Source organism: Gallinula chloropus (assembly GCF_964237585.1).
Source record: "Gallinula chloropus genome assembly, chromosome: 30".
NCBI classification, from domain to species: domain Eukaryota; kingdom Metazoa; phylum Chordata; class Aves; order Gruiformes; family Rallidae; genus Gallinula; species Gallinula chloropus.
Window position 1 is genome coordinate 1,872,275 of NC_140115.1, and position 70,676 is coordinate 1,942,950.

Consider the following 70,676-nt stretch of genomic DNA (forward strand, 5'->3'; position numbering starts at 1 on the left):
AGCCCTGGCTGGAGCAGTGGGGCTGGGGGTGTCTCAGGGCACTGCAGGGATGTGCCTGGGCACGGTGCCAGCAGGAAACCACAGGCTGCTGCCCGGGGGGAGCAGGGCGAGCGCTGCGAGGCCACGTGGGCTGTGGTTTGTGCACCTGCAGGCTCCAGCTCCCGCTCTGCCCGGGGGGAATAACGGCCCCTGGGTGACACGCTGACAGCCAGGGACACGGCTGAGCCCCTGGGCTGCGTGTCTGCTGCCAGGGCAGGGACATGGCCCAGCCCGGGCTCCTGCGAGAGACCCACCGTGGGGCTCAGCGGGGAGGAAGGGGCCAGCCAGCACTCCTGGGGTGGAGCTCTGCCCCTGGCCAAGGGCTTTTCCCAGCTGCTGCTCCCAGCACAGCGGGGCTGGAGCAGGAGCAGGGGCTGTTTCCTTTCCAGCCTGACACAGACACAGACCCGGAGCACTCCCAGCTCCGAGGTTCCCATGGCTTAGTGGTGCCTGGACATTCTTAGCCCTGGGTTCTTGGATAAGCCCAGCAGAGGAGATGCTCATTGCTCCCAGTGCCCCAGCAGGGACCAAGGGGGGACAGACCCATTTCTCCTCCCCACCCAGCTTGTCCCATGATGATCCCCTGCCGCAATGACAGTGACATGCGCAGTGGGACCTCTGTGTCCCTCATATATGGTCATGAACGGAGCTGGAGGATTTCATTGGAGGGCTGGGCTGTGTCAGAGGGGAGATAGCTCCAGATAATGTCTAAAAAGGTGCTGCCGCTTTGATTGGCTCCTCATGCAGCTGGGTCTGCATCTACAGAGATATATTACCCTTTCATCACTGTCGTCTCTGTGGGGCCCCAGGAGCTGTGACAGGGAGTGAGGTGCTGCAGGGCTGTTCCAGCAGGACAGGAGGCTGAGGCTGGGGATGGAGGGACTCCTGTCCCCTCAGGTGCTGTGTCTGCTGCTCTGGGTTCATCTGTGCAGAGGTAAGTGCAGGATCCTTGTCCCACAGACAAGGCCAGCAGGCACCACTGGGAACACCAAGATATCCCTGGGAATGGGGTATCTTTGGTGGTGTCACTTGAGCTGAGGGGAAGATGTATCCCAAGTCAACTGAACATGTTCCTTTCCCTGTGATTCTCTGGGTCTAGAGGGAGCTGTGGGCCTGGGGGCACAGGGCCATGCAGAGGGGTCTGGACATGTGGGGAGATGGTGCCCTGTGAAAGCCCCAGAGAGAAAAAGGACCCTCCACATTGCCCTGAAGACAGTGTGGAAGAACCCTGAGGACAGTGTGGAAGGGGAGATGGCTCACACTGGTACCTATGACTTGGCCTGGGCAGGAGGGACCTCCAGACATGTGGTCTAGGGCTCAGTGCTCTCCTGAATGTTCCCGTGTTTGTGTTTCAGGGGCTGCAGAGGTGAGGCTGGAAAATGGTGGTGGACGCTGTGCTGGAAGAGTGGAGGTGAAACAACAGGGACAGTGGGGGACCGTGTGTGATTACTTATGGGACAAGACCGATGCTGCAGTGGTTTGCAAGCAGCTGCGCTGTGGGAATGCTGTTGCAGCTCATTGGCTTGCACACTTTGGGCAAGGATCTGGCCCCGTTTGGACGGCTGGTGTTGAGTGTCGTGGCACCGAGTCTGCCCTGTCTGACTGCACAAAGAGAGGCTCAGGTCAAGGGCGCTGTAGTCACAGATGGGATGCTGGAGTGACATGTTCAGGTAAGGATGCAGCCCATTCCCCACTTTTGCGGCCAGGATGGGGGAAGGGACCTGGCTGTGCCCTCAGGGAAACAAGGGGGTACTGGAGAAGGGCTGGGTGTGGCTGGTCACACTGCCGAGATGGGATTGTCGGCAGTGTGACTGGCCACAGTCCTCATCCCCAGTGTCCTCATCCCCAAGGAAAGCCCAGCAGGAACCTGAAACAGGCTGACCCCTGATGTGGCTCAGCCCACCCTCTGTGGGTGCCTAAAGCAGGGAGATGGGTGCTGTGCACACCTGCGGTACGCTCTTGCCCTGGATGAGGACCCCTCCCTGGGTGGGTGCTGGAGCTGGAGGCTGGTGCAGACAGTTGTTGTGGGTACACCCACACTGCAGAACCCTCTGGGACTGAGGGGGGCATTTCTGGTGGCTCCAAGGGGTTCCTGGGCCTGGCCCTGAGCTTGTAGGTGCAGAGCAGGCTGCCACTGACAACAGCACCTAGGACCATCTCCTTGGGCCCATCCAGGGCCTGGGGCCCGTGCCCAGCAGCCCAGGGTCTCCAGAAGAGCAGCAGTTTATCTGAGCGGTGCCTGTGCCTGTGGCTGTGGGAGAACAGCCAGCCCCCAGTGCTGTGCTGATTTCTGGAGAGCAGGGAGGGACTCTGGTGGGTTTGTGCCATCAGCACCCACTGGGAGCTGCCTGTAGCCACCTGAGAGATGAGGTGAGACATGCTCAGCACATTGCCAGAGGGCTCTGGGAACTCACAGGGGTCTTTGCTTGCTCCAGGGTTTGTGCGGCTGGTTGGAGGGGACAGCCCCTGCTCAGGACGAGTGGAGATCCGTGATGAGAACCAGTGGAAAACTGTCTGTGACTTGGACTTTGGTCCCAAAGCCGCTGATGTGGTCTGTGAAGAGCTGCAGTGTGGGGTAGCCCTGTCCATCCCTGGGGCAGCTCATTTTGGAGAAGGTGTTGGTTCCATCTGGGACAGGGAGCTGCAGTGCTTGGGGAATGAATCCTCTCTCGCCTTCTGCCCCACAGGGTCCCCCAGACATCCACCCTGCACCCACGCCAATGATGCCAGTGTCACATGCACAAGTAAGGGGTCTGGGCACATTGCTGGGTATGAAAGCAGGAGGGACGATGTCTTTTTCTGCAGCCCTAAGAGAATGCAGAAGGAGGAGAAAGGAAGGCTGTCTATCTGGCCAGTCCTCCAACTGCCATAGGTGAAGAGAACCAATGACCTTTTTCTCGTCTTTGTCCCCAGAGTACACAGGGTTCAGGCTGGTGAATGGCAGCACAGCTTGTGATGGGCGGGTGGAGGTCCAGGTGCTGGGGACCTGGGGCACCCTCTGTGACTCCCACTGGGACCTCTTGGACGCCCACGTTCTCTGTTGCCACCTCGGCTGCGGGTTTGCTGAGGCCCTTCCTGGAGGAGGGCGTTTTGGGAGAGGGACCGGCCCCACCTGGAGAGAGTCATTCCACTGTGATGGGACAGAAGCCCAGCTGGGACAGTGCCCAGTGACTGCCCTGGGAGCCTCCCCATGCTCCCACGACAGGGACGCTGCTGTCATTTGCTCAGGTGAGTGCTGGGAAAACAGCGTCTTACCCCCATTTTCCCCTGGGGTGTGACATGGCCACCCAAAGCAAGGGATCCCATGGCAGCCACAGGGTGAACTTCTCCCTGGAGAAAACCTCCCTTCACCTGGAGTGATCTGGAGAGCTTGATCTGCTCCGACTGAACGCTCTGATGTGGGAGAGCTGACACTGAACAGGGTCAGACATCTCTGCCTTCCTGGGACAGGGATCAGGCCCTGGAGCCACCAGAAGTCTTGGAGTCAAACCAGTTCCCAGTCCCTGATCCCCAGAGATGCAGAGATGTGTGGGGTGTCCCATGTATCAGCAGTGCCAGGGCAGAGGATGAGCACGGCTTCTCCTGGTGCTGCCCATCTCCAGGCCATCCAACCATCTGCTACTCCCTCCTGCAGGAGCTGCCCCATCTGCCTCAGCAGGGACATGTTGGGTGTCTGTGCCCCACCAAGAGCAAAGAGAGTGTCTTGCCCAACAGGGCTCAGTCCCTGGGAAACCAACCATGAGAAAAACTGCTCCTGAAGCTCAATGCAGAGTGCTTGGGCAGGCAATGGATCTCAAGGGGGCCATCAGGCTTCCAGAGCCTGGAGAGGCACTGCAGGTCTCTGGGCTCTCTGGTGCTGCTGAGGCTGGGCCATGGCTGCTCTCCCCAGGCTCAGACAGCTCCGGGGCCCTGCGGCTGGTGGGTGGAGGCAGCCGGTGTGACGGGCGAGTGGAGATCTTCCAGCGCGGGACCTGGGGCAGAGTCCTGGATGACCAGTGGGACGTGCAGGAGGCCAGCGTGGTGTGCCGGCAGCTGCGGTGTGGAGAGGCAGAGAGAGCCTACAACCCCCCAAAGCCTGAGAGAGGGACGGGTCCTGTGGGGCTGCGAGGGGTGCGGTGCACAGGACATGAGCCCCACCTGACCCTCTGCAACACCTCCCTGCCCGAGAGCGCGCTGGCAGCTGGGATTGCCGAGGACGTGGGGGTCGTTTGCCAGGGTGAGTGGCACTGCAGGGCCCCCCGGGCTCTGGGCTGGGTGGGCACCATCCCCTGACAGCAGCTGGGCTTCTTCCTGCTGCAGGGAGCCGTCGGGTGCGGCTGGTGAACGGGCCCGGGCGCTGTGCAGGCAGAGTGGAGATCTACTACCGGGGCAGCTGGGGGAGCGTCTGCGATGACGGCTGGGACCTGCCCGACGCCGCCGTCGTCTGCCAGCAGCTGGGCTGCGGAGGGGCGGTGGAGGCCGTTGGCTCTGCTGCCTTCGGGGAAGGCGCCGGGCAGGTCTGGCTGGGCAGCGTGAGCTGCTCGGGGTCCGAAGCTGCTCTCTGGGACTGCCCGGCACGGCCCTGGGGGCAGCCCGACTGCGGGCACAAAGAGGACGCCGGAGTCGTCTGCTCAGGTCTGTGCTGGGAGCTGTGCTGGGAGCCCAGGGACAGGGGAGCTTGGGACAAGGGGAGAGCCGGCAATGGCTGAGGCTGTCCCTGGCTGCTGCTGAGCCCCTGCCCAAGCCCATGCTGGGGACACCCACACACAGGTCCTCTCTGTCCCACATGGCATCTCTGGGGAGACAATGGAAGGAAAGGGTTGTCTGTCTGTCAGGGGCTGCCAGGGGGACTGTCTGGCCATGTCTTTTCATGTTGAGGACCTGAGGACTAGATGGACACCCCTGATCCCACATCCCTGCACCATCCTTTTCCTTTTGGCCTCTCTCCTCACAGAGTTTGTGGCCCTGAGGCTGGAGAACAACGGCAGCTGCTCCGGGCGCCTGCAGGTTTTCTATAACGGGACCTGGGGGAGCATTTGCTCCAACTCAATGACTCCCCAAACGGTGTCTCTGGCGTGCAAGGAGCTGGGCTGCGGGGATGCAGTATCCTTGGATCCATTCCTGACTTATGGAATGATGAGTGGCCCTGCCTGGTTGGATCGTGTGGAGTGTGGGAAGAGTCACAGCTCCTTCTGGCAGTGTCCCTCCACTCCCTGGCACCCACAGTCCTGCACTGACCTGCACGATGAGACCCACATCACCTGCCAGGGTAACTCTGAGCTACCCGGGCACCAGCATCCCCAGCTCCTGCTCCATTCTGGGCACCGTAAGACACAGACAGAGCCCACGGGGGCTTTTCTTTTCCATGCCAGACCCTTCTGCTGCTGGTGGTGGCACAAAGGAGCCTTCAGCTCTCAGACCCCCACATTTAGCAGCAGCGGGCAGCCAGGCTGCCAGCAGTGCCTGGGGGAGGCAGAGGAGTCTGCAGAAGGGGTCTCAGAAGAGACCCATCAGGTCTCTTTCTCCAAAGAGACACTCTCCAAAGAGTGTCCCCTATCCTGCCCTCTGTGAACCAGGCTCCCTTTGGGGCTGGGCAGTCAAGGTCCCCCACATTGTCGGGTGTGTCCCTTGAGTGACTTAGGGATGCACAGGCAGAACTCAGCCCCTCTCTCTGCCACATGACCCCCTTGCTGCAGCCCCTCACCACAACATTTCCTTCTACAGGTAGACAGCCAGGAAAGGCCCCAGCCCTGGAATCCACGTGCCCAAACTCCACGAGCTGCACAGGTAGCTGCTCCTCTGCAGGCCTCTCCCCTGGCAGGGCTCTGCCTGCTGCCCTGGTGCCCTGAGGGGTCTCTGCCTTCTCCAGACAGGGAGAAGATCCGTGTGGTGGGAGGCGAGAGCGGGTGCTCGGGCAGAGTGGAGGTCTGGCACCGCGGCTCCTGGGGGACGGTGTGCGACGACTCCTGGGACATGCTGGACGCGGCAGTGGCGTGCCGGCAGCTGGGCTGTGGCCCCGCAGTGTCTGCCCTGGGCGAGGCGGCGTTTGGGAAGGGGACGGGCCCCATCTGGCTGGAGCAGGTGGAGTGCCGGGGCACAGAGCCGTCTCTGCAGCACTGCTGGGCCCGGCCCGGGGACAGCGGCGCCTGCCGGCATAAGGAGGACGCTGCCGTGAACTGCTCTGGTGAGCATCTCCCGGGGGCTGCACTGTCCTGCCCGTGGCCCCGAGCAGGGCCCTGGGCTCCTGCCTGGCCACCTCTGAAGGAGCAGCCCCACAGGAGGGCCAGTGTGGGTGGGATGTGCCAGGGATGTCTGCACACATGCACACACCCCCGGAGTGTCAGAGAGGAGGCTCCCCAGGACCTGCACACCCAGCCTCTCAGCACAGCTCTCCTTCTTCTCCTCTGCAGCTGTTTTTCAGGGTTCTATACTGGTTTGAGGGGTGCTATACTGGTTTTGGGGTGTTCGTACTGATCTGGGGGGTACATACTGGTTTTCAGGGGGGTCTATACTGGTTTGAGGGGATTCTGTACTGGTTTTATTGGGGGTTCATACAGGTTTGAGGGCGTTGTGTACTGATTTGGTGTTCTATACTGATTTGCGAGATTCTATACTGATTTTGGCAGTCCATACTGGTTTAGGGAATTCATACTGGTTTGTGAGGTTTTATACTACTCTTGGGAGTTCTATACTGGTTTCTGGGGTTTCATACTTGTCTTGGGGGTTTTACTGGTTTTAGGGCGTCTATACTGGGTTTGGGTAGTTCTGTACTGGTTTGGAGGGTTCATACTAGTTTTGGGGTTATATCATGTTTTTTTGGGGGTTCATACTGGTTTGGGGGTGGGTGCATACTGGTTGGGAGAGCCCCATGGCAGTCCCACCAGTATTGCCAGCAACCACCCCACCAGTGTCCCCAGTAACCAGCCCCTCAGTACCAATTACCCAGCGCTGCAGTATCCCAGTTAATCCACAGCTCTCCTTCTCTTCCTCTGCAGCTGCACCCAGGACCACAGCACCAACCCCCCGAGCAGGTAACCTGTCCTGTGTGTCAGCGCTGGCTCTTCCCAGGGCCGGGCTGTGACCCACAGCCAGGGGGAAGGGGCTCCTTGCAGAGGTGGGAAACTCCCAAAAGGTGTCACTGGGTCAGCAGTGGGGGGGGGTGGGGTTAGGGAGGGCTGTCAGTCCCCAGAATGGTGGAACCTTCCCCATCACTCACCTCTGGGGTCCCTTACCCCGGTATCACGGGGTCAGGACTGTGGTGTCACAGCCCCCCACCTCTCCCAGCCCTGGGGCTGATATTTCTGGCTTCCTGCCTGTGCAGATGCCACCCGCGGCCGTGTGACAAGCAGCAGGAGAGAGTCCTTGCTTGTCATCATCTGTATCATCCTGGGAGCCCTTCTCTGCTTGCTCCTGGCCCTCCTGGCTGGGCAAGCGTGGAGCGCCAGGGCTGGGCGCAAAGGTGGGTTTGTTCTCCATGCTCCCAGGTGAAGATGGGTGTTGGCAAGGCCAGGGGTGCTGTGGGGTGTCAGTGAGTGGTACAGGCAGAGCTGGGGGACAGGAGTGTGTGCTGCCCACAGTCCTATGTATCACCCCATTGACTGCCTGACCATGGGCAACCAGCAGTAAGGGGGAGAGAGAGTCCAGACGTGGGGGGAGTCAGGGATGGGGCCAGGAGAGAAATGGCACAGCTGGGCTGGGGAGATGGGATAAAGGAGGATAGATGAGGATGTGCCACGGGTAGTGCTCTGGGTATATGGGGAGGGGGCTCTGGGGGTGCGAGATGCTGGGAGAATCATTGGGCAGCACCTCCCATCCTTTCAGCATCAGGACCCCTGGCTGTTCCTCCACCCAACCCTTACCTCCCCCCAGCAGGGCAGGGGCTGTGTAATGGATGCACTGGGCAGAGAGTGGACAGCTCCAGGGGAGAGGAAAGGCAGGAGCTGCTCCAAGCTCAGCACCAGGAACAGGATCCAGGTTCCAGAGGGGCACAAGGGCTGTCTCTGAGGGATGATGAGGGTGTCACTGCCCATGACCATCTCCATGGGGACATTGCCCTTCCTGAGGAAGTGGCAACAGTGACTGAACAGCACAGTGGGGCTGTGCTGTGGGGACAGCCCTGGGCTGAGCTGGGGGAACAGGGCAGGGGGAGCGGATCAGGATCCATCCCTTCACTGCCCATCCCTGAGCCACATCCCTGAGCCAGACCTGCCTCTTGTCTGCAGCCTCTGAGCGAGCCTGGAAGCCCTTCCCTGAGGCCCTGTATGAAGAGATCGGGTACAGCCCAGCATTGGAGAAGCAGGCAAGGTTCAGCATATCAGGTGGGTGTGGGTCCCTCATGGGGGCCATATCTCTAAGGCTCTTTCCCCTGGCCCCCACCTAAGACTGACCCCCTGCAGCCCCCTGGCCCAAGGTCCCTGCAGCACTGGGGCTGTGGGTTCTGTGGGGAGAGCAGACAGGTTTTGGGGCTGCAGAAAAGCTTCATCCTCACCAGCTCATCCTGTCCCAGCCAGTGGACAGCCCCTCTCTGTGTGTCCCCACATCCCATTGTCAGCTGAGGGGTGAGGGAAGGGGCTGTCCTGGGGCAGCTCTGGGAGCCCCTGTGAGTTGGGGTTTTTCCCAGGAGAGCAAGGAAACTCCTGACCCGCCATCCAATGCAGCCCTGGCTCGGTGGGTCCCCTGTCCCCAGCAGCACTGAGCACAAGCTGGGTCAGCAGAACTCACCCCATAAAACTTCCATCACTTTCCCCAGGCTCCTACTCAGAGGGGTCCCTGAACAAGATGCAGACCCACTATGAGGACATTGAGGAGGAGGATGGTCCAGGATCAGCACCAGGTAATGGGGGGCAGGAAGGGGTGGATCTCTCCTCCCTGCACACTGGTGATGGACACCAGTGTCACCGTGAGCAGCAGGGGAGGAAATGGGCAGGGGAATCCTCTGGTGCTGCCAAATCCAGTCTCTGAGGCCCATGTCCCTGCCCTTCCTCCCTTCCTCTGCTCTGCAGGATGTGTCTTCTCACTGTCAGCATCTCCCTTCTCCTTTCAGACATGCCTGTCCTGCACAGAGATGACCCAGCAGATGGCTTTGACGATGCCAGGGAGGTTTCTGAGCCTGGGGAGGATCCAGTGTCTGGGCAAGGAGACTGGGAAATGCCCAGGGCACCAGAGGATGGAGCTGGTCCCAGGGATGCACCTGGAGGTGAGAGGGACAGGCAGTGCTGTGGGTTCCTGGGGTGCCAGATGAATTGCTGCCATATTGAGAGCCCACAATCTGGCAATAGACCAACCTGCCCTGGGTGTTTTCCTTGGGGGGGGACCCTTGGTGGAAGAGGGAGGTGAATATTTCTGCACTGGTGAGGAGAAGGGAGGAAGGTGATGTACAGGTCAGGATGGGCACCTCGTGGGACAATCACTCAGTGGGCTGTCTTGCTGCTTGCAGGGACACACCTGCACCCCCAGAGACGTGCTGAGGCCCCTGGAGCTGAGGGAGATGCCTGGTCCCCTCCCCAGGACAGCACAGGCTATGACGATGCTGACGAGGTGTCTCTGGCACATCCCCCTGAGGACACCAAGGCTGTGACACCAGAGCTCAGTGCACAGCAGCCCCTGAGCCCTGGGCCAGCACAGCCCATCCCGGCCATGCCGCTGGGTGCAGCCAGGAGGGAGGAGAGGTCTGTGCAGCTGGGAGAGCCCTGAGCACCAGGGACCCGGCTCCCTTCTCCCAGGGGCAGCAGAAACAGCCCGGGGTTTGCTCTCTGTTTATTCTGCTGTGGTCACTCTGTGCCTCCCCACTTGTTCCTATTAAAAGCCTTTGGGGTAGGAAGGGCTATTTTTCTCCTTCTTAACTCTGTGAGAGGGAACTCCTCCTCCCCCTCCTTCCTCACTGACCCTGGTGTGTCTGGGATCTTTCCTCATGTTTTCCCCCTCCTCCCTTACCCCTGTCCCAGTCTGGCATTTGTGCCCCTTCTAAAGCCACCCTCACAGAGCAGCACCCCCTCTGCTGATGTGCTCAGCTGATGGCAGCAGTAGGGCTGCTGCAGGGCTGCCTGGACATGGGGGAACCAGAATGGGGAGCCCAATTTCCCTTCTCACTGGGGCTCCTGCTGCCTCTCTGCTGCCAAAGGCACTGATGTGGAGTCCCACAGAGAGTAACATCTCTGCCACTGTCAAGAAACCCAAATGATCCTCTGGAGGGGGAGGGACACAGAGAATGACCTGACACTGAGGGAGTAAATGGTTGGGGTGACCAGTTGAGGGTTGGGGTGATCGTTGAGGGTTGGGGTGAAAGGGGTTGATGTTGGAGGGAAATGGTCAAAGCCGGAGGCCAATGGCCAAGGGTTGGTCCAACCATCAAAGATCCCAGGGCATAAGGATTCCCTGGGAAGGGGCTGGAGATGGTTGGGACACCCGATACGCATCATCAGTCAACGACGATGACACGGCCACCGACTACTGTGCCAGAGATGGTGGTGGTGCTGCTGATGGTGGTCACCACCCCATCGCCATGTCCCCACCTCCTGGCATCTCCCTGGCACAAAGATCCAGGTCTCTTTCAAGCACAAACTCCAAAACCATTGGAATTTCACCCAAATTCTTCCCGGAATCCCAGCCACGACTCATCCAGCTTCACCCCTTCTCACTCCAGGATGTTCTCCATGCCCAAGGAACCAGGAATTCCCCCAAATCCTCATATCTCCCCCAAAATCCTCTATTTTCCCCAAAAATGCTCTATTTCCCCCCAAATTCCCTAATTCTCACATTTTCCCCAAAATTCCCTCAAGGGAAGAGATTATTACCAGACTATTACCAAGGATGGGTGCCACGACGAGAGGGAAGATGCTGCCAATCAGTGTGATTGATAAAGCAACTTCAACTTCATTGCAAGCACACCCTTCCTTTGATACTGTTCCTACCACGTGTTGTACCTGTCGTATTCTAATTGGCTCTTAGCTAAAGGTTACATTTACATACTCCACTGTGGGGAGCATGGTTCAGTGTTGGCTAACAGAGAAGGGACATGGCAGCCTGGATCCGCTTAGAATGCTGTAAATAGGGTAAGGGTTAGTTCACAGTCGGCCTAACCTTGGAGCCGACTGTGACTGGATCTTGCTGCCTCTGTTATAGCTGCAGGAGAAGATAAGGAGCTGCTCTAACCGCAGGAATGTGTAAACAGAACACAGAAGGGACGGGCTGGCATTTAGCACATTAACCAATGATGAGCTTAGCTATTGCAATATGTATGAGCTAATTATCAAGGTGTATATAAGAAAGCGACACGGCTAATAAAGTGAAGTATACTGAACACTCACATTGAGCGTCTGTGTCTTCCTTCCGTCGGTTCCTCCCGGAGGATTGATCCAACAAATGGCGCCCGAACAGGGACCCTGCCGGACGGGGACTCTGCTTCAGTAATCCGAACTCGGGAACCGGCGGAACATTAGGAACAGCTGGTCCTGCTGCGAGGTCAAGGCGGCGAGACACAAAAGGGGGTCTGCACGCCAGGACCGCAGAGGAGGCGGAGAGGACACAAAAGGGGGTCCATGCCCAGGACGAGAAGGGGTCCTGTCAGAAAGTTCCGCCGCAGGTCTTGCAAAGGTTGCAACGGTACGTGAGTAATAATGGAATGACAAGCGGCTTATGATTTACTTAAGTGCTTTTTAGAAAAGCGTGGGACTCTAGAGATCGATTGTCCCAAGAACTCCCAGGGCTATTAGCTTACGGGGTGGCTAAGGGGTGTTTCGTGAATCCAGACACAGTGTTTGAGCGGGGCGAATGGAAGAAATTCGGGGATAAGTTGTTTGAGGAAGTGATAAATGATGATGGAAAGTGATTATGTACTTACTGCCCCAACTGGACTATCGGTAACAGCTGAAACCTTTAAAACATCAGGGGCTTGTGAGACAATTCCTCCACAATCTGCTGTCTAAGAGAGTGATTAAGAATTATGAAGTCTTTGAAACCCCTCCTTTTTGTGGAGCAAAGAAAGAAAACTGATAACAAGCCTTGACAGCACATTTGATTTACATACTTGGGAAGCTATTGGAGCTCAAATCCTTGACGAACCCTCAGTTCGGGCGAAAGAAACTAAATCCTTAATAACTCTCTGGAAATCAAGTAAAACGACTTTAACCAAAATAGAGGCAAAACACGTAGCTGCTACTTCAGCCTTTGCAGCTTTAGCACCAGTTCTGGATTCTACAGAACCAATTTAAAAAGGGGAAAATCTACTATGAAGAATGTGTTTTTGTTTCTGGGTGCTCTTTCACCTACCCCAGTTACTATGCTAAGTAATAATGCCGTGTTATCAGAGCAAAGTGATAAATCTGTCAGAACTGACCGGGAAGGGGAGCGAGTAGTGCGCGTAAATCTGCCACCACGGCCTGCGCCCCCCCCACTACTATACCTTTGGAAGGAAAAATGTGGAAACAAACGTACAACTGACTGCCTTTAATATCTGTTTAACTTTTACTGAGCCTAAAACACTCTATGACACAGTCAAAAATGTTAACTGGCATCGACAACTTCAGCCTGTCCTTGAAAAGCAGGAAAAAAGCGGAGAGGGCAATGGCATGCCCCGCTGGGAAAGGGTTTGCAGAACTGCCCACCTGAAACCTACTGAGAGAGAAACTACCTATATGAAGAATCATCACCTAAGGCACAGAGCAGTGTTTCCCCATGGACAAGGAACCTAAGCACAGGGACAAGAATCCTACGGAGATGGACACATCACCCACACCTCATGAATCCCCAGCGAACTCACCAATCCATCACTGTCTCCTGACGCCCGAGACACTCTGCAGAGACTGCTCATCACAGCCTGGACACGTAAGATGGTGTCAGAATGGGATAAAGGGTTACATCAGGATATTTGGATTCCTACTCAGTTGCAGAACTTACTGGGGAAAAGTTTACGTGGGACTGAGCGGGTGGTGGAGAGAGTGAATAGTGGGCCGGTGGGAGGTGGACGGAAAAGGGAGACCGGTGGCAGGTCCTGGTGTTCCGCCAGGTCCTAGTGCTCACCCAGGGCTCAGCCCCGGTGACTGTTGGGGTCGTGCTGTGGTTCACAGCACGGAGAGTAGAAGGGCACTGCGGGCAGCAGCCGACACCACTGACACCAGGCTGCGCAGCCAAGTGCTTTGGCAGAATTGCCATAGAAGTGGGAGAACTGCCCCACCCATACGGACTGGATGTGACAATTCGCGTCTTGCAATGTTGTTTGTTTGATGACTTGCTTTGCAGTGTTTGTTTGTATGTGCTATGGGTTCAGAGATGCATTTATCCACTGAGAGCAAGGCTGCCTACTTAGCAAAGGGATTTTTGATAGCAATCATTGAAACTGGGCAGCTTACTTTAGAATTTCAACTTGAAAAACAGAAAATCCCCATTTGGGCTGATTACTAGCTACTTACTTGGACAAAAATATTGCCCATTTGCAATCTTTAATACAGGAGTAACTGACTACGGAGCGTATAAAGCCTTCCACAAGTTTGTGGGCCATGTAAAAATTTTAAGAAATTGGGTTTGGTTTTTTTTCAAAAGGTATTATTGTGTCTTGCTTCCACAAGGCATAAAAATTCACTGACTATATGCCAGACTTATGTATCCTGGACACTTGCCCCAGTATGAAAACTGCATCCTGATCTAATCTTTTATCATTACATGGATGAGAATTTGACTACAGAAAAAACTTGGACTTTGAAAGTTTGATTCATGAGTTACCAGCGGAAAGAATTAGAGATTACTGTGTTTTCTGGCAGTGTGAGCTACTGCACAAATGGGAGCATCCAGTCAGTGTGCTCTGCTATAGCAGCACTTGACTACCCCGTGAAATCAAACTGGACAACAGCTCAGAATATACGGCACGAACATTGCCTGTGTTACAGGGACACCACATTTGCCTACAGGCAAAGCCATGGTAGAATGTATGAATCAAACTCTCACAAAGCTCTTTATGTTTTGAACTAGTTCTGTCTGTCACAGAACAGTTTGGTACCTCCAATAGTGAACCATGCAAAAAAAAAAAAAAAGGGGGGTGGGAAAAGGGAGCAAAAAGTCAATGTCAAGTGTTATTAAGAATGAAGTTCCAGGTACTAACTTGGGAAGGAGATCTGCCTGTGTCATTACAGATACAGGAGCCAAGCAGATAAAGCCGTGGATCCAGAAGAACTCGAGCTTGCATGAACCAGAATGAGATCCTGATCCCAGTAACTGAAGTCAAGTGTTCCAACTGCAGCCACAGTGGACTATGAACTTTGCTGTGGGATATTTTGAATGATCTGACAGTCATTGAAAAATGCATGTGTTTGTGTTAAATGAAAATTAGGGCAATAGTGATTTCTGCACAGCCTAAGGTCACAGACTGCAATCGGTGCCTGCAGGGAAACGTGGGGCTGATGTTATCTGCACTCCTGACACTCCTGATTGGCAAAGCAAACAAATGCAACAGCAAAGGTATCGAGACACTTACAATTGGTTTCATGACTGGGGAATTTCAGGATGGATATTGTCAATGGTCAAATTTGGATTATTTGATTTTATAATTATGGTATTTGTCTTACATTTACTGTCGTGTTCATTGAGCTTTCTGCAAAGGGCCCTTGCAGAGACCTCAAAAAGCAGTTTTTGTAACACAGATACTAAAAGGGAAAAAATTGGCAAGGAGGACAGTGGGCCTGCCGGCGGCCTGGCTCTCCTCACAGAAGACAATATCCTTGAATTCCCATGAGACAGGAAAATTACTCATGCTGAGAGGTATTTGGTAATTACATTCTCAAACATAGTGATCTTGAAGACAGAGGTACACACTGCCTCAACCCAAGAAGGAGTTGTAGGAAAATATTTGAGAGTAAGTGAACATGTGGTTAACGAGCCATAATAAGATGGACAAAACACAGCAGGTGTGCAAATAACTTTTAGACATCAAAGATAAGCTAACGATTAGCTATAAGATACGCTTCTCAAAACTCGTTATAAGTACTAATTAATCACTTTGGTAAATTTGTTTGCACCTTATACAAATACCTCTAACATCTCACTAGGACAGCGGTGGAGAAGCACCGCTGAGGGCATAGTGGAAGTTTTAGCTCGCCTGAATCATATGTTGCCTTGGGACCCCCAAGAATTAGATCTATTGGGCTCTGTGGCAGTGGGAAATAGTAGCCAAAACTGGACCAAAACATGCTTTATACTCAATGATGGAGTGCAGATGTATTTTAAAAGTATACAGTGGACCAATATCACTTCTAGAACGCCCGGTTTTGACCAACACGGGCCTCATTGTGGCTACAATGATACCCGCAGTGATGCTGCATTCACAGCATTTAATACGAGTTCTGTTAACCTTACTGGAGCCATGGCCTTACCCCCAGGAATGTTTTTGATTTGTGGGGACCGAGCATGGCAAGGGATACCTGCCAATCTGTTAGGAGGACCCTGCTACATAGGGAGATTAACGCTCTTTGCCCCTAATCTTCATGATCAGCAATGGTTAAACCTGACCCTTGCAATGAGGGAAGACAAAAGCAGTGGACGCAGGCTGCTGGAGTTAAAAACATTAGGGTCGGATTGTAAGGATGACGTGGAGTTGTGGGGTCCTGCAGAAAGATTCTTTGCCGCAGCATTAGCGCCAAGTGTAGCAGTTGCATATTCTATGACCAACCTTAATAAGCTTGCGTGCTGGGCTGTTAAACAATCAAACGTCACCACGCAAATTCTTTCCGAGATGTCACAAGATACGGATAGCCTGAGGCATGCGGTATTGCAGAATAGAGCTGCTGTAGATTTTTTGCTATTGGCACAGGGACATGGGTATGAGGATTTTGAAGGGATGTGCTGCTTTAATCTCTCCGACCACGGCCAATCGATCCATGAGCAGTTGAAGTGGTTGAAGGACCATACCCAGAAGATTACCATGGAAAACAACTGGTTTGATGACCTGTTTAGGAAAATGTTTGGCAATGTAGGTGGATGGATTTTGGGATAAATTAAGGAAGGGCTACGCATATTGCTTGTTATTATATTAATTTTAATTGCAGCAAGGGTGATTTTTGGCTGCCTTACGCAAAAGCTTGAGCAACTAACCGAGGAAGTTTTTTGTTATTTTTTATATTTTTATAAAAACGGGGGAAATGTGGGGAGCATGGTTCAGTGTTGGCTAACAGAGAAGGGACACGGCAGCCTGGATCCGCTTAGAATGCTGTAAATAGGGTAAGGGTTAGTTCACAGTCGGCCTAACCTTGGAGCCGACTGTGACTGGATCTTGCTGCCTCTGTTATAGCTGCAGGAGAAGATAAGGAGCTGCTCTAACCGCAGGAATGTGTAAACAGAACAATAAAGGGACGAGCTGGCATTTAGCACATTAACCAATGATGAGCTTAGCTATTGCAATATGTATGAGCTAATTATCAAGGTGTATATAAGAAAGAGACACGGCTAATAAAGTGAAGTATACTGAACACTCACATTGAGCGTCTGTGTCTTCCTTTCGTCGGTTCCTCCCGGAGGATTGATTCCAACACTTGTAGAGAGTGATAAGGTCTCCCTCAGCATCCTGAACAATAAAATGCCCCAGTTCCCTCAATTGATCCTCACAGGTCTTGTGCTGCAAACCTTTCACTGTCTACTCTGCCATTCTCTGGACACAATCCAGCATCTCAATGTCACCACATGTGATGTTCTGCCAGCTGGATTTACCTCCATTCACCACAGCTGTTTGGGCCCAGCCTTCAGCCAGTTTCTGACCCAGCAAAGAGTATACCCATCTAATCCATGCTTCAGCAGGATGCCCTGGGGGAAACTGATGAAGGCTTCACTGAAGTCCAGGTAGATCACATCCACAGCCTTCCCCTCATCCACTAAGCAGGTCACCTTGTCATAGAAGGAGATCAGCAGCTTGAAGCACAATCTGCCTTTCCTAAACCCATGCTGACTGGGCCTGATGGCCTGAGTGTCCTGCATGTGCTGCATGATGGTATGCAATATGATTTGTTCCATCAGCTTCCCCAGCACCAAGGTCAGGCTGTCAGGCCTGTAATTCCCCAGGACCTCCCTCTGTCCCTTCCTGTAGATCAGTGTGACATGTGCCAGCTTCCAGTCAGGTGGAACCACCCTGGTCAGCCAAGACTACTGGTAACTAAGGGAAAGTGGCTTGGGGAGGAAATCTACCAGCTCCCTCAGTACCTTGGGGTGGTTCCCATCCAGACCCATCAACTCGCATGGATCTAAGTGGCTGAGCAGGTCAGTAACCAGTTCCCCATGGATGATGGGGACTTCAGTCCATTTCCCATCCCCATCTTTCCACTCAGGGTCTGGGTATCAGGAGACCAATGGTGTTACTACTAAGGACTTAGGCAAAGTACATCAGCCTTTTCTTCATCCTCCATCACAGTGGTTCCCTCCCAATCCAGTGAAGGTGGGAGATTCTCCCTGGTAATCCTTTTGGTATTAATTCTATAAATTCATTAATAACAAAAGGATTACCAGGGAGAATCTCCCACCGGTATTGTAGGTCGCAAACAAAAGTTGCAAGGGCTGAAAAAATTTCCTTTCTAGAAACCTCCCCAGGTAGCCCACTTGTAGCCCCAGTATCTTTGGGGGTCAGGGCTTTCCTAGCCAGGGGAACAGTCCTACGATTGCCCCACACAATTTTTGTGGCTCTACTAGGTTCTGCCTTTGAAAATTCTAAACATCAATAGCTCCCAAATACATCTGTGAAGGCTGAAAGATGTTCCTGGGCTGAAACCCTACCAGATAGCCAACAAGCAGCTCTTGTAAACTTTGGGCAAAGGGCATTCCTGGCTATGGGAATTGTCCTATAACACCAGACATCACTTTCCAGCTCTACCAGCGTCCACATTCAAAGATGCTAAATGCCCAGCAATAGTTCCACAACAAAAGGTTTGAGGGCTGAAATATCTTGGGAGTCTGAAAACTCCCCAGCATGCCCAAAGGCAGCCCCAGTAACCTTGAGGCTCAGAGCTTTTGTAGCTGAGGGAACGATCTTAATAGTGCCTGATGTCATTTTCAGTCTCTACCAGCAACCAACTTCAAATGAGCTAAATGTCCACCAATAGCACCAAAACAAAAGGAGCGAGTGATTAAAGTTGTTCCTGGCTTGAAACCTACTCAGATATCCCATTAGCAGCACCAGTAATCCTGGAGCTCAGGACTGTCCTTCTCAAAGGGCACAGTCCTTACAAGTGCCTGACAAAATCTTCCGGCTCCAGCAGCCTCAAGTTTCAAAAATGCAAAATGTCCAGCAAGAGCACCTAAACCTCCCCAGGTTGTGCACTGGGAGCACCGGTAAAGCTGACCCCCTTCACACGCTGCTTGGCCGTAGCAGGCAGCTGAGGAGAGAGATTTCATGGGTATTAAACTGGATCTTGTGTAAATGCTGTTTGTTGTCAGAGAAATCTGTCTGTGCCTGTGAGCACAGATGATGCTAGAAAAAGGGTTGGGAGTCCCAGGAGGCCAGTGAGGGAACTGCTGGGCTTGGGGAAGGTCAAGGTTCTGCATGCAGGGTTGGGTCTAAGGAGACTGCTTTTTCTGCCGGTCCAGATCTCTTTAGGTGACCTCTGGACCAGCCCCCATTGCAGCATGCTGCTGAACTTTCTTCCATGATCTGAGATATGACAGAAACATTTTTTTCCTACGGAAAAATCCTGCATTGTGAAACTCCTTTGAAGTTTTCATCACTCAAATAAAACCTCTCCAATTAGTTGTACAAGGCTAATTTTTTATTAAAGAAAATGACTTGAAGAGCCATGGTTGTAAGGGCTTTCTGGATGTTAATGAGCCCCATGGTGTGTTTTATTCTGAGTCAACAGACCTCAAGGTAGCAAGAGAAGAATGATGAAACCTCTCCAGATGTTTAGACAGGAATAATGCCCAAAGTACCTTGAAGCATTTACAGGCCCCACCGACAGTCACTACAGACAAAGACTCCCCAGGGGCTCATTAGAGCAGACAACTGGAGGCCATGAGGACAAACCCAGGCAAAGCACAGGCAGCTCTGATGCTGAGGACACCCTGGCTGGGTCTGATGAATCAGAAATGCCAAGTGCTGACCCCCAGCCCCTGGGCAGGGAGATCCTGACCCTCACCTGTGTCTCAGGGCTCTTCCTTGGGATGTGGGGAGTGTGACACCAAGGGAAGGACAGGGATGTGACACATGGAGGCCTACCCTGGGGTGGGTGCAAGGGGAAAACAATGCTCTGTGGCCATGAGGACAATGTGTCTCCTCTGAAGCCTCTGTGGCAGGGACATCAGCCACAGCTAAGGGGGCAAAGACCTCGTTACTATCAGGCCCTTTCATCCTGGCTGGCACACTTGGCCATCTGCAGCACAGCCCATCCCACACTGCCCCACACCTGTGCCTGTTTCCCTGGAGGCTGCAAGCACCCAGCACCCTTCCCAACCTTGATCTCACCCCATGATGTCCCTGCCTGTTCTGATGTCTCTCCATCCTCACCAGCTGCTCCCACAAGCACAAACCCACCAGCTCACCCACACTTCCTCTGAGTGACTTTTCGCATCACACCACTGCCCTCACAGTGACATTTCTTTATCCTCATGTCCACTCTGACCTTCAAAGCTGCAGTTTCAGTGGATTTGATACCCTATGTGCTTTCCACATACCACAGACAGGGCTTCCCTTAGCCTCTCCTTCCCTGCCCTAAAAAAGCAATGGTCACTCAACCTCTCCACACAAGACCCCTCATTGTAACTTGGCATACTTTTACTGCCCACACGAGTGTTCCTCCCCATTTCTCCAAACTGGGGAGTCCCACACTGGGACTGACTGCTACAGAAGTGACCTCACCAGTGCTGCATCCAGATGGACAAGAAGGGCCCTTGTCTGTGTGGCCACGCTCCTCCCAGTGCAGCCCAATGTGCTCATGGCCAGATCCCTGTTCAGCACCTCTGACTGCTATGGCAGCCCCTGGAATGACCAAATTCTTCTTGTGCCCGGTTCTCCACCCATCATGTCTGAGCTGCCTTGATGTGCGGGTGTTGTGCTGGAACCTTTGGTCATGGTTTCATCCCAGCTGAGGGCCGGGTACCACACAGCTACTCTCTCTCTTTAACAGGGTGTGGGGGTGGATTATGGCTGGGATGAAGGGAGAAAAAAGGAAACCAAAACACGCAAAACATTGTGGGTTGGGATGAGAACAGTCTACTGGGCCAGCAGAGAGAGACTGACAACAACAACAGGACTTTGTAGCACAATATACAAACTGGGGCTGCACAATGCAGTTCCTCACTGAACCTCACAGCTCAGGGGGAACAGCTCAGAGCTGTCCTGAACCTGGACAGTCCCCAAAACTCCATATCCTGGATCTGCACGATCCTCTCCCCTCCAGCCATCATCTGAGCATGACACAATTGAATGGAATACGCTCTTTGGCCAGTTTGGGTCACCTGGCTGTGTCCTGGCTGTGTCCCTGCCCAGCTCCCTGGGTGCAACTCGTGTTCTCGGAAACAGGGCAGCATAAAAACCTGACAAGTCCCTGACTGCTTGGACACAACTCGACCATCCCTGTGTTATCAGCACTGCTCTCATCTGAACTCCCAAACACGGCATTACACCCATTGCCAGAAAGAAAATCAACTCTATCCTGGCTGAAACCAGCCCACCTTTGCAGACAACAAGTGCAACACAACAGTGGGCTCACTCTTGTAGTCATACAGTATGGATAATCCCTTGTGTCAGTTACGGTCAGCTGGGCCTGTTCTGTCCCCTTCCCAGCACTTGGGCACTCCCAGTTGACTCATTTCTGGAGCAAAATTAGTCCAAAGCCCTTGATGCTGTGCAAGCCCTGCTCAGCAAGGAACAAACACTTTTAGTTAGACTTTTTTGCTTACAAATCCACCCCACAGAACTTTGGGGTCTGCAAACATGAGAATTAATTCCAGCCCAGACAAAATATGGTCAGGAGGAGAAGATCTCTTCTGGTTGGAAACATTCTTGATCTTTCTGGTCTGGAAATCCTGGAGTTTGTCAAGGTCAGTTTGAAGTGCAGCTCCATTTTGTTAACAGTGCACATGTGTGCATGCAGGTATCTCTCCAAATTGTGTTCCCTCTAACAAAATGACAGCAATTGGTGTTAAAGAACCTGGGACTCTATGGCTGGACATTCAGCATGTTTGAAGGTCGATGAAGGTAGATGACGAAAATGAAATCAGGCCTTTTTAGGACCATTCTCGTGGCTAGGAATGCCCTGAGCTCCAGGCTTACCAGTGCTCCTAGTGCAGTGCCTGGGGAGGATTCAGTCCCCACACCTTTTGCTTTGGTGCTATTGTGTTACATGAAGAAGTTTTGAATGTGGATGCAGGTATATCTATAGATTGACATCAGGCCCTGTTAGTACTGTTCCCTGTCTGGGAATGCCCTGAGCCTCAAGGTTAATGGGGTTGCTCATGGGCTACCTGGGGGAGTTTCAGGCCAGGAACCTCTTTAATTCCTCACACCTTTGGTTGGGGAACTATTGCTCTACATTTAGAATATTTTAAGGGTGGTGCTGGTAGAGCTTGAAAATGACATCAGACTCTGTTAGGATCGTTCCCATGGCAAGGAATGCCCTGATCTCAAGGGTTACTGGGGCTACTTGCCTCTCACAGTGGAGGTTTCAGCCTGCGAACATCTTTCATCCCTCAAATTTTATTTAGGATGGAGTTATTGCTGGAGCTTTAGCTGTTTCGAAGCTGGATGGTAGCAGAGCCTGGAAATGACATCAAGAACTCTTAGGACTGTTCTCCTAGCAAGCAAATCTCTGAGCCCCAAGGTTACTAGGGCTGCTAGTTGGCTACCTGGGCATGTTCCATTCCAAGCAACTTTTTTCAACCCTCTCACTTTTTCTTTGGGAGGTATTGGTGGACATTTAGAGGTTTAGAATTTGGACACTGGTAGAGCCTGGAAATGACATCAGGCACTGTCACCACCATTCCCTTCGTAAGGACTGTCCTGAGTCCGAGTATAACTCGAGCTGATAGTGGGCTACCTAGTGAGGTTTCAAGGCAGGACAATCTCTCAGCCCTTCATTTTCTTTTGGGGGATTTATTACTGGATGTTTTGCAGTTTCAAACCTGGACGTTGTTAGAGCCCGAAAAATGATGTCAAGCACTGCCAGGAAGATTCTGTTGCCTATGAAAGCCCTGAGCCCTAAGGGTACTGGGGCTGCTTGTGGATTATCTCAGGAGCTTTCAATCCAGGAACATCTTTCATCCCTCACAGCTTTTTTTAAGGATCTACTGCTGTTCGTTTAGCAGTTGGAAAGTGTATACTGGTAGAGCCCAAAAGTGACATCAGGCACTGTCAGGATTGTTCCCTTTCTAAGGAAAGCCCTGAGCCCCAAGGTTCCTGGTGCTGCTAGTGTGCTACCTGGGGAGGCTGTAGTCCAGACCCATCTTTCATCCCTCGCATGTTTTGTTTGGGAAATATTTCTGGATGTTCAGTGTGTTTGAAGGTGGACACTGGTAGAGTCCTAAAATGGCATCAGGTAATTTTAGGACCGTTCCCTTGGTAGTCATGTACAAGGGTCAGGTTATAATGCTCACTCCCGGAGGAGAAACAGACAGACGCTCTGTGGGCTGGGAGGAGGACAGTTTACTGACAAAATCACTGTGAACAAATGATAACAGCACATCACAAACTACACTCACATCCAGTGATAACAGAGAGTACTTTACTGACCAAAGGATCACAAGGTACTGCACAGTGCAAGGACCAACCAAATGCCCCAGCCATATTCAGATTGTCGTTAAGGAAGCCATGAGTGTCCCTCTCCAACCAGCCCCTTTTATGGGGCAGAGATGTCAGGTGGTGTGGAAAACAGCCTGGACTAACTCAGCTCAGCTGTGCTAACTCAGGTCACCCCTGCTAATTTAGCTCACCTCTGCTGGCTGCTTGGGGAGGTGAACTCTTGCCTGGCCTGAAACAGGACTGCTGTGCATTTAATATCCCCTGTCTGTCACATAGTTCTACCTGTCCAAAGTCAATTGACCATTGTTCCAACAGTGGATCTGCACACCAGTGCTTCTGGTTGCTCTCTAGATTTCCCTTCCCCTTCCCCTTGGACCATTCAGACACCTCTCAACCATCCAGCTGCTGCTCTGAGTTTCAGGGAGTTAAACCCTTGCCTTTCTGGCAGTTGTCTGACTCATTCTGTCTTTAGCCAGCTCTTGAGTTGTGGTGATTTCACAGTCTCATTCCTCACAAAAACATTTCTCACCTGGTTAAGCTTTGTGGCAGGTGAACCTCACTGGTGGCAGATTGCACTTGGCACAGAGTGAGGAGTGTTTAATTTAATGGTGGATCTTCTCAGGTTTCTTCTGTTGGTGGGAACATAACTCCCTGTGTGCTGCCTGTGTGCAGCCAGTTCTCTAAGGAAAGCAGGGGAGCTGGTACAGAGGGGCTGTAATGCCCCACTGTGGAGTGCAGCAGAGAGACCTGATGTAAGGACAAGGGATGCAAGTCCCAGTTGGCTGGTGAGAGTCATGGTGGGCTTGTGGAGATGTGCAGCAAGGTTGTCCCCACTGCCTCAAGGGACCTTTTTTCAGACCAGCCCAGACCTCCTTAGGAGGCACCCTGAATCTATCTCAGTCAGGGGTTATCACCTGTCCTCTGAAGTGCAAATAATATCCTACACCTTTAAAAAGAAATCAGTTTTATTCTGAGCTCCCTTTGAAACAGCTTCAATGATCTGTACATCTCTTGAAGACTTGACATAGCTCGTCAGGGTTTGCTTTTTACTTTTAATGATCCCTGTGGTGCATTTGGTGCTGAGTCCTTGAAGCTCAGGTACTGATAGGAAATTACACAAAAATCTCCATGTCAAAAGCAGAAGCCAAAGTACCTGAAGTATTAATGAGTCCCGCTGAGAGCCATTGCTGGCTGAGCCTCCCCAGGGACTCGTTAGAACAGGTAATTGGAGGCCATGTTGGCTGGTAGGCAAAGGCAATGTACAAGCAGCTGAGATGCTGAGCAAGCCCTGGGTTGGTTTGATGAAGCACCCCCAGGTGATCAGGCCCAGTCAGCTTAGGTTCATAAGGGCAGCTCCTGTTTGACCCACTGAATCTCCCTCTATGACAGAGTGACCTGCTTCTTGGACAAGGGAAGGGCTCTGGATGTTGTCTACCTTGACTTTAGCCAGGCCTTGGGCACAGATTTCCAGAACTTTCTCTTACAGAAGCTCACTGTTTGTGGCTTGGAAACTGTGGTGGTTCAGCCCCAAACAATGGCTGAGCAACACATGCTGTTTGCTCACTCCTGGAGGACAAACAGACAGAGCCTCTGTGGGCTGGGATAAGGACAGTTTACTGACAAAAGCACCATAAAAGGGGGAACAATAACAGCCCCAATTGCACTCACACCCAGTGATAGCACAGAGTACCTTACAAACCCAACAATAACAGACTGCTGCACCATGCCACAAGCACCCCTCTCCAACCAGCCCAATTTCCTTTGATGGGGAAGTGATGTCAGGGGTTGTGGAAAACAACCCAGGCAAACTCATCTCACCTGTGCTGGCTGCCTGGGGCGGTGAGCTCTGGCCTGGCCAGAACCAGGACATTATCCACCCCTGTTTCCACACCATCGACATCATGCCTGGATCTCACTTTTTCGGAGTCCTGGGGAGGTTCCTAACATCATTTATCCATTATTTAGACCATCTGCCATTGAGCGATTTTGTTATACACCAACAATTTAGTGGCTGTCCTCACCTAGAACTAAAACCCCTTGGGGTACACACTGGACTTCCTCATCCTTTCTCATCACCCACCAAGTGCACTCAGGTCCCTGAGTTAAAGCAATCCCACAAATGGGTTTGTCTTTGCCTGTAGCAGGAATAACCTGGACTGTTTTGCCAACTGGTTTTAATGCACACTACAGGGACTTTATCCCCCTCTAGAGTCGCTGTGAGTTTTGATTGGACCTGGCTTCATCTCTGGCCCTTCAGGTGACAACAGGGGTTGGTGTCTTAGTAACTCTTTCCTGGCCTCCACTCTCAGTAATTCCCATGGGCACTGGGACCAGCAGCTCCCAGGCAGCCATGCTCCTTAACCTTTGCAGGGGGTCAGACACCCCTGCTTGTCCCTGCCTGGAGGTCCTGTCTCATGGGGAGACAAGGAAAAGTGATTGTCCTGCCCAGCTCTGGTTTCATCAGGAGAAAGAACTCTGCTGGACAGAAGGATTTCTCCCCAGCTGAGGGAGGGAACATCAGAGATGAGATCACAGAGCGATCCCCATGAGGCCTGAGGCACCAGGAGGGAGCCTAGAAGAACTGGTCTTCTGCTGAGCTGGCCAGGCTCCTGGGATGGAGGGAGCTCACTGCAACCCAGCAGTGCTCCAGAGAGACAGCTCTGCCCAGGAGCAGCTCCTCTGCCAAGCACACAGGGCTGGGGACACTGCCTGGAGGCACCGAGGGGAGACCTGTGAGGCTGAGAGAGCTGATGGATGCTGAGAGCTCACTGCAGGAGAAATCTCCACAGCACTCTGCCTGGTATGTCTGTGGGTGCAGGGCAATGCAGGTTCTGTTCCTGGAGGGATCTCCTAAAGCTGGGACATGGGGCAGTGTGTGGGGTCTGTCAGGAGGACAGGTTCTCTCTAGGAGCAGAAAGTGCTGCCTGGAAGGGATGCCCTTCTGCCCCATCAGAGGACCAGGGCAGGACAGCTGTCTTCTCCTGGGCATGGCTGCAGAGGTGTGAAGCAGCGTGTGCACCCAGGGGTGCCCAGGGCTGTCCTTGTGAGCAGGGTCCCTGCACCCCAGGGTCTGTGTGCTGGGGCAGGGACTCTGCTGCTGTCAGGGTCAGAACTCAGCCTGCCTGCTGGACTTCTATCAGCAGTGCAGAAAGAAGCTGTGAGTTTAAAGTGTGACCCATGGAAGGACAGTGTAGGGTCCTTCTGCTGTCAAAGTGTGCTGTGTAGGACAGGTTTGCTCCCAGCTCCAGCAGATCCCTGGCAACTTCCCAGGGACTTTTCAAGAACACCAAGGATGAATTTTCCACTCCAGGTAAAGAGACTTTGCTTTGAATTTTCTGCTCTTGTGGACTGGCTGGGAAGTGGGAGCTGAACTTTTCCTGATAACTTTGCAGCAGGCAGTGCAAACTCATTGGTCATTAGGACTTGTCAGAGCATCTCCTGAGCCCTGCACACACAGAGGTTCCACGGGGCAGTGCCCTGATGCCAGGAGGGGTCTGCAGAGCAGAGCTGAGCACAGGGTAATTTGGATGAGGTCTGTGAGCACAGAGCAGAGGTGACATGGGCAAAGAGAAGCATCTGCATGGACAGCTGCAGTTAGCAGATACATTGGCAAGGAGGAAGAGTGAGCTGTTCCCAGCAATGCCCCGGCAGTGGGGATTTGGTACCTCCCTGACATCACCCACCGTGCTGATACTTTCTCACAGCAACGCACTGGTTTCTGCCACCCAGCACAGACTCTGAGACAAGACTTCCACGTTGTCAGTCTGAGAAACCTGCGAGTACCTGTCTGTCTGTCGCTGTCCTTACAGCCCTGGCTGGACTGTTTCTCACTGTTTCCCTTCCTGTCCTTGCTGCCTTTGTCCCACCATTACCAAAGCTCTGCTCTGCCCTCAGGTGAAACTGGAGTGACAGTGCTGAAAAGCTCATTCCTATCCACAGGGCATTTAGTCTGAGATCACACCATCCTTCTGTTTATTGACTGCTGCCAGGCAGGACTGAGTTCTCCAGAGCCCACAGCTGACCCTCTTCCCAGCAGTGGCACGCTCATGCCAGCACAAAGCAGACCTCCCAAAAGGGACCTGACAAAAGTCCTCCTGAATGCAGGGAGTCAATCTGAGGGCATTCCCTAAGAATTAGAAGATGTTTTCCTAAACGAAGTGTTCCATCACTTTTCACTGTGTCTTTTCCTCCTTGGACAGGTCTCCACTCTTGACGGCAGCTGATGTCCAACAGCAGCTCCATCAACCAGTTCCTCCTCCTGGCCTTTGCAGACACACGGGAGCTGCAGCTCCTGCACTTCTGGCTCTTCCTGGGCATCTACCTGGCTGCTCTCCTGGGCAATGGCCTCATCATCATCACCATAGCCTGTGACCACCACCTCCACACCCCCATGTACTTCTTCCTCCTCAACCTTGCTGTTACTGACCTTGGCTGCATCTCCACCACTGTTCCCAAATCCCTGGCCAATTCCTTGTGGGACACCAGGGCCATTTCCTACACAGGATGTGTGGCTCAACTCTTTTTCTTTTTTTTTTTGATTGCAACAGAGCTCTATCTTCTCACTGTCATGGCCTATGACCGCTACGTTGCCATCTGCCAGCCCCTGCACTACGGGACCCTCCTGGGCAGCAGAGCTTGTGTCCACATGGCAGCAGCTGCCTGGGCCAGTGGGTTTCTCTATTCTCTGCTGCACACAGCCAATACATTTTCACTGCCCCTCTGCCATGGCAATGCCCTTGACCAGTTCTTCTGTGAAATCCCCCAGATCCTCAAGCTCTCCTGCTCAGATGCCTACCTCAGGGAAACTGGACTCATTGTGGTCAGTATCTGTTTAGGTTTTGGGTGTTTTGTGTTCATTGTGGTGTCCTATGTGCAGATCTTCAGGGCTGTGCTGAGGATCCCCTCGCAGCAGGGACGGCACAAAGCCTTTTCCACCTGCCTCCCTCACCTGGCCGTGGTCTCCCTGTTTGTCAGCAGTGTCCTGTTTGCCTACCTGAAGCCCCCCTCCATCTCCTCCCTTGTGCTGGATATGGTAGTGGCATTTCTTTACTCGGTGGTTCCACCAGCAGTGAACCCCCTCATCTACAGCATGAGGAACCAGGAGCTCAAGGATGCTTTGTGGAAACTGATTACTAGTGTGTCTGGTGTTTCTAAGCAGCAATAAACTGCACCACATTGTGGAAGGTTTTTTCCTTCTTTTCTGTCTAATCTATAATAAAATAGTGCACCTCCATCCCATTCCTAATGCAGCTTCTCCTGAACTTGTGTGACCCAGACCTGTGCTCTCTTTGCATTAGGTCTGCCTGAAAACAGACAGACCCTCTGTGGGTTGGGATAAGGACAGTTTACTGACAAAAGCACCATAAAAGGGGAACAATAACAGCCCCAATTGCACTCACGCCCAGTGACAGCACAGAGTACATTACAAACCCATCAATAACAGAGTGCTGCAGCATGCCATGACCACCCCTCCTCAGCCAGTCCCTTGGATGGGGAAGTGATGTCAGGTGGTGTGAAAAACAGCCCAGGCAAACTCAGGTCACCTGTGCTGGCTGCTAGGGGAGGTGAGCTCTGGCCTGGCCAGAACCAGGACATTATCCACTCCTGTTTCCACACCATCTACACCATGCGCAGATCTTATGTTTTCAGAGTCCTGGGGAGGTTCATGACATCATTTATTATTTAGACCATCTGCCATGGACCACCATCCAGGAAATAGTATAGAGAAATATGCAATATTTGGCCTTTTTTCTCCTTTGACAATGTCTAAAGCCAGCTGGATGGCTTTCACCTCTGCAAACTGGCTGGATTTGCCTTCTCCATAGGCAGCTTCTGCAACTGGTTGTGTAGGACTCCATACAGCAGCCTTCCACCTCTGATGTTTACCAGAAATGTGACAGGACCCATTGGTGAACAGGGCATTTTTCTTCTCATTTTCTGGAAGTTCACTGTACACTGAAGCCTCTTCAGCACGTGTCACCTGTTCCTCTGGTAATATTCCAAAATCTTTCCCTCTGGCCAGTCTGTGATCACTTCCAGGGTTCCTGGGTGATTGGGGTTTTTTATTCAATCTTGCTGTGTGATAAGTGTGACCCACTTGCTCCACGTAGCATGAGTGGCATGCTGTGTAGGAGGGGACTTCCCTTTGAACATCCAGCCCAGCACCGGCAGTCGGGGTGCCAGCAGGAGCTGGGCTTCAGTCCCAATCACTTCTGAAGTGGCTCGAACCCCTTCATGTGCTGCCAGTATTTACCTTTCTGTTAGAGTGTCTGGATCCTCTGTAGCCCCGACTCCAAAACCCCAGAGACTGACCTTGGGCCTCCTGTTGCCTTTTGTGGCGTGGCGACCCAGTTCAGGAATGGCAACGACACCACACTCTGGCCTCACGGTCCATCAGCTCACAGACACCAATGTGGTGGACGGCAAATGGCGTTTATTAGTGAGTGGCACAGTGTTATATAGCTGTCCTGGTTTTGGTCAGGATGGAGTTAACTTCTTTTGTAGCAGCGGATGGAATGCTGTGTTTGAGAGTTAAAATGAAAGCAGTGCTGATAACACCCTGATGGTTTTAGTTGCTGTCAGACAGTCAAGGAATTTCTCAGCTCTTCGTATTTCTCTATTCATGGGAAAGGAGGGGCAAAGCCAGGACAGGTGACCGAGCTGACCAAAGAGAGTATTCCATGCCAATTACATCCTGACCAGGATATCGGGGGGCTGACAGGAGGAAGAGCAGGGGCGGCTCCGGGACGCGCGGTTCTTGTGGGATGGTCGGGTTCTGGGACGGCTCTGGGTGGCACGGCCTGAGCTGTGGGTTCAGTGAGAAACTGCATTGTGTATCAACAGCTTCATATATTTTTGCTCTAAAGTCCTGTTAGCATTGTTATATTTTATCTTTCTGCTATCTTAGTAAACTATCCTTATCCCAACCCACGGGCCTCTTAGTTTCTTGGTTTTGGGGTTATTTGCCCCTTCCTTTTCCCTTCCTTTGCCTCTCATACACACCCACGCCCCCACCCCCTCTTCTCTCTTCCCCTGCTCTTTTCCTTTAAGGAGCAGGCAGCTGCGTGGATCTTGGCCCTCAGCTGGGGTAAAACCACGACAGCATCTTAAAACATCTGCCAGCTCTTCTCTGCTTCTTTGGTGCTGAGGGCAGTTTCCTTGGGGGTCCTACTGACTAACTGGTAACCAATAGATCTACTCTCTCGTAGGTCTGTTACCTCAGGAGTCATCTTTGATGAAACCCAGGATACTCCTGGATTGCTACCAGTCCCCACTCTCCTTTTACAAGGTGGTTGAAATCCACCAGCAGGAGGAGAACCTGCAAGAGTGACCCATCCTGTGAGATGTCAGGAAGAAGCAATGTCACAACCCAAGACATGAGCTTTCTGCAATCAGGCTGTCACTATTCAGATTCTGAGGCACAGATGAAATAAAAGTCCCTTCCCCACCCACCACTCCCCTTGTGTTCTACAAGCCCTTCAAAGATAGATGCCACCTCACCTTTCTCCTCCAAGGGTTCAATGACCTCACAGGGCTAAGGGTCAGGGATCCCCCTTTACAGTTTGGGTGAGGCTCAGGGTGAGGATTTATGTTTCTGCTTAGTGCTTCTTGAAAATGATTTCAGGGCTGCTCAGCTTTGTGGCTTAGGGGATTGGGTTAGGGCTAGAAGGAAGGGCCAAGATCAAGGCTGGCATGTCAAGAGTAGGGATCAAGTGCTGTCCCTTTCATGTTCTGCTTCCTTGTCCTTCCCCACGGTCCCTTCCCTCCTGGATGACGCTCTCAGGCATCTCAAGCACTTCACAATGTTGCTCCTCACCGACCAGCTTCCTCCAGCAGAAGTATCATCACCAGCAATGCCACCTTCTTCCTCTTGCCCCAAACCTCATCTCCCTGGCCTTTCCTTCACAATCCCTGCCCTCATTGTAGCTCTTTAGGAAACATTTTGGAGAAGGGTTGAAGATGTGGGGAGGGTGGCTTCAGCATTAGGGATGGGTTAAGCTTCAGGCATCTGGTGAGGGTTTCAACTATGGTGTTGGCATTTAGAGTAGGGTGATAGGTGAGTGCTCCAGGATTAGGATACAGGAAAAGGTGGAGGGTGCTCTGGGCAGTGCCAGGTTGAAGAGACAGGGTGTGTAGGCACTCTGCAAGCTTCCACCCTCACGGTGACCAGAGACTAACTTCAGCTGGTGACCAAAAGCCTCCCCATTTCACTGGGCATTGGAGGACCACTGGGCCCTGTGGTGTGACAGGACACATCCAAGTGGCTCCATGACACAGCACGTCTGTATCTTCTCACTTCGTCATCCTGAAATTGCTCCCTGATTTCCTGCTCCAACCAGCATTCAGGGAGGCACGTGTCAATGTTCTGAATGAGTTTCATCACCCACAGCCCTGAGCAGCCTCTACTAAACCTCCAGGAATCTTCCTTCCTGCCATGGGCCTCCACACTCAGTGACTTTGCCCTGGAAGCTTGTTAGTGTGCAGCCACTATCATCAGTTTATTCTTGCCTCTCAACTTCTGTACAGATGCAGAGGGACTTTTAAGCAGACACTGTCTTCTAGAAAGAGTTTTACTAATGTGATGATGTCAGCTAACACAGGATAGAGCACAAGTCCATTTCTTTCACAGTCCTAACTAACTAATATTTTCAGCATCAACAAACATTTTAATTTGACTGAAAATAATCCCCCAGAAAAGTCCAATTTCATTTTCTAAAGATAGGCCTGGGGACAGAGGACTGTCGGTAGATAGGACTTTGTGGTAAGAAGATGTCACGCTGTACAGAAAGGTCGGACCCCTCCCCTCCACAGGTAACCAATAGCAAGTAGCCAGTAAGGTGAGAGGATGGGAGTGGCATCACAGCCCTGGGGTTTAAAGCCCCGTGTCTCTGGCTAATAAACGCCATTTGCCGTCCAGCACATTGGTGTCTGTGAGCTGATGGACCGTGCTGCCAGAGTGTGGCGCCGTTGCCGTTCCTGAACCAGGTCGCTGCGCCTTGTGAAAGGCAACAAGTGGTGCCGGAACCCGGGACACTCGCCGGCATCAGGTGAATGGCGGCCGGAGCGGCAGGACCAGCCCGGTGCAGGGGACGCCCTCGGACCCACAAGGAGGACGGAAGCCCTTGTGAAGGTCGTATTGGGATTGCGTATGCAGTGGGGTATTGAGTGTAAGGCTAAAGCTTTTACTCTCATCATTGCAAGACTTTTAGAAATCAGGGTCATTGACCAGCCAGTTGATATTCTCCATCCTGAGGTGTGGGGGAAGTGTACTAATGCTTTGGCTGAGGAAACTATGTCCTCAGGTAGTGGGAAAAATCTGAAATCGTGGGGGAGGGTCGTACAGGCCCTCCGGAAGGCTATACAAGAGCAGGACACTTGGAGGGCGGCTACACAAACTTTGCAGCCTCCAGACAGTGATAAGCCTGCCGAGCACAAAGATTGAAAGGGCGATAAGCCTCCTCCATCCCCGAACACCGATCTGCCTATGGAGGGGCAGGACCGAGCAAAATCTCTCTGGGGTGGGCTAGCCGAGGAGGCCAGGGCTGCCGCTAAAAGATCAGAATCTCAGGAAAAATGTCCGCCGCCACGTGCTCCCCAAGAAGGCGCCGGCAGAAAAGAAGGGCGGGACAAAAATACTTTCGGCGTGAAAAGGGAGGAAATTCCAGAGCTGGTGAGCTCATGTGAAAGGGAAGGGGAAGAGAAGGGCGGTAGAAATAGAGAAGGAAAGGACAAAAGACTGAGTGACAGGCGGAGAGCCAATCAGAACCCGCCGAGGAGGAGGGGCGTGTCGAGGGGTCGGGAACAAAGACCCACCCACAAAGCTGGTGGGCGGGGTTGGAGCCCGACAAAAAGGAGGGGAAAACAGGAAGTGGCCGGTCAGTCGAGTTCTGGCTCAGAGTCAGATACTAGTCAGGGCGAGCAGCTCGTAATCGATTCCAGCTCAGGAGAGGAGGAGGAAATCAGAATAGGCAAAATCAAAAGCAAAAATATTCCCATCCAAATTAAAAAAGAATCATTAGGGGAAAATATTCCTCTTACGGATTGGAAAAAGATACAAATTGCGTGTGCCGACTGGGCACCATCTGCCGCGTCAGCGTTCCCGGTCCGGGTGATGCCCGGGAGACAGAGGGCTCACTCGCCAATAAACACTAAGGATATACAAGCGATCGTTACAGCACTTTCGGATAAGGGGCTTAATTCAGCCATGGTCTCCACTCTCATAGATGGGGTTTTTGGAGGAGATGACCTACTTCCCTTTGATATAAAACAAACTTGTAGACTGATTTTTGACGGGGCAGGAATGATTGTTTTTAAACAAGAATGGGAGGAGAACTGTGCGAGGCTACTGGCCCAAGCAGTTGGGGACAATCATGTTCTGCGTGGCTCTATCCTGCAGCGGCTAATGGGTACAGATCCAGCAATGCTTACCCCTCAGGCACAAGTACAGGGCTTACGGGCCCCTGAGATCGTGACAACTACTCGTGCAGCCAGAGAAGCTATTCACGCAGTCTCTAGAGCCATCCCTAGGCCATCACCATGGGCCACAATAAAGCAGAGCGAAAGCGAAAGCTTCACACAATTTGTGGATCGTGTCCAAGCAGCAGTAGACTCGTCATCGCTGCTTCCAGAAGCAAAAGGCCCGGTCGTAGCAGAATGCTGACGTCAGCAGTGTAATTTGGCAACCAAAGAAATTCTCCGATCACTACCAGCAGGGTCAAATATTGCGGACATGATTAAGCATGTTGCGAGGGAAGAACATTTAATTCCAATCCAGGCAGCTGTTCACGCCCTAGTAGCCAAGGCAGTGGTGTGTTTTAAATGTGGTCAGGCAGGTCACATCGGGAGAAATTGCCCTCAGTCTGGAAATCCGCCAATAGCGCTCCCCCCACGCCAAACTGAGGACCATGTTGGTCTTGTGGGAGGAGGGGACATTTTGCCAAGGATTGCGGGGGTAACAATCAGGGAAACTTCAAAGGGAGGGGACTTTCGGGCCGCACCCAGTTCTCTCCCGAGTGGGACATGAGGCGGCCCAATTATATCAGCCACAAATGGGGGAAGGCGATTCTGAACTTGTTGCCCCCTCAAGAAGCGACCAATTATATAGCCCAACCAACATTGCAGGCAGACCTACCTTTGCCTCAGGGACAGCAGGGACTACCCTCTGGGGTCAGGACCCCAGGGTGGCCCTGGCTGTAAAATGTGATGACCCGCCGGTGGTGTGGGGAGTCTGCTCCCTTTACAATACTTTAAATGACACCACCATCAGTGTTCCCTTTTTAATTGATACTGGAGCAGACGTCACAGTCATCCCCGAAACGCACTGGCCCCCACACTGGAAACTGGAAAATGCCCCCATGGTGGGAGGAGTTGGGGGATTAACTCAAGCCAGAAAGAGTGCTCAATTGATAGCAATCACACTCCATACTGAAAAGGGACCAGAAAAAACCATCACCCTCTTTCCATATGTCATGTCAGGAGCCCTACCCTTGTTGGGAAGGGACGCTTTAGCCCTATTGAAAGCCAGGGTACTCAGAAATGGGGTACTACCTTAACGTACGGAATCCCGTATAATAGCACAGGGCAAGCCATGGTCGAGCGAGAGAACCAAACAGTAAAATCTAAATTAGAAGTGTTAGCAAAGGCAGAGGGTTTCACCAATGCCATTCCTACAGGAGACCAAGCACGCCTGTTGGCAACTGCTCTGTTAGCACTGAATCTGTTCCCCAGAGGAGAGGAGGTAAACAGTCCTACCCAAAAACATTGGGCCACTCAGGCACTTGAAGAAGGCCCACCAGTTGTAGTCAGGAATGATCTGGGAGAATAGGAACAGGGGTGGAGTTTGGTCCTTACGGGACGAGGGTATGCTGCTGTTAAAAAAGACGGCAGAATTAAATGGTGTCCACTTAAGTCCATTCAGCCAGACCTCCGGAATAAAACTAATGGAAACTGTGAGTTTTTATCCACAGGATCAGATCATCGGGCGCCCCCGTGACCGATACACCCAGGTGGCCGAGGAGGACGACAAGTCAGCAAGCATCCTGTCTGCATTCAAGACTCCTAAACAAGAGGAATCCAAACAACGGCAAAACAGCCCCCGTGGCAAAGGGCCACAATGTCTCTGTATGATTTTACTTTTAGGGTTTGTCGTGCCGTCTACGGGTTTGTACGAACATCGACCGTGGGAATGGGTGTTAGGGAGATGTCAGGATCACAAAATACTCCAAAGAATAGTCGTAAATATTTTTGTTAAATGTTACTTTCTGATTACTAGATCAATCCAACCAAAATCTTACTCGCACTGTAAGTAGTTTTAGTAGGCATAGGGAGGGGGGAAATGTCGGTAGATAGGGCTTTGCGGTCGGAAGATGTCGCGCTGTACAGAAAGGTAGGACCCCTCCCCTCCACAGGTAACCAATAGCAAGTAGCTGGTAAGGTGAGAGGATGGGAGTGGCATCACAGCCCTGGGGTATAAAGCCCCGTGCCTCTGGCTAATAAACACCATTTGCCGTCCAGCACATTGGTGTCTGTGAACTGATGGACCGTGCTGCCAGAGTGTGGCGCCGTTGCCATTCCTGAACCAGGTCACCGCGCCTTGTGAAAGGCAACAGGATTGTGAGGTAAAGGGATTGTGAGGTAAAGGGATTGTGAGTTGAGGGGACAGTGAGGTAAAGGGATTGTCAGGAAAGGGGATTGTGAGGTAAAGGCGTTGTGAGGTTACGGGGATTGTGAGGTAAATGGATTGTGAGGTAAGGGGATTGTGAGGTAATGGGATTGTGAGTTGAGGGGATTATTTGGCAAGGGGATTTTCTGGTAAAGGGATTGTGAGGTAAGGGGATTGTGAGGCAAAGCGATTGTGAGGTAAGGGGATTGTGAGGTGAGGGGATTGTGAGGGAAGGGGATTGTGAGGTAAAGGTATTGTGAGGCAAGGGGATTGTGAGGTGAGAGGATTGTGAGGTAGAGGGATTGTGACGTAACGGAATTGTGAGGTATTGGGATTTTGCCGTTAGGGGATTGTGAGGTGATGGGATTGTGAGGTAAGGGGATTGTGAGGTTAAGGGATTGTGATTTAAGAGGATTTTGAGTTAAGAGGATTGTGAGGGCAAGGGAATGTGAGGTAAGGGGATTGTGTGGTACGGGGAATGTGAGGTAAGGGGATTGTGATGTAAAGGGATTGTCAGGTAAGGGGATTGTAAGGTAAGAGGATTGTGAGGCAAGGGGATTGTGAGGTAAATGGTATTGTGAGGTGAGGGGATTGTGAGGTAAAGGGATTGTGAGGCAAGGGGATTGTGAGGCAAGGGGATTGTGAGGTAAGGGGAATGTGAGGCAAGGGGATTGTGAGGCAAGGAGATTGTAAATTAAGGGGATTTTGAGGTAAGGGTGTTGTGAGGTAAATGCATTGTGAGGTAAGGGAATTGTGAGGTAAAGGGATTGTGAGGTAAGAGGATTGTTAGGTAAAAGTATTGTGAGTTGAGGCATGCTGTTTGAGAATCAAAGCCTCAAGCGCTGCCAGGTTAACAGATAATGGGATGGAGCCTTTAGGCTGTGAACTCTTTCTTGCATCAAGCTGTGTCTCGTCTCTCTCCGTTGCAGCATGAAATTTGCACAAAAATTTGCCATCACAAAGAAAAGGGGGTGGAAAAGAGGGGTGAACTTACCAGGGACTGAGGGCCTGAAGCTCTGGGGCTGCCAGCTCCACACGAGGCCAAGATGGCTCCGGCAGGGACTTGCTGCCCAGGCTGTGGCAGATACCAAAAGCCCCGGCTGGGCGGGGGAGCGGAGCTGCAGAGAGAGGGGGTGCCGGGGGTGGGGAGAGGCTGGAGGGTGAGAAACTCCCCCCTCCTGTGGGGAATGGAACAGCCGCCCGGGAAAGGAGACACCCTGTGCTGGTGGGAGCGGAGCTGTGAGAGCCCGAGGAGCAGCAACACAGCCCGAGACAGGGGGTGTGGCAGCCATGTTAGTGAGGGTGCTGTCTGGCAGCCGTGTCAGTGTGGGTGCTGTCTGGCAGTGATGTCAGTGTGGGTGCTGTCTGGCAGCCATGTCACTGTGGGTGCTGTCTGGCAGCCATGTCAGTGTGGGTGCTGTCTGGCAGCCGTGTCAGTGTGGGTGCTGTCTGGCAGCCCTGTCAGTGTGGGTGCTGTCTGGCAGCCATGTCAGTGTGGGTGCTGTCTGGCAGCCATGTCAGTGTGGGTGCTGTCTGGCAGCACGGTTTCAGCCACGCGGGCACTGTTACAAGCTCTGCATCTCTTCAAGGCTGCCAGTTGCCAGTGATTACTATTTCCAGCCTTGAAGAGGTGCACAGCTCTCCCCATGTCCTGGTTTAGGTCACACTGTACTTCAAGTCACTGGAAACAGAGACTGTGGTGGCAAGGTTCAAGCATCACTTTCCTGACAGGGAGAGAAGCAGGAAGCAGGATCACTATGAATAGCCTTGGCTAATGTAAAGCCATCCAACACTTGGCTGCAATTTCTATCTTACTTTGTTGGGTATGACAGAAAATACAGAAAGCCAGAGAATGATCAAATTGCAGCAAATCCGTATTTACACCGCCCAGTTAATACGTGCCATTCATAGGAGTCCTGTTTTATAACACAGAGAATAAATGTGCACTAGATGTTCAAAGTTATTGCTCCTTCACTTCTACAGAAAATCCCCCACGAGGATTAAAAAATGTCTAGAGACTGCTGGAGATAATGGCACTTAGACAGAATCAGCACAAAAATACTCCATCGCTATTTACAGCCTTGAAGAGATGCACAGTGTGGAGATTATCTGGTTGGCAGCAATTGTTCAGAATCAGGAGAACAGGGCAGTGAGGAAAGGGTTAGGAAAGATCAGCCGAAGATGAGATGAGCACGCGCAGGAATGGGGTTCAGTCCTGGGACACAGTGAGGAAGAGTATCGACGGCCACCAGAGGAACCCGCTCAGCATCACTCCGCGTGGGCTGGGGACATGATAATGACTTCCAGGAAATAGCATCCCTATGCTAACAGTAACCCTCCCCTCTTTGTAGTCCAAGAAGTCAGTGAAGTGAACCAACGATTTCCTTAGAGTAGGAATATAGATCAAGTGAGACAACTGGAAGCCAGTGATTGCAAAGGCAGAATTAGGAAGCAGCATTCTGTGCAACTTTGACCAGTGCTAACAAATGGTGTAAATGTGTTGTGTTGTCCCTGTGGGTGAACAGGTCTTTGGCGCAGCGATCCCCTGTGTTCCCCAGCACTGGAATAAAAGAAGTGCCTGCTTATCTGCTCTGTGTAGGTAAGTTCTTCGTGACTGTGACCAAAACATTACTAAGGAAAGAAACATTTCTTATCACAGAATCATCAATCTGAGAGAAGCTGCCGTGGCTCATATCCGAGGTCGTTCCAGTTCTCCAAGGTGGGATAACTGCTGTCACTGGATGTCAAAACCTCTGGCTGCCACTGACCAAACTGGCAGGCCTCGGGCCCCAGGATTTCCTGTTAAAGACAAGCCACTGAAATATGATGCTTGCAGCTTTGGTGAAAGCCCATAGTTTCAAAAACAATCCAAATGACCTCATGGAAGAAAGATCCCTAAGCTTTGTAATCACCCAGATTAAAGTCAGAGGTCTTAAAGCGTGAGCTGACAAGAGTCAGAATGATTTTAGATCCACAGGGAGGGAGGGAGTCCCAACACTGGCAGCCAACCCAGGCTGGGAAATGGGAAGCAACAGAGGAACTGTGAAAACTACGCTCCTGATAGCCTGTGACGGTATGCTTCCCCCATTGCCCCCATGTTTTCCTGACTTTTCCCTGTTTATATGGATTGATTGGTAACCATTGGTGTTGATTGTGATTTCTGATCTGTCTCACAGTGAGTTCAGGAAGACAGGTAACAACACAATAACCAAGGGTTATCTATGCTAATGTGCCCACCCAGGCACTGGTCAGTGTCCACTGTCCACGGGTGGTATGTAAATATGACTATGAGCCAATCGTCTTACTCCATAAATAGTGAGCAGTCCAAGAGCCCTTTGAGCTCTCCCGAGATGACAGCGGGCTGCACGTCAGGATCTCCCCTTGAAAGGGACGCCTCTCAAGGTTACTCCTCGAGGTCGAGAGAATCCTTGCCGTGACAGATCTGCAACAGATCCTGGGTAAGTGAGTTGGGAATAAGTGCACTAACATTTGTGATCTTGGCTGAGAAATAGAAAGGATTGATTATACATATAATCCTTTAGACATAAACCCTTGACCAAGTCTGGGACTGAGACTGAATCCAGCCGCACCTGGGCTCCTCTCTGAGCAGGAGTTCAGAACACAAGGGGATTCTTTCTGAACATCGTGACTCAACGGGAGGGTCTCCCTGATAGATTCATCTGACCCTGTTCTCTATGCACTAACTAATCAAGATTACCTTCCCATCGAATCTTAATTACTCTCACGTTTATTACCAAAAACCATTACACCCTTTTGGTTTATATCCATAAACATATTATTGCCTCTCCCTTAAGAGTGAAGTGCATCCCTCTGATCTATCCCATCTGCGACAGCCGTGCAGCCCAGACCCATCCCGAAAACTGGACCGTCCCTAAAACTGCACGTCCTGGAGCTGCCTCCTCCAACCAGCCCCTGCTTTTATGCTGAGCATGACAGAATGGGTATGGAATACCCCCTTTGGCCAGTTCGGGTCACCTGTCCTGGCTGCATCCCATCCTTTCTCATTAGTAGGGAAATATGAACAACTGGAAAAGCCATTGATTGCTTGGCAACAGGGTGCTCTAAGCACTGCTCTCATCCTAATTCCTAAACACAGCATTCTATCCACTATAAGAAAAGAGATTCAACTCCATCCTAGCTGAAAACAGGACACTTAGGTATGCAATGGATCAAGCATGTGGAGAGTAGCCTCATAGATTTGGTAGATGCTTGGGAGTTCACTGGAAATCTCAACGTGTCCTTGGCCAATAGGGGAATACGTGCTTCTGAGGTCATACTGACAGATCTGGAGCAGGCTGTGGACAGTGGAGGTTGTTGTGAGGTCACTGATTCCGGAACAGTTGACAGGACAAGAGAAGGCAGATGGTTTGTGTTGTGATGTCAGTGGTTCCCAAGTAGCTGATAGGTCAGACAAGGCCCAAAACTTGTGTAGAGCGTATCATTACTCCCTGAATAGTTGATAGGCTGGGAAAAGTCCAACAGGCTGTGTGGGTTCTGAGGAAATATCTCTAGCCTGAGTCTAGGACCAGGCTTATGGACAGTACAGGTCCTTCTGAGGCCACTGGTAGCTGGATGTATGATTGGCCAGGAACTGACAGATATCTTAGGAATGTCCTTGTGATGTCAGTGGTACCAAAATACCTGACAAGCCAGGAATGGGCACATGTCAGGGGTAGATGCTGTGAGATCACCTTTGCCTGAGTGGTGGATAGGCCAGGAGTGTGCCCCTTACTTGTGCATGACGTTGTGGTTTCATTGGTGCTGGATCAGCTTTGATGCTGAGAGAAGGCATATGGCTGATGTGGGTGTGGTGGTTTAGCCCTGGCTGGAGGCCAGACACCCACCAAAGTCCATCTATCCCTCCCCTTTTTATTTGGACAGGGGAGAAAATAGATATCAAGAGGCTTAGGAGTCAAGATAAGGACAGGGAGAGATCATCCTGTAATGAACGACCTGGGCAAAACAGACTCAACAGAGGGAAGGACAGAAAACTCTAGTTTATTACACTGCACTGCACACCCAGTGACACCAGAGTTGGATAATGAGAAGCGTGACCAGATCTTAAAACAACGGGACCAGATCTTGAAGCACCTTCCCCCGACCCCTCCCTTCTTGCAGACTTCAGTTTAGTCAGGATTTTGCTCCCTTCTTCCCCCACATTGTGGCATGGGAGGGGCAGGGACTGGGAGATGGGGCTTCGGTCAGTCCCTTGCAAGTTGGTTTCCTTCTTGGCCAGGGTAGGGGGGTCATTCATTCCTCACACCCTCCCCCTGCTGCACTGTGGGGTCCCACCCATGGCAGAGAGTCCTCCACGGCCTTCTCCAACATGAGTCCATGAGCTGCCCCACTGTGGGTCACTGCTATGGGTGCAGTCATCAGTCACAGTGTCTCTCAGTCCCAGTCCTCCACGGGGTCACCAGCCTCCCCCCAGCAAAACTGCTCTGACACGGATCTGTCCCTCGCTCATCTCTGTGTCAATGTCTCTCCCCACGGGCTGCCAGTGCTGGCAGGGGCTGGCTCCAACGTGGGTCACAGCATCTCCTGTCTGTCTCCCCCTGCTCCATCCAGCGTGGGGCCTCTCCACGGGCTGCAGGTGGGGTCTGGGCTTTTTCCCTGGGCTGCGGTGGGACACCCGCTCCACCATGGGTTTCTCCCCAGGCTGCAGGGGCATCTTTCACTCGGGCACATTGGGCGCATCCTCCCCCCTCTTCCCGGCCTTGGTGTCTGCACAGTTCGTTCCATCTTCTCACTCCCTTCTCTGCTGGAAAAAGGCAGCTGCTTGCGTTTATGTTTCCCTAAATGTGATTCCCAGAGGCGCTGTGACCATCACTGATGGGCTTGGCCTTGATCAGCAGTGACTCTGCCCTTGAATCAACCAATGTTTGCTCTGTAGGGCCTGCAGAGAACTTCCAGCTGCTTCTTGCAGGAGCCATCTCTGCAGCCCCCATCCTCTCCCAGCACCCAGCTACGCCAGACTGCAACAATAACTGACCATTATATGTATCTGAATAAAACTGTTCTGGGAGAGAATCTCCTCTGAGAGCTGACCCCCTTCACACTCTGCTTGGCCGTAGCAGCAGCTGAGGAGAGAGATTTCATGGGTATTAAACTGTGTCATGTTGAACTGCTGTTTGTTGTCAGAGAAATCTGTCTGTGCCTGTGAGCACAGATGATGTGAGGAAAAGAGTTGGGAGTCCCAAGAGGCCAGTGAGGGAACTGCTGGGCTTGGGGAACAGCAAGGTTCTCCATGCAGGCTTGGATCTCAAGAGACTGCTTTTCCTGCCTGTCCAGATCTCCTTAGCAGACCCATGTCCATCACAGAATGCTGCTGTCACTTCTTCTATCAACTGAGCCATGGCAGACAATACCCATGACTGAAAAAAGTTCCTCCATGGGAAATTCCTTTGAAACGTAAGGACCCAACTAAAATCCAAGTAGTTGTAGGAGTTTTGACTCTTTAATGAAAATGAGTTAAAGAGCCATGCTTGTAAGGGCTTTCTGGATGTTAATGAGCCCCATGGTGTCTTTTCTTCTGAATCCCCAGACCTCAGATACCAAGATGAGAGTGAAGAAACCTCTCCAGAAGTTCAAGCCAGGAGTAATGCCCAAAGTACCTTGAAGCACTAACAGGCCCCACTGGGAGCCATTCCTGACAAAGCCTCCCCAGGGGCTCAGAGGAGACAACTGGAGGCCATGAGGACAAACCCAGGCAAAGCACAGGCAGCTCTGATGCTGAGGACACCCTGGCTTGGTCTGATGAAGCAGAAATGCCAAGCGCTGACCCACAGCCCTGGGCAGGGACATCCTGAGATTGTCAGAGATGAGATCATAGAACGATTCCCATGAGATCTGAGGCACCAGGAGGGAGCCTACAAGAACTGGTCTTCTCCTGCTGAGCTGGCCAGGCTCCTGGGATGGCGGGAGCTCATGGCAACCCAGCAGTGCTGCAGAGAGACAGCTCTGGCCAGGAGCAGCTCCTCTGCCAAGCACACAGGGCTGGGGACACTGCCTGTTGGCACCAAGGGGAGACCTGTGAGGCTGAGAGAGCTGATGGATGCTGAGAGCTCACTGGAGGAGAAATCTCTGCAGCCTCTCCCTGGTATGTCTGTGGGTGCAGGGCAATGCAGGTTCTGTTCCTGGAGGGATCTTCTAAAGCTGGGACATGGGACAGTGTGTGGGGTCTGTCAGGAGGACAGGTTCTCTCTGGGACCAGAAAGTGCTGCCTAGAAGGGATGCCCTTCTGCCCCATCAGAGGGACAGGGCAGGACAGCTGTCCTCTCCTGGGCATGGCTGCATTCGCACTGTGGAAAGAAGCAGTGGATGTAAAGTCTGACGGATGGAAATATGGTGCAGGGTCCTTGTCCCAGAGAGAAGAACCCTCCGAGTGCCTGTCCTTCTAGCCTCCTGGGGAATGTTTCTTGCCGTTTCCTCTCCTGTCCTTGTTGCCTTTCTCCCACCATTTCCTGGGGCTCTGGGCACATCCAATTGTGGGGCTGGCACTGAGCTGACCCTGACTTCAGAACCCACATCTGTAGGACTGAGGAATTCCAGGGGGTTCCCTCTGGGCTGCAGCTGCCTCCCACAATGGCACTGCTCTCCCAGGGACTCTTGTGCCCCAGAGAGGAGCCCCATGCAGGAGACATCTCAGCACAGAGGCCGTGGCAATGCCACTCATCACCTGTGTGTGGGCAGCTGCACTGAGCCCTGTGTGTCCCTGGCTGGGAGCGGAGAGCTGAGATCCTCCTTGGGTAGGATGAGACCGCAGGAGAGCTTTGGAGCTCTGCCCTGTGAGACTGGATTCCTCAGCTCTCAGTCAGGAGAAAACCAAAGCTTTAAAACTCTGCTCTGCCCTCAGTGAAATTGGAGTAACAGTGCTGAAAAGCTCCTTCCTATCCACAGGGCATTTAGTCTGAGATCACAACATCCCTCTATTTACTGACTGCTGCCAAGCAGGACTGAGTTCTCAAGACCCACAGCCAACCCTCCTCCCAGCAGTGGCACACTCAAGCCAGCACAAAGCAGACCTCCCAAAAGGGACCTGACAAAAAGCTTCCTGAATACAGGGAGTCAATGTGAATTGGAAACTGTTTCCCTCAAAGAATTGTTCCCTAAATTGTCACTACCTTTTTATCCTTTGACAGGTCTCCACACTTGACAGCAGCAGATGTCCAACAGCAGCAGCTCCATCAGCCAGTTCCTCCTCCTGCCCTTTGCAGACACACGGGAGCTGCAGCTCCTGCACTTCTGCCTCTTCCTGGGCATCTACCTGGCTGCTCTCCTGGGCAATGGACTCATCATCATCACCATAGCCTGTGACCACCACCTCCACACCCCCATGTACTTCTTCCTCCTCAGCCTCTCTGTTGCTGACCTTGGCTTCATCTCCACCACTGTTCCCAAATCCATGGCCAATTCCTTGTGGGACACCAGGGCCATTTCCTATACTGGATGTGTGGCTCAACTATTTTTCTTTGTATTTTTGATCGTCACAGAGTACTATATTCTCACTGTCATGGCCTATGACCGCTACGTTGCCATCTGCCACCCCCTGCACTATGGGACCCTCCTGGGCAGCAGGGCTTGTGTCCACCTGGCAGCAGCTGCCTGGGCCAGTGGGTTTCTCCATGCTGTGCTGCACACAGCCAGTACATTTTCAGTGCCCCTGTGCCATGGCAATGCTGTTGACCAGTTCTTCTGTGAAATCCCCCAGATCCTCAAGCTCTCCTGCTCAGATGCCTACCTCAGGGAAACTGGACTCATTGTGGTCGGTGCCTGTTTAGCTTTTGGGTGTTTTGTGTTCATTGTGGTGTCCTATGTGCAGATCTTCAGGGCTGTGCTGAGGATCCCCTCTCAGCAGGGACGGCACAAAGCCTTTTCCACCTGCCTCCCTCACCTGGCTGTAGTCTCCCTGTTTGTCAGCACTGCCATGTTTGCCAACCTGAAGCCCCCCTCCATCTCCTCCATATTTCTGGACCTTGTATTGGCATTTCTGTACTCGGTGGTTCCACCAGCAGTGAACCCCCTCATCTATAGCATGAGGAACCAGGAGCTCAAGGATTCCATGTTGAAACTGATGAATGGATGTTTCTAAGTAGCAACCAACTGCTCATCTTCTTCTGCATACCACTGGCCTTCTCTTTGCTCACAGGATTCCACTTGTACTTGCTCTTTGATTATTCACCTCCACTCATCTCACCCATTTCTGCTTTGAGCTTCAGAGAGTTTGAAATATCCCATCTCTCAGAAGTCTAATGAACTGTTCTGTCAGAGGTTCAGTGTGTTGATAAATGACCTTGCTATGTATCTGATTGAAACAGATGACAGTGACAGAACTATAGGGAATGGTATCAAGCTGCGCCAGGGGAGATTCAGGCTGGACATTAGGAAGCGCTGCTTCTCGGAAAGGGAAGTCAGGCACTGGAATGCACTGCCCAGGGAGGTGGTGGAGTCACCGACCCTGGGGGCGTTCAAGGAAAGACTGGCTGTTGTATTGAGGGACATGGTTTAGTGGGAGCTAGTAGTAATAGGTGAATGGTTGGACTGGATGATATTTTAGGTCTTTTCCAACCTTGATAATTTTGTGATTCTGATTCTGTGATTCTGTGAAACTGTTCTGCGAGAGACTCTCCTCTGAAAGCTGACCCCCTTCACACGCTGCTTGGCCGTAGCAGGCAGCTGAGGAGAGAGATTTCTTGGTTATTAAACGGTGTCATGTTGAACTGCTGTTTGTTGTCAGAGAAATCTTTCAGTGCCTGTGAACACAGATGATGCCAGGAAAAGTGTTGGGAGTCCAAGGAGGCCGGTGAGGGAACTGCTGGGCTTGGAGAAGATCAAAGCTCTCCAGACAGGGTTGGATCTCAAGAGACTGCTCTTCCTGCCTGTCCTGATCTCCTTAGGAGACCTCTGGACCAGCATCCATTGCAGCATTGTCCTGGTTTTACCCAGGCTGAGAGCCGAGATCCAGGCAGCTGCCTGCTCCTTAAAGGAAAAGCACAGGGGAAGAGGGAAGTGGGGGGTGAGAGGCAAGGGAAGGGAAAAGGAAGAGGAAGGGGCAAATAACCCCAAAACCAAGAAACTAAAAGGCCCATGGGTTGGGATAAGGATAGTTTACTAAGATAACAGAAAGATACAATATAACAATGCTGACAGGACTCTAGAGCAAAAATCTATGAAGCTGTTGATACACAATGCGGTTTCTCACCAAACCACACAGCTCAGGCCGTGCCACCCAGAGCCGTCCCAGAACCCGACTGTCCCCCAAGAACCGCGTGTCCTGGAGCCACCCTCGGCCTTCCTCCCGTCAGCCCCCCGATATCCTGGTCGGGATGTAATTGGCGTGGAATACTCTCCTTGGCCATCTTGGGCACCTGTCCTGGCTTCGCCCCTCCTTTCTCATGAATAGAGAAATACGAAAAGCTGAGAAAATCCTTGACTCCTTGACCACAACTAGAAACATCAGGGTGTTATCAGCACTGCTTTCATTTTAACTCTCAAACACAGCATTCCATCCGCTGCTACAAAAGAAGTTAACTCCATCCTGACCGAAACCAGGACAAGCATGCTGCTGAAATTTATTCCATGATCAGAGATATGACAGAAACATTTTTTCCTATGAAATAAATCCTCCACTGTGAAACTCCTTTGAAATTTTCATCACTCAAATAAAACCTCTCCAATTAGTTACGCAGGTCTTAATGTTTCTGAAGTAAATTACTTGAATAGACATGCTTGTAAGGTCTTTCTGTATGATTAATGAGCCCCATGGTGTCTTTTCTTCTGAGTCCACAGACCTCAGATACCAAGAGGAGAGTGAAGAAACCTCTCAAGAAGTTCAAGTCAGGAATGTCATGATCCACACCAGATAGACTGCTTTGGCAGAGGTTAAACCCCCCTGCGTTCCAACCGACCTCAGATTGCTCTGGGTGGCTGGGGGTGGCTGGGTTGAACCCGAGTGATGTCCAATTAGGTGCTTTATCATGAGGAGGTCTTCAAAATTCTTGGGAACAGAATTAAGACTCAAAATGCAGTCAACTTTTAAGTCACTTTATTTGCCTGCAACAAGTGCGCAGGAGAAGGAGGGGGGTGGGGCGAGGAAGAAAGAGAGAAGAGTGAGAAAGAGAGAGAGAGAAAAAGAGAGAGATTTCAATATCTACCACCACGGAGCTGAGGTGTCCCATCAGTCCGAATCAACTTCACGTCAGGTGGGGAGTTCCATTAGTTGCTGGTTGTCATGGTTCAGCGCTGGGTGCAGGGGGGTTGCTCCACTGCGGACGTGCACACTAACGTGGCAGTTCTTCTTGGTTATATACAGTTCAATGATACTTATTCATTAGGTGACCTCATACACCTGTACATATTCATAACCTGTCCCGCTTCACATTAAAATGAGTTCCAAGAGGTGATTTCCATCAACTCCTCCCAGCTGTGCCTGCGCACTGCTGTTTGGTGGTGGTCGTGAAGGGTCGTGGGGATGAAGTCAGATGGCTCCTCTTCGTCACCACAAGTAACCTTCTGTCTTGTGCAGACTCAGTTACCCCTTGACTCTGATCCAAACTACAAGTTTGGTTTCAGCAGGTTTTGTGTACCTGCAAGGACAAGGGGGAGCTTCAACTAGTTACAATGAAATGCTTTGCCTGCATTTGTGACCAATTAGAGACAAGCAAGGAATTCATGAACAGATAAGGAGGAGGGGGGTACTGGAACTTGTCAAAGAAGTGATTTTATTTCCACAGAGCACATAGTCCTTGGCTGTGTAATTTACTTAAAATATGGTGTTAGACTCAAACTTATGTCCCAATTGGTGTTTCTTCTTTATCAGTGAGGCAGAATCGTTCAAGCGAGTCATTGTTTATGGGAGGTCACCACTGTGGCACTTCATCCTGTTAGCAAGTCTTCCTTAACCCTTTACAAGCATGTTAATGCAATATTTCAGCAATGTTGAGACATAAGTCCACTGGTACAGGCATTTGTTGAGGGACACAGTACATCACACCACCCTGTGGCTTGACACTGCCATCTTATAGATGGCACTCCGTGATAGACAGGAGATAAAGGAGGAAGGAAAAGTGTGTGCACAATAGCTCAATAGCTACAATCAAAACATTCAAACAATTAACAATTTGCATTTGCAATAATCAATAAGAATTGTTCCCTTGTAGTTCAGGGGCTGGAGGAAAACAAAAAAATGATACTTTACATGAACATTTAGTAGATGAATATGTGTGAGGATCACAAGGACACATGAAGCAAAAGTCAACAAAATTTAAAAAATGCATCATAAATTGTCACCATCTAATGAATACATTCCCTTGTTTGTTGTGGTTTTGGAAATGCAAAACTGATCAATGTTGGAATATGCAATGCAGGCAGTCCACAGCTTTCCCACCCCATCACCCATTGCTCAGCAAACTAAGCTTTAGGTGGGTCCCCAGGCCTGGTCAAAACCGGCTGGAGTCTTCTTTTTTGTCATGTGCCATCATCATGGCAGAAATACTGGGTTCACTGGATTCCTTTTCTAGTACATTCTGTGGGGAGGTGGGGAGGGAGAACTGCGCATGTGCATTTCCAAAAGCACACAGTTAGGTGAACAAGCACTGGAGCAGCAGAAACTGGCTGGCGTTGGTGAGGATGAGACCCCAAATCCCTCCCCCGAACCTTGTCCTTCAACTCCAGGAGTGGGAAGGTTTTCCTTCTCCAGCACTATAGCCAGGCAGTAGGGACAATGTCCTTGCTATGGCTATAGTGGTGTATTGTTCCCTTTCCATTAGACTTTCAGGTTGTCACAGCCTACCCAACATGTGCGGAGCAACCAGAGAGGTGGGTGTTACTGAGACCGAGAGGTCTCTTCAAACTCAGATAGTTGGTTTAGAAAGAATCAAGGTTTTCCTGTTCTGTTATTGCTTTACTTCCAGGCAGAGGCCCCATGCTTCTCATCACAGGGTTGCAGATGCCGTGGCAATGTGTGAATGATGTCGTGTGATAGAATTCTGTGCACTGTTAGGAGCTCTTGTTATTTTGGGTTTGGTTTTGGTTGTGTCTGGTTTCTACTGTTGTTACAGCTGTGGACACCAATAAAGTTCAGTTTTGTTCAGTTAACCAAGAGTTTCTATATATCCTAAATTCTTCTACAGAAAATGCAATAACCCTTTTCAATTTGCAAAAAGCAACATTTCCCAGCATTTTCCACATCTGGGAGCCAGCACCAGAGAGATGGAACAAGGACAAGAACTACAGGGTAAGGAGGGCAGGATTAACAAATTAGGAGCAAGCGCTGGCCAGTGAGGAATGGAGAAGGGCAAAACATCACCAAGGCTGCGTGGCAGAGAGGGAGGAATCCGAAGAACAGGGACTGGGATGCAGACAGGGAGGTTCAGAGAAAGAAAAACAAACAAATGCAAACCAGTCACGGGCTCCCAGCTGGATAGGGACAAAATAAAAAACTGCATCAGGGACCTGGACATGGAGGGACAGAGAAGGGCAGACAAATAGCCTGGGCCACGGGACAGACAGCTGTGGACTTAGAACAGTGAGAGAGGGAGCTGGCAGAGACAGAGAGAGGCCAAGGGAAGAGTCCAGGCAGGGAGAGGGAGAACTTACAAACTGGGAACGGGGAGCCAGAGACAGATGCAGAAAACGAACAGACTAAAACACCCAAAGAACCCCCACTAAGCCCAAAACACAAAGAAGCCACAAAAAAACAATGAAAAACTCCCACAAACTGCAGATCCCACAGGAAAAGCCAGGGAACCCTGTGACTAAACCTGATGGGAGGGCTCAGAGGGTTCTCTAGGAGTCAGGGTGCCCAATGCCTGGTCTCAGGGAGGCTCCCACAGTGTCTCCTTCCCCCTTACGCCCATCCTTTCTGTCCTCACTGGCAGCCCTGGCCTCAGCTCAGCTTGGCTGCAGCTGGAGCAGAGCCTGGGCCGGCCCAGACCACCAAGGCCTCCTGGCAGCCCTGTGCCCCAGGACTACAGCTCCCAGCATGCCCCGGGGCTCCCCTTGCTGTGCCTGAGCCTCTGGGGACACCGTCCCCCAGCCCGGCCCAGCTCTCTCAGGCTGCAGGGCTGCTCCCTGAGGCTGCCCTGGCCCTGCACTGAGAGGGGCACAGCAGATGGACAGAGGGATGGAGGGACACAGGCCGGGCCAGGGGGCGGGCCAGGGGGACACAGCAAAGGCAGGTGGGAGCAGAAGGGATGGAGAGAGAAGAGAGAAGGGCAGGGAGCGGGAGAGAGACGTGTGGAGGAAGGGAAGCAGAGCAACAGGCCCTGGGACAGACAGACAGGGGTGAGGAGGGACAGACAGGCTGTCAGGGAAAGAGAACATCAGCCAGTGTCTGAGGGGCAGAGAGGGGAGATGAAGGAAGAAGATGTGTCTGCTGAGAAAGACAGGGAAAGAACAAGATCCTGATGGGCTACAGACAGTGGGAGGAATCCCAAAGTGGGGTCAAGGATCTGGACAGAGCAGCGTAGGGAGAGTCAGGAGCAGCAATTATGGGCAGCGGCCCCAGTCCTTGAGCTCCTGTTTGATCCCAGTTTGGAGCCGTGCCATGGCCTGGAGAGCGTGCTGCAGGGAGGTGACAGCCACTGGCGAGCAAGGCTGAGACCCGCCTGAGCGCAGAGGTGGCCGCAGAGCAGCCCAGGTGAGCTGGTTCTCTGCACTGTCAAAGAGGACACCCCTGATTGTGCTCATGGAGCAAAGGAGGATACGCTGAGCAGAGATGTCTCTAGTGTTCCACTCTCCATCCAGGTCACGCGATGGCTTTGTTTCCTCACGCTGTGGCAGTACTGCAGGGCAGGGATGGCAGGGAAGGTTTGTGTTTGGACGTTTGGGATTTGGGTGGATGATCTGTTGGTTTAGAAAGTTCTTTTTTGGGCACCAAAATGGGTGCCAGTGGTTCCAGAAAGTTCCTCTCCCTTCTCCCTTTGCAAGCATCTTGGAGAACGGGAGAAATCTGGGAGGGACGCCCCTGCCTAGGGATATATTCAAAGAGCATTGTAATGCAGGGTGGTGACAATATCACTTGTTTAGTGGTGAAGGGTGGCCTGAAAATGGGACCTTGAAATATCACACTGTCTTTCCATTCCTGTTGATTTGTCCAAGAAAGGAGGAGAGGTGGGAGGAGATAGCATATGCGTTGAAAAGGGATTGGAAGATTAGAAAGAGAGATGGTTTGATGGATTTGTGAATCCCAGAGGGGCAGATAGCTTTTAACTGATGAAGGAAAGTGAGAGGAGCATTTGCATTGCAAAGGTTCTAAGATGAAAAAAGAGTGTGTTTGTTGTTGAAGCCTTGAAAAACTGGCGTCAAAACTCACTAGCCTTGGTTACTCTTTAGCAGGTATCCTTTACTGAAGCATTGGGCAGATGGCTTTTCTGAATGTGTGCCTCCTTTGAAGCAAAATGTCTCATCTTTATACAGATTAACTCTGCATTGTCTAAGAAAAGGCAGAGATATGCAGATTATTTCTGCAGAGTTTCAAAAGCACCTTCCTGCACCAACTGGACACTAAGGGCTTGTAGCAGAAAACAAGATGTGCTCTGTCTCTTAATGGGGCTGTGGTCTCTTTCTTTATTACTCCCCTGTCTTCACTTACTTCTCTTCAGGCTGTTACAGGGTTATGGTTCAATTTTGTAGCTGCTCTAACAAAACAGCTGAATTGTCTCTTAAGCTACATCATTGAATCCTCCCACCCATCCCCCTTTTCATTATCCTCACAAATTCATTTGTAATCTCCAATGATGCTATTGTGTTTCAATGATTTTTACCTGTCTCTACTTGATGTCTTATTTTATTTCTCCTCCAGTTATCTGAAGTTACAGTGTTGTGTTTACACCACCAGAAAGAACATTGAATTACCACAGAAGAACCTAAAAACAACATACCTATCATAATAATCCGTGCAAAAAGCTGCTTGATCCAGGCAAAGTTTGGGAGCCAGGAAGTAAGCTTATTCCAAACCTCTTTAAATCCTCACGATGTGTCATCTTGAGCTACTGGTTGAAGTTGTTTTGTTTGTTTCCTCATACTAATTAAATCTGCTTCATTTTCCTTTTCTTGATCTATATCTGCACAACAGCTTTGATTTATTACCCCCTTCTTTGGCAGGGAGCAAATCTAGTGCTATCAGCTTTGGTCTAACTACGTCCCTTGAGGAAGAAACCTCAGTTTGTAATCTTGATGGCTAGCATCTCTTGTGTCCTTTTGGAATAACCCCATGCTGGCAGACATACCAACTGTAGATTTCCCAATTGATTTATTCATAGCAATGGGGAGAACCAAATGGTGGAAAGCATGAGGACGTACTACTGGGGGCTTTAGTCCCTTTTTGTGTATTGTCCTCCAAGGGGTTCTTAGAATTCCTGCTGGAGGGTGCAAGTGATTAAAAATTGGGTGTCCAGGAATTAGGTATCCTAAAGCCCATGTTCTGCTCCATTTATGTGGTAATGCTTGGCAGGCCTTTCCATCTCCACATAGCCACCCTGCTCCTTCAGGAGTATGGTCACACAAAGAATCTCCTCTTCATCCGTTAAGTAGAGGGAGTGGACACCCCCTTGGGATCTGTGTACTCGGCATTGGTGAGGCCACACCTTTAGTACTGTCTGCAGTTCTGGGCTCCCCACCATAAGAAGGACATTGAGGTCCTTGGGCAAGTGCAGAGAAGGGCAACCAGGCTGGGGAAGGGGTTGGAGGGCAAATCATATGAGGAGCAGCTGAGGGAGCTGGGGGTGTTCAGCCTGGAGAAGAGGAGGCTGAAGGGAGGCCTTCTCATCACCTACAACTACCTGAAGGGAGGTTGTAGAGAGGTGGGCGATGGTCTCTTCAGCCAGGTGACAGAAGATAGAACAAGGGGCAATGGCCTCAAGCTGGGCCAGGGCAGGTTTAGTTTGGATATTAGAAAAAAATTCTTCCCTGGCAGAGTTGTCAGGGCCTGGCACAGGCTGCCCAGGGAGGGGGTTGTGTCACCCTCCCTGGATGTGTTCAAAAAAAGGGTTGATGAGGTGCTTAGGGATCTGGTTTAGCATAGGATGGGAATGGTTGGACTCGATCTTCAAAGGTCTGTTCCAACCTGGTGATTCTGTGATTCTGTAACTGTTTTGACAAGAAGCGTTTCCTTTCATGGGTCAAAACACAAACTCCAAGTTAGGGCTGTAGAACTGACATGAAAGTCTCCTAATTGTAAGGCACTTGTATCATTTCCCATTAGAATGATGGCTTTTCCCAAACATTGCAGCTGTTCCTTGGGATTGGTCCCATTCTTTCACTTGCTGTTCTCACAAGTATCTGGTGTCAGGACACTCGACATCACTGTAGCTGTCCCCCAGCATCATGTTTATCTGCTGGGGAGTTGCACTGATTTGTGACCAGGCAAACATTCAGTTCCTTCAGCTGCTGGAGAAGGCCAATGTAGTCTCCCTGACCTCTGGAGCCAAGAGCTATAGGGCCAACTCCAGTTAGCAACTGCCACTGGTATTCCAGAGAGGGGCGGTTCCATGTATTCCGTGGGCAGTGTGGTACAGATCCAAGTGTCATTGTCCTTCCAAGCAGGAATGGTGTCAAAGAACCATGTTAATAGATGGGCAGAGTCATTTTTCATAGTGCCAGCTCCTCAGTTTCAGCCTTCAAGATCCTTGGGGTTCAGAGGACCATTGCTCTCCTGGGGCTGTTTTTATTCAGGAAGGATGAATCCAGGGAGATCACTCTGACTCATGGAAACTAACTTCACAACTCAGGGAGAGTCCCAAAGCAGGTCTGGTTATTGCAGTGCTGGGTGCAAGGGGGGCTGGCGCCTCCGTGCCTGCACACTGACTCAACAAGCAGTGGGATATTGATTACAGAGTCATGCATATACAGGAGAATTCTGAGAAAAGGTTGTGCTATTCAAAGCAGTTTTGAGAATTCATTATCATAACTCTTCTCCCTCTGGTGCAGGCGAACTGTCCTATGGTGGTGGTCTTTGGGGGTCTTCTGGAGGAAGGCTCGTAGTCTTCCTCAGAGTAAGCTAGTCACCTTTGGTGCAGATTGCTGAGTTACAGCCACAAGGTCAGTTTGCACCTTGACTAATTGCACCAGCAGCTCCTTCTGTCTTGACCCTGCCTCTTCCTGTTGCCTCCTTGATGTTATCTACCCTTCAGCTGGGGTTGGGCTCGATGATCTCTCAAGGTCCCTTCCAAACCCCACAACTCTGGGATTCTGGGATTCTGCTCATGGAAAAACATTTGCTCATGGTAAAACATCTGCTCGTTAGTGTCTGTCTCTTCCTAGCTATTGTTCCATTAGTCGTTTGGAGATGTCAAACTCATATTTGCCTACTAAACCAATTTCTATCTATATCAGCTTGTTTAGCGGTCGCAATCATGAAGAACCTGTCTACACAGAGCAGATAAGAAGCAGTTCTTCAATTGCAGCGCTGGGGAACACGCGGGATGGCTCCACCAAGGACGTGTTCCCCCGAAGGTACAAAGCACAACATATTTATACAATTTTATCCAAGTCATTGCACATCATGCTCGCTTCATAGCTTGACCTTTGCAGTGATTGGCTTTTGATGGCTTCACTTTATCTATATTCTTATTCTATAAAAATCATTGGTTAACTACGCTGATTGTTTTAAATACAAAGAGGGGAGGATAGTGATTAGCATATTCATGTTATTTCCTGGAAATCATTATCCTATGTGAATGTCCTCCACGCCTGTGTAGTTGTGTTGAGCTGGGTCCTCTGGTGGTCATCGATCCTCTGCCTCACTGTGTCTGCGAGTGAACCCCATCCTTGAGCAAGCTCACTTCGTCTTCGGCTGCTGTTTCATAACCAAAGCCAGTTTCTTCATGGTGTTACTGTTTTAACTCAAGGTCCGTAACCAGCACCCACTGGTTTAATTCAGAGTCCATAGTGATTTTCCACAGTGATAAAGGCACACACCATCTTGTCCCTAAAAGCTTTAACATGCTGTATATTCTCATAGCCCCTATAACTCCTTTAAAAGCAAAATCATTTTCTAAACTAAAACCAAAATCACCTAGAAGTTAAGCTGTTTTATTAGGGTTACTGTAACAAGCTCTCATACATTTAAACCTCTGGCCCTGGTCCCTAATGCACTTTTCTTCATTTGTTTCAATTGTTTTCCTAGAGATCCTTTCTAATTCTGCAACTGCAATGCTCGGTTCAAGTGTGACAGCTGTTCCCCTCATTAAACACGGCTTAGGACAAAAATATGTTCTTCTTGTCTTCCTGCTGACAAAATGGGGAAAACCCCCATCCCCTCCCATCCCATCCAGCGTAAAATGGGGCTGGGAAAAGCCATCCTCCAGCCTGGAAAAGTCTCCTCGCGGCCGGGTTGGGATTTGTTTTTGCTGAGGGTTATTTGGCGTGTTTGGCCAGGATCGTGCTGTGAGGAGTGACGACTCCTGGCCGCCTTCCCCCCGCCTGTGTTCCCCTCCTTTTCCTCCGTGGGTTTCTGGGCCCCTGTCGTGGTGTTTTTTAACATCGAGGGAGAATGAAAAGCATCGTGGGATGAGAACATTATGGATCGGGGGTTTGGGGTGGTTTGGGGTGGGTTTTTTCCTCCCCTTCTTCCCCCTTCTTTTTGCCATCAGGAGGGAAAACTCTTTGCCCCGAGGTGAGGTGACTCCAACAACATCACCACATGTTCTGCTGCTTATAGAGCGAAGCGGGTTCAAGATGTTTTGGCTTGAAAAGCACACGGGCGTTGAGTGCCAGGACGAGGTCAGGGGTAGGGATAGATCCAGGGCCCAGGAGTTCTTCTCCCGTTCCCCAGATGGCCTTGTCTCCTCATCCTGCTACCCCAACGCTCATCAGACATCAGCCAGGGAGGAGAAGACCGTCTCCCTTCCGCCTCGGAGAAGTGCCTTTACGAGCCCAAAGCGCATCTGTCCCCCTCTGTGAGTTCTAATTCGTTGCTTTTTTGGAAGGATTTGAGATTCCCCCAGCCCGTCTCTTTCCCCCTGACCCGCCTCACCACGTGTGACATCACAGGTGTTCCTGTCCCTATAGCAACGGGCTGGCCCAGGGGTGGCCAGTTGCTTCCCAGCATCCTTTGCAGGTAGCAGCCAGCAGTGTCAGTGCTGGTGCTGTGGGATACGCTTCCCAACGTGGGCGTTCGTTCCCTCCAGCTCCTCTTTGGGAGCTTCTCCGCGGTCATTAGCCCAGCCTCGCTGGCCCCATACAGATCAGTCTTTTGCGGATCCCGACAAGAACTGCAGCCGACAGACAGCTCAGAAGCCAGGTCCTGGAATCCTTGAGCTGCGGCCCGGGGAAGGTGTTTGTCCACCACCGAGCTTCTCCATATCATTTGTCGAGGTAGCCGACTTCTTCTCTCTCTCTTTTTTTCCTTTTTCCTTTTATTGCTCTTCTCCTCCTCCCCAGTTTTCATTCCCTGACTCTCCTTGGGGAGTTGTGACCCACCAAACCCTGGGATCTGAGTAAATACCTCAAACCAATCCCCTGTCTTCCCCTCCGACCTCCCTCTGCATCCCAGCCCTGCCCCGTGCCACATCTCAGGTTTATCATCAAGAACTCCTCAATTCCAAATCTCTTCCCTATCCCATGCGCTGCAGCAGAACTTTAGGGACAAAACCAACTAAATCAGGGCAGTTTTAAACTGGACTTGGCTTTCTGGCAGCTGGTTGACGTCCCTCTTGACCAGTGGGTGTCCATCCCCACCATCATCATCATCATTGCTGTGAAGAGGAACACAAAGCGTGGTGCTCGGGGGCTCCCAGCCCCTCTGCTCTCCTGACCGTAACCCCTCCCCCCTTTTTCTTTGCAGTTGACATGGATGATGAAGACGCCCGGTGCCTGCTGGATGTCATTTGGTAAGCTAAACCCCACGGTTTCAGGAAGGCAGGAGGGTGGGAAGGGGGTTCTGCCGCTTCCCCAGCGCAGCGTTAGGTCTCCTGGAGCCAGAAATCCCCCGAGGCGTGTTCCAAAGGGGTCCCAGCTCTACAAACCCTTCCTGATGGATGGTTGGCATCCCTCAGAGGGCTCCGGGCTGTACCGGAGGAGGTTTGGCACTTGTCACCTACCCCGTCGCCTCCTCCTTTTCCTTCAGAGTTTGTGGCTGGAGCTCCCTGGGAAGAGGGAGGCCCTGGCAGCCTTGGGAAGAGCATTTACCTTCCCCACCATACCTCAGGCCTGCGACAGAGCCGCTGGCTTCCCAACCTGCCTACGCCCTTGGGTTCCATTAGCGAAAGGAGCTTAATTAGACCCGGGCGCGATGCTGCCAGCGCGGCGTGCGCCTCGTGTCCCCCCTTAACCCTTTTCCTCCTGCTCTTGTGTCTTGCAGCGACCCTCTGGCCTTGAACGAATTCTTACATGGATCCCAAAAGGTAGTGGCGGCTTGGTTCTCTGCCCCGAGACCCCTTTTTGTCCTTATCCCACCTCTTTTCTTCTTCTTAATGAATGAGGAGGGGGGTTGGGGTTTTTTTCCTTACCTAACCCCCCAAAAAACCAGAAAGCAAACCCCAAGTTCAGAGCCATGTGGTCAGAGCCACGAGCCACAGCTCAGTTGCCTGGCAGCACCACACACAGGGGCTCTTCCCCCCCATCCCCTTTTTGTGTGGGTTTTTTTTTGTTTTCCATTTTTTAGATACATTTTTAAATTGGGTTTTTCCTGCATTTTTTGGGGGCTCTGTACTCCCAGAAGAAAGTAAATCTTATCATTTTAATTACAGATTGACAGTGATGATCTCTTGGACAGCACAGGAGATGCAGCCAGTGCCTTTTTTGGAGGTGCTGGGGTATGTATTTTTAATTTATACTTGAGGAATGACGGTTTAGAAACCTTTCACTTTTTTTATTCCCTCTTCCCCCCCCCGCTTTTGTTAAAATTTCCCTCCCCTCTTTTTAATTCCCCTAGCTTGTTTTCCTTCTGTTTCTCAGCTCTAGTGAGGAAGAGAGGCAGGATGCAGGGATTTGTATCTCTCACAAGAAAAGCAGCCGGGTTTTTCACAGAGGGCTTTTTCCTTTGAAGGTTTCTTCCTGGAATATGGGTTTTTTTCCCCTTCACAACCCGATGCGGTGTTTTCAGAGCTTTGCTCCCTGCCCATGTCAAAACAGCTCAAGCACCCTCCCTTCCCCCCTGCCTCGTTGGGACGTCCTTGGCCTCCCTGACTGGTCATTTGAGGTCCATCTTGTCAGCTCTTCTAAGGCCACAGTACCCCAGGGTTGGGCTCCCCTAGGGATGAAGAAGCAATTTCAGGTCTGGGGGCAAGGGAGCCCATGGCCCCCTCCCCTCCGAGGTGGCTGGCGAAATGTGTCAGGTGAGCTGACTCGAAGTCCTCATTGCACCTGAGCTCAATTCCTTCTCCTCTCTTCTTCCTCCTTCCTTCTCCTCCTCCCCACGCCGCTGACCGGCTGTTTCCCCAGCTCCAGATGCAAGAGCCCTCTGGCAACCATCTGAGCACCGAGCAGAGTCCACCTGCCACCAGCCTGGACTTTGATTTTTTAGAGGACATCTTGGGGTCCCCCTCGGGCGGTGGGACCAACCTGCAGAACTCAGACCAGCCTCATGACATCCTCCAGCAGAGCCTGCAAGAGGCCAACATCACTGAGCAGATGTTGAAAGCGGAAGCCGAGCTGGATCTGGGCCCCTTCCAGCTTCCCACCCTTCAGCCCGCGGTACAGGCAGCCACCAGCGGCACCCTGCAGATCTTCTCTGGCGGGGGCAACCCCATCGGGCTGCAGCAACCCGCCGTCCTGACTCCCCAGGCCTTGGTCCAGCAGTCGCTGGGAGACGATGTGTTCAACAAGGCCATCGGCATTCAGCCTTTGCTCCAGCAAGTCGGCTTGGGCAACTCCACCATCCAACCCATCTCTACCCTCCAGGGTCTGCCCAACAGCAGCCCCAGCGGGACACTGGGTATTGGCCCGATTCAGGTGGTGGGGCAGCAAGTGGTGCCCATCAACCAGTCCACACAGCTGATCAAACAGGTGCAACCCTCTCAAGTGGCCACCATGCCCATCAGCAGCTACATCACCCTCCCAGCTCTTCCCAACCCTGCTCCTCAACAGCAGCAAAGAGTGGACAGGTTCCAGCAGGTAAATTAAGTTACCGTCGAGGGTCTCCAGCGCCGGGAATAGATCAGAAGGGGAGTGAAGTGCAGCAAGAGTGCAGCAAAGCACGGCCACGAGCCTCCTGGGTTTAGAGGCAAAATCATAAGCCGAAACACGGCTGGTTCCTCCCAGGCAGGTCCCGGGTGCCACCTCCCTCCTTCTTCTTTGGGGTGGGGGGTGGGAAGCGAGACAAAGCCAAGGGGGTTTGGGGGTGCTTGTGCCGCCCATGGTGTTAACGTCTCCATGGCTTGGAGAGGCGCTGCCACGAGCGTGTGGCCGATCCCTCCCCTCCCTGCGCTCGTGCGCCACATCACCAGGAGTTTAATGCCCAGTTATTGTTTGGTTTTCCCAACTTCTTGTGGTTTTTCCAAATTTTCTTTCAATTAATCCTGTGTAGGTGCCGCAAGGGATCATCCTGCACCAGCCTCCCACCAGCCAGGCTTCCGCCACGCTCCGCCAGCTCACTGGCCCGTGCTCCTCCATCCTGGTGAGCGGCCAAGGACAAGCAGTGGGGGTGATACCGACGCCAACCCCTGCACACAGCCAGGCGCCCGCCGCCCTCCCACCTTCCACTGCAGGTCGGTACCCAAGCCAGGGAGGGTATCCCAAATGGCGCCTGTTCACCCTGAGCTCGGGGCAGTGGGGTGAAGCCTGTCACACCCGTGTGTAGTCAAACGGCCACTCATTTCCTTTCCCTAAAGCTCTGCCTTTCTGGGAGGGGGAAGGTGGGGAGGGGATAAGGGGTGAATTGTGGGAGGTTGTTACTTATTATTGATGTTTTGGGTCGGGGGGTGGGCGGGAAAGACATGGTTTTGAAAGAAAAGGGTGAAAGGTTGAGGAGTGAATATGGTATCACACCGGTTCGGTTAATGATGGTGGATGGTGTTGGAAAGTGGGGAAGAGGAGGGGGTGTGCATCCAAAAGATTGACATGGTGTTTCCCTTGCAGATGAGTACATCTCCTCCTTGTCCCGCTCGCAGAGCCTCTTCTCTCCTTCTTCCTCCTGCTCCTCATCTTCCTCTTCCTCCTCCTTGGCGGTCCCAGCCTCCTCCAGCATCCTGCCGCCCTCACAGAGTCGGAAACATCCATTGCTGCAGCCGCCTCCCCCATCCACCCAACCAAAGTGCTCATCAGGCACAGTGGGGGTTCTCCATCCCTCACTGGGGCCAAAGCCACTCCGGTGCCAGACAGCGGGGATGAGGACGCTCTTCCATCGCGGAGCAAACCCCCCATCAAGACCCCCCCTGAGGCGCAGAGCTGCATCCGCCTCAACCTGAAGGTCAGGCAAGAAGCCGGGCGCATCAAGGTGGTGCACAGCACCGTGGTGTACCCCGTGTACCAGCGCCCCGCCAGGCGCCGCCTCACCAAGGGACCTGTCCCCACGGCTCTGGTGCCGGCAGGCAGATGAACGGCACGTGGGTCACGTGGCTCCATCTCCCCCCGAGACAAAACCTGTCCTGACCTACTGCTGCCTCCTGCTTTGGAAACACTACCTGGAAAACATGGATGCGTTGCTGGACTCCCCGCTATGCACACCCCCACCCCCCCCACCCCCAAGTTTCCTTCCCACCCCCTGGGGCATTTGTGGGATCCCTTAATCCTGTGTTTTTTAATCCCAGGTCCTTTAATCCTGGATTGATAAACCCCAGATTGTTTAAACCCTGGATCAATAAATCCCGGATCCAGAAATCGCAGATTGATAAATCCCAGAATGTTTTAATCCCATATTCCTTCAATCCCACATCTCTTAATCCCGGATTGCTTAATCCCAGGTGATTCAGTGTTTCTCTGCCACCGAGGGGCTGTCCTGGAACTCCTCAAACCCTCCAAAACCCCTCTGGAACACACAGTGATGTTTCCAGGGCTGGGAAGTGGCGGGTGGGGAAATGATGTGGGGTGGGGGGTGTATTAGTGGGATGTGGGAGGTTATATCAGTGAGGGGGGGTGTATCTGTTGTGGGGTGGACTAACGCAGCTCCCCCCATGCAGGTTCAGATGCACCCATGTCCCAAGCCAGGTCCTGGAGAGCATCAGCCTCATTGACACACCCCCCCCCCCCCCGCAATCCTTTTAGGGGCCGAGCAGCACCTCCCCAAGGATAAGGGGGGTGTGAGGGGGAACATAGTGCCCCTCCCTGTATTTCCTCCACACCCCCTCCCAGTAGTCAGTCTGGCCATTCCCACCCTCCCCCTCTACTCCCGAAAACAGCTGGACCCCCCTTTTCCTGAAGCTGTTTTGGGGGGCCCACCACATTCCTGGGACTGGCACCAAGTTTCCATGTCCCCCCATCTTGTTCTGCTCCCCACATTCCCCAATTTCCTTCCACACCCCAAAATCCTCAGCCTCTGCCAAGAGTCCTGGCACTGGCTGCTGAATCCCAGGGGGTAGGTTGGTTGGAGGAGCCCCCACCCCTACATTAAGGTAGGGGGATTGAGAAACATGAAGGGGGGGAAAGGGAGAGGGTGGGGTGAGATGGGATTAGGGAGGGTTTAGTGTTGGTTTTGGATTCGGAAAGGTGTTTGGGTCTGGGATTTGGGATTTGGTCTGGGATTTGGGGTTATGACTGGGATTGGGGTTAGGATTGGGGCTGGGATTTGTTTTTGGGATTTGTGATTCGGGGCTGGGATTTGTTGTCAAGACTGGGATTGGGACTGGGATTTGGGGTAGGGATTGAGATTTGGGGCTGGGATTTGGGGTTGGGTTTTGGGATATGCTTGAGGTTGGGACCAAGATCAGGCTCGGGTTTTGGGGTCAGGTTTGAAATGAGGGATCAGTTTGGGTTTAAATTTGGGATTGGGGTTGGGGATTGATATTAGGGGTGGGATTTGGGGTTAGGGTCGCAGTTGGGATTTGGGTTGGGTATTGGGGCAGAGATTGGGATTAGATTTGGGGGTTGGGGTTGGAATTAGGGTTTGGCACCCTTCCTGGGATCCCCTGCCACTGCGTGTGTCCCCAGTGCTGGATGTCATTTTCACTTCTAGTAGTGTCGACCTTAGAACCTGCTGAACATCCATTAATAGATAAAAAAAAATATAAAAGGCTTAAAGAGGCTCCTGGCCTGAAACCTGCCTGGGTAGCCCATCAGCAGCGCAGTGCCCTTAGGGTCAGGGCTTTCCTTACCAATGGAACAGTCCTAGAATTGCCTGATGTGATCTTAGGGCTCTACCAGCGTCCACCTTTGAACACACTAAATGTCCAGCAATAGCTCCCAAACAAAAGTGCAAAGGGCTTCAAAAGGTTCCTGGCGTGAAACCTCCCCAGGCAGCTTTCAAGCCCCCTGGTAACCCCTGAGCCCCCAGCTCAGGGCTTTCACAGACAATGGAATGGTCCAAAAATTGCCTGACTTCTTTTTCTGGCTTTCCCAGCAACCACCTTCAAAAGTGCTAAACATCCAGCTATAGATCCCAAACAAAAAGGTCAAGAAGGGAAATGTTCTCCTGTTCTGAAACCTGCCTAGGTAGCTCACTAGCAGCCCCAGAAACCTTGGGGCTCAAGGCTTTCCTTAGAACTGAACACTCCCAACAATGCCTGATGTCACTTTTGGGCTTTGCCAGTATACACTTTCCAACTGCTGAACGAACAGAAATGGATCCTTAACAAAAGCTTTGAGGGATGAAAGAAGTTCCTGGCCTGAAAACTCCCCAGGTAGCCCAATATCAGCAACAGTACCCTTAGGGCTCAGGGCTTTCACAGAGAACAGAATCGTCCTAACAGTGCTTGACATCACTTTCGGGCTCTACCAGCGTCCAGGTTTGAAACTGCAAAGCACCCAGCAATAAATCCTCTAAAAGAAAATCGAGGGCTGAGAGATCTTCCTGCCCTGAAACCTCACTGGTAGCCCATCAGCAGTGCCAATTGTACTTGGACTCAGGTCAGTCCTTACAAAGGGAACAGTTGATTCAGTGCCTGATGTCATTTTCAGGCTCTACCAGCATCAAAAGTCTGAACTGCTAAATGTCCAGCAGCATCTCCCAAACACAAAGTGAGAGAGCTCAAAAAAGTTCCTTGGAATGAAATCTCCCCAGGTAGCCAACTAGCATCTCCAGTATCCTTGGGGCTCAGGATTTTGCTTGCTTGGAGAAGAGTCCTAAGAGTGCCTGATACCATTTTCAGGCTCTGCCATCATTCATCTTCGAAACTGCTCCATCTCCAGCAATAGCTTTTCAATTGAAAGGCTTGAAGGCTCAGTGATGTTCCTGGCCTGAAATCTGCCTCCATAGCACACAAGCAGCCCCAGTAACCTTGGTGATCAGGGCTTTCCTTTCCTCGGGAAAGGTCCTAACAGTGCCTGGTATCATTTTCAGGCTCTACCGGAATGCACCTTTGACCCTGCTCAACATCCAGCAATAGCTCCCAAACAACAGTTGTGAGGGCCTAGTAATCTTCCTGGCCTGAAACCTCTCCAGGTAGCCCATTAGCAGACCCAGTATCCTTGGGGCTCTTGGCTTTTAAAGACAATGGGATGGTCTTTACAGTGCCTGACATCATTTTCCAGCTCTACCATCATCCAGCTTCAAAACTGCTAAACCTCAAGCAATAAATCTCCCCCCTAACATTATTTGAGGGCTGGAAGATATTTCTGCCCTGAAACCTCAGTAGGTAGCCCACTAGCAGCACCAGTAACCTTGAGACTCAGGTCTGTGCTTACCAAGATAAGGACCTAATAGTGCCTGACATCATTTCCGGGCTCTATCAGCATCGGACTTTGAAACTGCTGAACGTCCAGCAATGGCTCATAAATAAAAGGCTCGAAGGATGGCTGATGTTCCTGGCCTGAAGCCTGCCTAGCTAGCTCTCTAGCAGCTCCAGTACCCTTGGGGATCAGGGCTTTACCTGCCAAGGCAACATTCATAACACAGCCCGATGTCATTTTCTGGCTCTAACAGAGTCCACCTTCAGAAAAGCTGAACATCCAGCAGTAGCTCCCGATCACAAGGTACAAGGGCCTAAAGATCTTCTGGGGTGGAAACCTCCCCAGGTAGCCCAACAGTAACAGAATCATAGAATCACCATGTTGGAAGAGACCACTGAAGATGCTGCAATGGATGCTGGTCCAGAGGTCTCCTAAGGAGATATGGACAGGCAGGAAAAGCAGTCTCTTGAGATCCAACCCTGCATGGAGAACCGTGCTCTTCCCCTCCTCCTGGGACTCCCAACACTTTTCCTGGCATCATCTGTGCTCACAGGCACAGACAGATTTCTCTGACAACAAACAGCAGTTAAACATGACACAGTGTAATACCCATGAAATCTCTCTCCTCAGCTGCCTGCTACGGCCAAGCAGCGTGTGAAGGGGGTCAGCTTTCAGAGGAGATTCTCTCCCAGAACAGTTTGAATCAGATACATAGAAAGGTCACTTATCAACACACTGACCTTCTGACAGAACAGTTCATTAGACTGCTGAAAGATGGGATGTTTTCCAACTCTCTGAAGCTCAAAGTAGAAACCAGAGAGTTGAGCAGCATCTGAATGTGCAAAGAGCAAGTGGAGGTGGAAACCTGTGATCAAAGTGATGTCCATCTAGTCTGTGGAAAAGATGTCCTTAGACATGGTCGTATCATCAGGAGAGTTAGAAACATCTGAATGATGAGGGAGATGAAAGAGACAGACTGGCAGTGATGCAAGTATAGGGGAAGGTGAGTATTTCATCCACGGCCATGTGTGGAAATTCCCATTCTGTCATGGTGGGGAAGCATTGCCATGCCAAACAAGTAATTGAGTGATTCAGCTGATGAAAATAAGATTGTAAATTTTATAAATGTAAAAAACAAAAAATAAAACGATGGGAAGAAGTGGCCTTTTCACGCAGACCCGAAGCAAATAGAGCACAGCACAATATTACACAGTGTCTGGTAACATGACATGGAGATACTTCATTAAGAATGGGATGAACCTGAACCTTAGACAAAATAGAGGGAAAAAAAGAAATCCCAGAATAATAAAACACCATAGTAAAAAGGGAGTGGCCTCAGTGAGAGTTACATGGTTGGTGATATGAACACTTTATTGCTGCTTAGAAATATCTATTCATCAGTTTCCACATGGCATCCTTGAGCTCCTGGTTCCTCAGGCTGTAAATGAGGGGGTTCACTACTGGTGAAAACACCGAGTAAAGAAATGACACTGCCATGTCCAAAAATAGGGAGGAGATGGAGAGGGGCTTAAGGTTGGCAAACATGCCAGTGCTTACAAACAGAGAGACCACAGCCAGATGAGGGAGGCAGGTGGAAAAGGCTTTGTGCTGTCCCTGCTCTGAGGGGATCCTCAGCACAGCCCTGAAGATCTGCACATAGGACACCACAATGAACACAAAACACCCAAAACCTAAACAGACACTGACCACTATGACTCCAGTTTCCCTGAGGTAGGCATCTGAGCAGGAGAGCTTGAGGATATGGGGGATTTCACAGAAGAACTGCTCAACAGCGTTGCCCTTGCAGAGGGGCAGTGAAAATGTATTGACCGTGTGCAGCAGAGAATAGAGAAACCCACCACCCCAGGCAGCTGCTGCCATGTGGACACAAGCTCTGCTGCCCAGGAGGGTCCCGTAGTGCAGGGGGTGGCAGATGGCAACGTAGCGGTCATAGGCCATGATGGTGAGAAGACAGTACCCTGTGGAGATCAAAAAAGAAAAGAAAAGGAGTTGAGCCACACATCCTGTGTAGGAAATGGCCCTGGTGTCCCACAAGGAATTGGCCATGGATTTGGGAACAGTGGTAGAGATGCAGCCAAGGTCAAGAACAGAGAGGCTGAGGAGGAAGAAGTACATGGGGGTGTGGAGGTGGTGGTCACAGGCTATGGTGAAGATGATGAGGCCATTGCCCAGGAGAGCAGCCAGGTAGATGCCCAGGAAGAGCCAGAAGTGCAGGAGCTGCAGCTCCCGTGTGTCTGCAAAGGGCAGGAGGAGGAACTGGCTGATGGAGCTGCTGCTGTTGGACATCTGCTGCTGTCAAGTGTGGAGACCTGTCTGAGGAGAAAAAAGCAGTGAGAATTTAGGGAACTCTTCTTTGAGGAAAACCTCTTCTAATTCACATTGCCTCTCTGGAAGAATTTTGTCAGGTCCCTTTTGGGAGGTCTGCTTTGTGCTGCCTTGAGCATGCCACTGCTGGGAGTAGGCTCAGCTGTGGGCTCTCAAGAGCTCAGTCCTGCCTGGCAGCAGTCAGTAAATTGAAGGATGGTGTGATCTCAGACTAAATCCCCTGTGGATTGGAATGAGCTTTTCAGCACTGTCACTCCAGTTTCACCCAAAGCTTTGGAGCTTTGGTTTTTCTCCTCACTGCAACTGAGGAGTGTTTCTTCTGTTAGATCTCACTGATATTGCTGCAGCTGTGCCAGTGAAACCTTCCCCTGAGTGAAGAGTGGGGAGAGCTGCTCTGTCCATCAGCCCTGCTCTCAGCTGCCCTGTGCTGGGTGCTCTGTGATCACACCCTGGTTTTCCCCGTAGAATGAACTAGACCCTACAGAGAGCTGAGGAATCCACCCTCGCAGGGCAGAGCTCCAAAGCCCTCCTAAGGTCTCATCCTACCCAAAGAGTATCTCAGCTCCCTTCTCCCAGCCAGGGACACACAGGGCTCATTGCAGCCGCCCACAGACACAGGCGATGAGTGGCATTGCCAGGGTCTCAGTGCTGAGATGCCTCCTGCATGGGGCTCCTCTCTGGGGCACAAGAGTCCCTAGGAGAGTGGTGCAATTTTTGCAGGCAGCCTGCAGCCCAGAGCAGCCCTCAGGAAGTCCTCAGTCCTAGAGCTGGTGGTCCTGAAGTGAGGGTCAGCTCAGTCCCAGTTCCACCAATGGACGTGCCAAGACCCCCAGGTAATGTTGGGACAAAGGCAGCAAGGACAGGAAGGGAAACGGTGAGAAAGGCTCCAGCCAAGTGTGGAAGGACAGGGACAGACAGACAGACAGGCACGCAGGGGATTCTCCTTACTGGGGGCTGGGCTGCCAAGGAGAAGACTCATCCTGAAACCCTGGTACTCTGTGTTCAGAGTTTGTGCTGGGTGGCAGAAAATAGGGTGTTGGTGAGGGAAAGTTTCTGCACTATGGGGTATGTCAGAGAGGTACCAAATCCTCACTGCCTGAGTATTGCTGGGAACAGCTCCTTCTCCCTCCTTGCCAATGTCTCTGTTGCCTGAAGCTGTCCCTGGAGCTGCTTCTCTTCTCCCATGTCACCTCCTGCTCTGTGCTCACAGACCTCATCAAACCTACCGTGTGCTCAGCTCTGCTCTGCAGACCCCTCCTGGCATCAGGGCACTGCCCAGGGGAACCTCTGTGTGTGCAGGGCTCAACAGAGTGTCTGACATGTTCCTATGACCAAATGTGTTTGCACTGCTGCCTTCTAAGTTATCAAGAAAAGCTCAATTCCCACACCCCACCCAGTCCAGAAGAGCAGAAAATTCAAAGCAAAGTCTCTTTACCTCTCATCCACAGACATACCAGGGAGAGGCTGTGGAGATTTCTCCTGCAGTGAGCTCTCAGTATCCATCAGCTCTCTCAGCCTCACAGGTCTCCCCTCGGTGCCTACAGGCAGTGTCCCCAGCCCTGTGCGCTTGACAGAGGAGCTGCTCCTGGGCAGAGCTGTCTCTCTGCAGTGCTGCAGAGTTACCTTGAGGTCCCTCAATCCCAGGAGCCCTGCTGAGCAGGAGAAGACCTGTTATTATAGGCTCCCTCCTGGTGTCTCAGCCCTCATGGGGATCACTCTACGATCTCATCTCTCAATTTTCATTCTTCGGCTGGGGAGAAATCCCTGTGTCCAGCAGAGTCCTTTCTCCTGATCAAACCAGAGCTGGGCAGGACAATCACCTTTCCTTGTCTCTACATGAGACTGGACACCCAGGCAGGGACAGGACAGGGACTCGTTCCCCCTGTGAAAGAAAGGGATTTAAGTGAGGATTTGGGCATTTCTCTGTGTTTCACAAGAACAAAATCAGGAAAAACAAATCTACAAAGCTCTGCTCTGCAGTTGGGGGAAGTGGGAACCACCATCCAGAAAATAGCTTATAGATCAGAAAAGACAGACCTTCTGCTGCAAGGACAAACTAACACCTGGGGAGCTCCCATCAGAGCCCCATACAGCCAGCGGCACCCTCAGCCAGCAGGAAATGCACCTCCCAAAAAGCACCTTTCCAATGTCTAATAGAACAGGGAGAGGCAGTCCTTGGGTCTCCAATGAGAACGTTTCACTCAGGGAAGAGTGCCCCAAGTTCTCACTGCCTTGTTCTCCTTGCAGAGGGCTTCATGCAAAGAGGCAGAGAATGTCCCATGGCAGCTTCATTCCCCACTTCCTCCTCCTGCCCTTTGCAGACACTTGGGAGCTGCAGTGGGTTTCTCAGTGCTGTGCTGCACACGGCCAAGACATGTTCCCTACCCGTCTGCAAGGGCAATGCTGGTGACCAGTTCTTCTCTGCAGTCCCCCAGATCCTCAGCCTCACATGCTCAGATGCCTACCCCAGGGAGACTGGTCTTCTTGTATTCAGTACCTGTTTAGTTTTGGGGTGTTTTGTGGGCTACCTCTGGAGCTTTAAGTCTAGGAACATTTTTGGCCCTCACACCTTGTTCTTAGGATCTGTAGCTGGACATTTAGCATTTTGAAGATGGATGCTGGTAGAGCCTGAAAAAGAGGTCAGGCACTGTTAGAACCATTCCCGTGGCAAGGAAAGCCCTGAGCCCCAAGGGTACTGGGGCTGCTAGATGGCTACTGGGGAGGTTTCAGGCCAGGAACATCGTCACCACTCAAAGCTTTTGTTTCAGCTGTACCTGGACATTGAGCAGTTTCTACGGTGGATGCTGGTACAACCAGGAGGTTTTAGGATCATTCCCTTGGGTAGGAATAACAGAAACAGAGAATCCCAGAACTTTGTGAGCTTGAAGGGACCTAGAAAGATCATCCAGACAAACCCCTGTGGCCAGAGCAGGACCACATTGGGTGAATCACACAGGAACATATCCTGGCAGTCTTTGAATGTCTCTAGAGATGGAGACTCCACAACCTCTCTGGACAGTCTGTCCCAGGGCTCTGTCACCATCACAGTGAAAAAGTTTCTCCTTACATTCACATGGAACTTCCTCTGCTCCAGGTTGCACCCATTGTCCCTTGTCCTATCGCTGGCCATCACTGAGAAGGGCCTGGCTCCATCCCCCCAACTGTCACCATTTACATATTTAGAAACATTAGTAAGGTCACCCCTCAGTCTCCTCTTCTCCAAGCTCAAGTGGCCCAGCTCCCTCAGCGTTTCCTCATAAGGAACAATCTTGGTGTCCCTGCCCTGGACTCTTTTAAGGAGTTTTATGTCCTTCTTAACCTACTAACACCCCTTCTAACACACCCCAGGATGCCATTGACCTTCTTAGCCAGGAGGGACATTGCTGTCTCATGGTCATCCTGATGTCCCCCAGGACCCCAGGTCCCTCTCACCTATGCTGCTCTCCAAACAGGCCAGTACCCAACCTACACTGGTACATGGGAATGTTTTTCCCCAGATGCCAGACCCTACACTTGACCTTGTTCAATCTCATTAAACTTCTCCCCGCCCAGCTCTCCAGCCTTCAGGGCAGCACAACCCTCTGGTGTTTCAGCCACCCCTCCCAGTTCTGTGTGCTCAGAAAACTTGCTGACTGGACACTCCATTCCCTCATCCCACTCATCAATAAATATAGTGAATATCAGAGGTCCCAGGAGTGACCCCTGAGGGACTCCACTAGATACAGGCCTGCAGCCAGACTCTGTCCCATTGACCCAAACTCACTGGCTTCTTCCCTTCACCCAGCTCTCAATCCACCTCACTGCTCGATTTTCCAGACCCCATTTCCTCAGCCTAGCCTCGAGGATGCTGTGGGAGACGGGTCAAATGCTTTACCTGAGGCCAAGGTAGACCACATCTACTGCCCTACTATCATCTATCCACCTAGTTATATCCTCATAAAAGGCTAGTAGATTAGTCAAGCATGACTTTCTCTTGGTAAAACCATGTTGACTGCTCCTAACAACCCTCTTATCTTTATGTGCCTAGAGACAGCACCAAGGATACATCTTTCCATCACCTTTCCAGGGATGGAAGTGAGTCTGTATTTATCCGGGTTCTTCTTCTTGCCCTTCTTAAAGACTGGAGTGAGATTTGCTTTCCTCCAGTCTTCAGGATATCCTGGTCCTCAAGATTATTGGGGCAACTCGTAGGCTTCCTGGAGAGGTTTCAGGCCAGGATCAGCCTGTTGGCTTTCGTACCTTCTTTTTGAACTATAGTTGTTCGTTTACCATTTTGAAGGTGGAGGCTGGTAGAGCCCTAAACTGGCATCAGGCAATTTTAGGACTGTTCCCTTGGTAAGGAAAGCCTGCTGCTAATGGGCTACCTAGGCAGTTTAAAGGCCAGGAGCCTCTTTAAGCCCTTGCACCTTTTGTTTTGGATCTATTGCTGTAGGCTTAGCATGTTCCAAGGAGGACGCTGTTAAAAGCAAAAATAACCTCAGGCAATGTTAGGACCATTCTTGTGGCTCAGTGTGCCCGGAGATTCAAGGTTACTGGTGCTGTTAGTAGTCTACAAGGGGAAGTTTCAGGCCAGGAACATCTTTCAGCCCTCACACCTTTTGCTTGGGATGTATTACTGGACATGAAGCAGTTTTGAAGCTGGAGGCTGGTAGAGCCAGGAAATGCTTTCAGGAACAATTAAGAAATTTCCCTTTGCATTGAAAACCCCGATCTCCAAGGTTACTGGGGCTACTAGTTAGCTACCTTGGCAGATTTCAGGCCTGGAATGTGTTTTATCCCTTCAAAAATATTTTGGAGAGCTATTGCTGGACATTTCGCATGTTCTAGTGGACGCTGGTAGAGCCTGAAAATGATGCCAGACAATATTGGGACCCTTCCTGGGGATAGGGTTGCCCTGAGCCCAAGGGTACTGGATCTACTTGTGGGCTACCCAGGGAGGTTTCAGGCCAGGAGCTGTTTGGAAGCTATTGGTGGATGTTTAGCATTTTTGAAGGTGGACACTGGTAGAGCCGCCAAATGGTGTCAGGCATTGTTTAGGACCATTTCATGGCAAGGAAAACTCTGACCCCCAAGGTTACTGAGGCTGCTAGTAGTCTTCCTTGGGAGGTATCAGGCCAGGAAAATCTTTCCACCCTTGCACCTTTTGTCTGGAAGCTATTGATGGATATTTTGAAGTTTCAACTTTGGAGGCTGAGAGAGGCTGAAAGTGATGTCATCATGTTAGGACCATTC

The 70,676-nt window shown here is 51.5% G+C and overlaps 3 protein-coding genes across 3 annotated transcripts; all 3 read left to right on the top strand.

Moving 5' to 3' along the window:
• Nucleotides 1-1,968: 1,968 nt before the first annotated feature.
• LOC311202466 (scavenger receptor cysteine-rich type 1 protein M130-like) lies at nucleotides 1,969-11,845 on the top strand (the record flags this gene model as incomplete). Its single annotated transcript, XM_084277051.1, has 11 exons — nucleotides 1,969-1,990; nucleotides 2,475-2,609; nucleotides 2,727-2,783; nucleotides 2,953-3,267; nucleotides 3,935-4,255; nucleotides 4,339-4,653; nucleotides 5,888-6,202; nucleotides 7,340-7,477; nucleotides 8,241-8,336; nucleotides 8,768-8,851; nucleotides 11,766-11,845. 11 exons carry the CDS (start codon nucleotides 1,969-1,971, stop codon nucleotides 11,843-11,845), a joined length of 1,878 nt encoding a protein of 625 aa, XP_084133177.1.
• A 15,091-nt stretch (nucleotides 11,846-26,936) lies between these two features.
• Nucleotides 26,937-27,878, top strand: LOC311202467 (olfactory receptor 14C36-like; the record flags this gene model as incomplete). Its single annotated transcript, XM_084277052.1, has 1 exon — nucleotides 26,937-27,878. One exon carries the CDS (start codon nucleotides 26,937-26,939, stop codon nucleotides 27,876-27,878), a length of 942 nt encoding a protein of 313 aa, XP_084133178.1.
• Nucleotides 27,879-43,908: 16,030 nt separating this feature from the next.
• Nucleotides 43,909-44,487, top strand: LOC311202468 (olfactory receptor 14C36-like; the record flags this gene model as incomplete). Its single annotated transcript, XM_084277053.1, has 1 exon — nucleotides 43,909-44,487. The coding sequence occupies one exon, from the start codon at nucleotides 43,909-43,911 to the stop codon at nucleotides 44,485-44,487; it is 579 nt and encodes a 192-aa protein (XP_084133179.1).
• Between the last annotated feature and the right edge of the window lie 26,189 nt (nucleotides 44,488-70,676).